The sequence below is a fragment of the Merops nubicus genome, unplaced genomic scaffold (assembly GCF_000691845.1).
Source record: "Merops nubicus isolate BGI_N331 unplaced genomic scaffold, ASM69184v1 scaffold5975, whole genome shotgun sequence".
NCBI classification, from domain to species: Eukaryota; Metazoa; Chordata; class Aves; order Coraciiformes; family Meropidae; genus Merops; species Merops nubicus.
The window spans coordinates 29,510-101,598 of NW_008607535.1; the positions used below are offsets into that span (position 1 = coordinate 29,510).

Genomic DNA, 72,089 nt, shown 5'->3' on the forward strand with positions numbered 1-72,089 from the left:
CTGATCATTTCTAGCAGGAAGCATAACTTGTCAGACTTTGAATAGCCACTTAACTTGCCCTTTAAGTAACAATCATGAACTCTCAGATGAAAATTTGCCCCCTCTGGGGGAGCCAGAAGAGATTTTTGTGGTAAGATGAGAGAGACTGTTCTGTATAAACCTATCTTCCATTGCAAGGAATAATTGAGGCAAGAACACAAAATGTGTTTTCCATTTTTGTGAAATCTTGGGAATGTGATGTTTCCATTTTGTCAAAGGGGTGACTTTTTTGTCTTCTAGCTACAAATCTTTAGCCAATTTCTAGTGCAGTATTCAGCACCTTGTAAAATTTCCACAGGGCTGTATTTGAGGAAGAGAAATAGATTGAGCTGCTAATATGCTCCTGTCTGTCCAACGCTGTCCTGCCTGCTTTTGTGGATCCTAGAAAGGTTATTGATTTACTGTGAGTGTGACTTTCTCTGGCAAAAGGTGAAGGCTGCTTGCAAACTGCCACCTGAAGCAGACACATAAGGAGGAAATTTAGATAATTATGTTCTGCTTCCATTGAAGTCTGTGGCAATTTTGGAATTATTTTCAGAAGGAGCAGAACTGGATCGAGTAACTGGGAGTCACTGCTGCCAGCAGCTGGAATAGCTCTTCAGCTTTATGTTGCATAGATGCTCAGTGTCCTGGGAACTGTCCAAAAGATTTGGAAAAAATGTTTCTGATAGCAGTTGCCAGTATTAACACCAGGTTTTATAGGCATTCTGACTTTTTAGCACTTGCTGGGCTAGTGTCTTTAGAGTCATCCACACTACTCGAAGCTATTCCCATGAGGTTCCTAGCCAAATTTTGCCAACAAGAAGAGGCAGTCCTGTGAATTTTCTCATACTTTCTGCCTTTTCTAGGGGCCAAAAATTCTACAGATGTTTCAGTTAGTTCAGTGTCAGCACTTTTGATCCCACATGTTTATTATGGTTGTACAAATAATGGACTTTTTGGTTTGGCCATTGAACTTATAAACTAGAAGCAGTTTTTTTGTTTTAGTTGACCAGAAAGAATTTTTGTTTTCAGACAAGCTAAAATGAAACAATTTGCTTAGTTTCAGTTTCCTCAGACTTCTTCCATTCTCTGCAATAAAAATGGGTCAATTTCCAATTAAGCTCAAGATTTAATTGAAAACAGTGTTTTGAAACAAATATTCTAAATACTTTAATTTTTAACTTTTTTAAAACCCTTAGGCTTTTCTGAAGTCTTTATTTTTCTGGCTGATGCTATCTTTTAATTTAGACTATTTGTCGAATTTACAATTTATTTTTTTGCCTCCCTGAAGCAAAATATTTTTGTAAATTCGTTGCTTAGCAGTATATTTTCACCCAGCATTGTTAGCAATTGACAAGACATTCCTGTTGCCATAGTGTTTAAATGCAAAATCTACAGAATGTTCCTTTTAGAGTCTAGCCTCTAGCCTACAGCTTGGAAAAGCTGTTGTGATATGTCAGCATCTGGCATTACTAGACTAATATGACTAGAGCCTGTGTGAATGACAGCAGTACAAGTAGCATTCTGGTAACAGAGGTACAGTGTCAGAGGCACAGAAAATCATTTGTGATGGGACAGCTTGAAAATACCAGATTAGGTCTACAATGAGATCACTTACAGATTAAGGATCTCCAGACATGGAGTAAGCCATTAATAGCCAAGGTTGGACATAGTCAACTTACTTGCCTATCCATACCCAGCAGCATTAGTGCAGTTGGGATTGAGGGCTCAGTGGATTTACCTCATATGAACAAAAGAGCTACATTATTCTTTTCTGTCCCTTGCCCTTAGAAAGCATCAGCTATTCTGTACTAGGTATAGGACTTGAACTATAAACTGAGAATAGTGACATAGTTTAGAAGTTAATGGGATTGTGTGGTCTGAAAAATCTAGGCACCCAGTTATCTTAATATGATTTGGTTTTTTTTATTTGGTCGTTAGAATAGACTTTTACAAACCAATTCTAATTACAGGTGTTTATACTGTTCAACAGGAGGCATCTTACAGTGAATGAATTCCAAAGCACAATACTGTGCTGTGACTCGTGCAGTGGGAACATCACCTATTTTAACAGAGCTGCTCTGGAGATTTCACTTTATGTAAGAAACCCATGTGCTAGGAAATTGTTCTTAGCTTCAGAACCACGCTTACAGGCGTGACCACTGTGGGAGTGGTTTTGGAGGCCTTGCTAGCTGGAAGAAGAAGAAATTATCTCAAATAGGTGTTTCATCAGGTCCTCTGAAAGGATTATAAGTGTCCAAACTTGGGAACTGTCTCTTGGAGACACTAAGTACATGATTCTCCTGCTGAGAATGTGCTCAATTCTATGGATGAGTCTGTCTTTAGTGGTGGTTCCTGAAGTGTGTTATGTGGCTGTGGCCTGACCTTGGTGGAAATTCTTGAAGTGTTAGAGAAACTTGCATTGAATGCTATTGACAAGTCAATTAGGGGGAATACAGTGGGTTTTAAGGTATTGCTCCGTGGAATGGTTGTGCAGAACACTCTTCTGAAGGATACTTGAGCTACGGAGAGGGAGATTTATTGCTTTCCTGATCCTTCTGGTGCACTAGATATTTCAACTGTACTGTCCAATCTGCTTCTGACTACTTATCACACCATTCTGTGTGTGTGTGTAGCTGCTAGGAAGGAATATTGGCATCTTCCATGTGAATGTATATGAGGGCCAGTTGTGGTCTGGACTCTTGATAGAAACAGCTTAAAGTTCAGGACTAAAGCTTTCTGTGGTTTGTAGTGTGGCTGAGTGCTGGCTGAGAGAGAAGAGATTATCCTGTCACCCAAGTAAATGGAGGAGGAGCTAAACCATTAGGTCATTGCTGCTCTAGTTTAAAACCTTCTGTTATTAAAAGTAAGAGAAGCGCGAGCTGTTACAGCTTCTGTGTAGGTCTGTGTGGAGAGACTGTGATGCCAACCATTCACAGGCAAAGCAGTTCCTTGGGCCCCTGGTTGCACAGTGCAATGTGTGCAGCTCTGCTGCAGGATGGCCTTCCACACACTGCACCTCCTCTCCACCTTCCTGTGTGGAAGAAGGGCATGTCTGAAAGCTAATACGCTGCTAAAGTGAGTGTTTGAAATTATAATCTCCAGGGTGGATTGGCAGGGGAGGTCAGCAGTGGGAAGGAAGTGGTGAAGGGAGCAAAGAGAGGACTTCAGTTATAGGATACATTACACTTAACATTCTGAGACTGTTCCACTGATGGGTAACATAGAGAATTAGATTTACAATTTGAAGTAAGCTCTGTAGTAAAATAATTGGACTGGTGAAGCAATCTCACTCTCACTAAATTGCTTTCTGAGGAGCCTATCCTGAATGGGGCTGTGCACCTTCTGATATTTGATCATACTCAGGTCTCATTGACTTCTGTGGGAATTAAACTCATTGAACTCCTTACTAGGCAGTTCATTCCTTATAGGTCTAATTTTTCTGCCGCAGAGTAGTAGCTGCCTTCACTTTCAGTTAACAGTCATACCTTGTGATCCTCAAGTTCAAGCCTTAGCACGCACATATCATTTGATGGTTCTTCTGTGAAACATGTACTTAAGCATTTGTGGATATATTCTGTTCCTCACTGCTTTCTGTGGATAGGATCCCTTGTAGTTTTGTTATGCTGAATGCATCACGTTAACAAATGGAATATGCAAAATACTAAATGAAAAACCTTGCCAAAAATAATCCTGTCAAAACCCCATAAGACAGTTTCATGTTGGTTTTGTTTCTTTCAAGTAGGAAGTGTTTGTTTTGACATCAAAAAGGGATGGATGTGCTTCAAATTAAGAGGACAACTTCTTTAGCATGATGCATGAATGAGATAATAAATGAGATAATGAAAATGAGATTTTTCTACTTCTCCTTTCCATGAGAGAAGACCTAATGAAATGCAATGTATTTACAGTCTTCAGATTACTGGAGCTCTAGACGTTTTTCTTTCCTGGTCTCCATTTTTGCTACTGCACGTTTTGGGATGATGGATTGTAGAGCACTGGGTGTTGAGATGAAGAGAATCAATAGTGTGATACAAAAGATGAAATAACTCTGATGGAACATCAATAAAGGCTAAAAGTTGCTATAGGGATTTGAATCTTAAAGAAGAGCTTAAGAAAGTATATTAAGAAGAATTCACTTCTCCCCTTGCACTTGTAGTGTCTTTATTCCCTGAATAGAAGCCACCTGGGGGTTCTATCAAGTACAAGGGGGGAGAATTTTTTACTTTCTGTATCTATATGGTGCCCAGCACAATGCCTCCTGGGCACGACGTCTTCCGGGCATTGGTACAGTGTGATTGCTATCTCAGGCCATAGCTGACATGAATAATAATGGAAGAGCAGAGCTCATAGTAAGCCTTGTGGGCCGTTCAAGGGTGCAACCCATGCATACTGTAGGAGAAGTAGGGGAATTTTTATCATGCCAGAGTTATTCACTGTTTAAGAGAAGATGTGCTGCAGGTCTATAGACTAGTGTGTTTAACCAGAGGTGTTCCCAACCAAGGGAACTCCCATTTGACTCCACCACTGGAAAATATGCAAGAATAATTAAGACCCAGATTTTGCTTTAGCAGTAGCACTGCACAGTATTGCGTTCAGTGGTTTGTTAGGATGCGGTTTGGAATATTTGCTCTGAAGCAGAGAGGATTGTTTGCTGAGTAATGTACTTTTCAGGATGAAGAAGGCTGTCTCATGCAAAATATCTACCGTGTCTATCCAAGCAGAACTCCAGTGTTTGTTTTTTCTTAAGTATGGACTAAATGAGGTTAGTCTGAAGTAATACTGAGCTATAGAACAAGAGAACTGTGGAGTCCTTGAATCATTTGTAGGCAGACAGAAACCCAGGTGGGTGATTGTATAGGGATATAGTTGATGAGTTCTATTTCTAAATGATGTAATCATTGCAGATACACGGCAGAACTGTGAATTCATTGGTAGCTTTCATTAGGATCTTTACACAGGAGACACACCTGGAGCTCCATATTATCTTTTATGGATATTACGAAAAAAGGTGCTGTTGGATGTGACTGAAGGCATCGCAGCGTGCCTCTGAACATTTCTGCTGTAATTCTGAGCGTTCCTGTCCTCATTGTTATCTCCTTGTTTCCTAAATGTTTATCACCACTACTTTCACAACTTATTTCTGATTTTTTTGCTAGCAGCAATATGCAAAAAAAAACCCCAAAAATCCAAATTCTGATTGCATATTGCATTCTAAAAGGATAGTCATTGCTTTCATGCACATAATTCTTACAGATGTCACACTCTGGACTTCAATTAGAATTCTGACTACATTACTCGCATAGCTTAAAAAACAAGCACTAAATAAAACATGTAGCTTTGTCACAAAGATAAACCAAAATTAGAGAGGCAAATTAAGTTAGAATCATAAAGGCTCCTTTTCTGAATTCAATCTTTATTCTTAAACAATGGTAATTCAGCTATGTGCCACTAAAGTAATACAGGAAAGCTAGGCAGTTAGTGTTAAAAACCTTAGCTATTTCTATCTATGCAAACTATATGGGACTTGCCTTCTAAAATATGCCATGTAAAAATAAAGCTAATAAGGCAGGGTTGGCATCATCATTTTTCTTTTGTAAAATCAGGTGGTAGTTTGTGACACTAACTTTTAGAGCTGAAATAAATTAATGCAGAAATTAAAGTTAGGTCATACACCTCTTTGCTTAGGTCCAAGTCAAACCGTCACAAAAAGACAAAAAGGAACACATTCTTCTGAAATACATTAATGTTATTAGTTATATATTAAAATGCAACACATTTTAAAAAATACTACCTCTGTCAAAATACGTATTTATGTTGAATTCTCTCTTCCAAGAAATAGAGTACTTAGTCCAGCAATGCATTTGAGCTTATGACTGCTTTCAAGAACAGAATACGGAGCTACTCATACGCTTAAAGTTAAGCCCAAGATTAACTGGACAAGGTTAAGAGCCCTTCTGGGACAGGATCAAGTGTTCAGCTGTAAGAATCTGACTGCCAGTCTAACTCGTTATTTTTCTGAAGTGGACATCTATGAGATTTCATCTCATTTGACACAAGAGTGATGTAGCCAAATGCTACTTATACCTTAAATCTAAGAGATGAAATCTTAAGCTCCAGGATCGGACCTTCTGCCTTATTATTGAATCACACTGACTTCTTTGGCAGCTTCAGTTTCACTGGTGTTCAGTGGAGAGTGTCCTCTAGGGAGAGTGGCTTTGCAGATGTGGCAGGAGATGGGCCATCAAGGGCAAGTAGTCAGGCTTAGCCTAGTTAGCCCAAGGGAGAGAAGCCTTGCCTCTTACCAGTTGCAGCTGATGTTCTTCCTGAGTCCAAACCTTTGATCTAAATCAGGAAGACTAGGGACCTTAACCCAAGCTTTCCCATGTCACAGATGAATGTCCCAAGCAACAGGCTTTTGGGGTTTTTAGATCTTGCCCTGATTCTTCCAGGAGTCCCAGAACTTGAGGGTCTCAGTGGACGGTCTGCCTCTAAACTTGCAGGTCTGAGCTTTAATGTTCCTTGGGGCAGGCAGTGGGAAGGCAGGGAAGAGGTGCAAAACTTCATAACCACTTTGTAAGTCACAAAATACGATTCTTGCACAAATCTGCTGTATTTCTGATTGTGACATCAACCTCTGTTATTTGTCTCTACTTTCAGATTGCTCCTATAATTAAAGAAAGGATGATGAAGAAGGGCAGCATGATGCTTGGGTACCAGCCTCACCAGGGCAAAGTCAACTTCTTCCGCCAGGTGGTGATCAGCCCGCAAGTTAGTCGAGAGGACATGGATTTCTTGCTGGATGAAATTGAGCTGCTTGCTAAGGACTTGTAGCTGTAGCTCCACAGCACCAGGCACTGCTCACTTGTGATGTTTTAGAGAAAGAATGGCAGCAATATTCTGAGTATTTGGGTGCTATTTTGTGAAAGGTAGTAAAAATTTTGACATATAGGTAGTTTGGAAGCTGTCTGTCATTTATAGAGTGATGTTGAGAGCTTTGCAGGTGGAACAACCCTTGACAGGAAAATATTTGCTGGTGGGGGTTGAGAGTGGCCAGAGGCAGGCTGGTGCTTGCAGCACCACTGCCATTGTTTTGTCAAGATGGGAGCACTGCTGAAAATGCTGTCTATGGCCCAGGGAGGGCAGCTATCTATGGGGTGCCTGCTCACAGTGTAGCTCGGCAGGCAGTACTCCTCTGAAGTTATTGTTAGCAGTGAATTTAGCTCAGTGAGCCTTAAAATGCTAGGTAATACTCCATCTCCTCTGTCAATATTTTAGTTTGGTGTGTGTTTAGGGTAGAGGCCTGATTGATAATTACACTGATAAGACTGGAAATTGTGAACTTAAATGAAGAGATTCTCAAGGCCCCTAACTAAGAGAACTGCCCACGTTTTCTGCTGTGAGCACAGGCAGAGAGTAGAACAGGACTCAGTGGGGTTGTGCAGTTGCCATCCCAGGAGATATGCAGGACTCTCCTGCACAAAGCCCTAAGCAACCAATATTGTCCCTGACTTGAGCAGGTTGAACTAGATGACCTATTAAGGTGCCTTCCAACCTAAAGGATTTTGTGATTCTATTGAAGACTATAATTTGGCCCAGTCAGTGTTTGCCAATGTTGCCCACCCAAAATATCACCACTACTTTAGCAGAGCTGAGAATATTCGCATAGCACTCAGAACTTCTTACCTCTTTGGTAACAGGATTTACTGTAACTTCTGAACTGCTGCTCACCTTCCTCTATTTTTGAAGTGTAAAGATTAATTTAGCAGCTTTTAGATGCACTTTAAAATTATAACAAAGAAAATAATAATTATATTTACCTGCAAGATAATGCATTTTTTATGCATGGTGACTATATATTAAGAATATAGCAAAATTACTTATTTGTCATTGTCTGTTTGTATTTTCCTATAGATTTCAGATGACTTGATCTTATGTTATCAGTGCATAATTCATATTTGACACTGAAATTAAGGTGGTAGTAATCAAAGAAGGCCTGTGTGTGATTTTAGGATATGAACAGCTTGGACATCTTTGTTCAATCTGAAGTTGCAAAATTAAGTTCTAAACTTTGTCTTTGTGTTAAGAATTACAGTATACATTTGATCTGGTTTTATTCTATAAAATTATCCATTTTATAAAGATAGAAATGTATTTCTTGGGGTGAAGTTCTTGAAGCAAACTAATGGAAATAACAATGTCTTTCACCTTGTAATCAACACTTGGCTTTCATATTTTCATGTTTGTTCTTTATTCTTTATTTTGTATTGGTGTTAACCGACCAATATGAACCTTTCTACTGTAATGTTTCCTGTCCTTCTAAAAGTCGTCTTCAAATGTAACACTTTCTTGTTTTCATTTCCTACATTGTACCAGGATCCAACACTGCATGACATTCCTACTTCCAATCTCCGAGATGATGGGGTGGAAAGTTTAACAAGGTCATGATATCCGAGGAGGTCACACTATCAGAGCAGTAGATAGGATCAAGAGTTACCCTGAAGCACCTGACAGATGCCTTTAACAGTGTCCTGGAAGTGAATACTCTTGTGCTATTATGGTGATCCACTGGGCCTTAAGCCCAAGCCCACATTGATATTAATATAAAAATGAATATCATGATGTGGCCCCTGGATTCTGTCCTGTAATAGCTGCAGATCACTTTATCATTTATTGCCTTGTACTTCTGCTGTACAAGTTATCATGACCTTGGAAAGCCTCTAAGTTCAGAGCCTATAATGCTCCTTTAGCTTCCCAGCCATTCTGGGAGGGCAGCAAAGTACACAAGGGATGCTGGATAGATGGCATGACTTTGCATTGCTTCTTGAGTTACACAAGACTGTTACCCCTCCTCATTCTCTTTTTTGATCTTGAAGGGAAAGACAGAATACGGTGTCAGGATGGTTTTGATTATGGTGCAGATTCTTGATTTTTGATTCAGAGGGATCTCTGTCACCTTCCATCAGCTAAGAATTTCGTCCATGGTGTTTTGCAACACCACTACCATCAAAAAAAGTGTTACTGTCGTGTTTATCTTCATGTTACTACTGCATTTTTCTGTTTCCAGATACTATGACATGGCATATGTCAGACTGAAGCAACAGTTTCTTTCTCTAACAGTAGTGGCTATAGTATTTTTACATGAGAGTGAAATGGAACTTTTTTAAGGTTTGAAGAAAATAAGTCTCTGATCAACATGTGCACTGATTTCTTCAAAGGTGTAGGTTAACCTTCTAGTGTGATGTATTTTATCTAATCTCCATATATTTTGTGTTATTTCTGATATTTTAACATGTCCCAGATGCACAATATGATGGTCTCGTTTCAGTACTAATGTCTTTTCCTCATAGTTGCCTACTTAGGACTAGTATGTACAAAATGTCTATTTTGTAGCTGGTGATTTTAATAAAAGTGAAGTAACTGACGCTCTTATAAATACAAGCTGTGTTCGTCATCTGTCAGTGTAAAACTGCAGAGAGATATATATAAAGAAAATATGTATGAGCACTCCAAATACAGAATCAACAAATTGCCAGCACAACTTAAAAATGTGAAGCTTAATTTAACCCTGATTCAGGACGTGGTTTGCCTGTGTGCTGTGCCCATATCATCTTTAACAAACATCTTGAATGAAAATGTGTCACAATTTATCTTACTCTTGCTTTCAAATGCAGAAACTAAATTGTCTTTGCAGAAATTACTGTTTTATTTATTATTCTAGCTAGATGGGATTGACCCATGAGCCTAGTTTCTAGTTCCTAGTTACTGACAAGACTTATTGCTTAGGGTGCTAAACCAAGTTCTAAAAGTTGTGAGGTCCAACAGATATTTATCAGTGTAGAAGCTGATCCATTGGCTGTTTGTAACTTCTTGTGTCTACTAATCTGTTTTTTTTAATAGACAAGGAAGGAAATACTAAGACAGAAGGAATCCTGAGACTATTTTTGCTCTATAGCTGTGTGGATGCATCATGTGAGAACTTTGGGCATTTTTTGCTGGGTTCATGTGCAAAATCACTCACATAAATCATTGTGCCTGGAACAAGCAGTCCTTGTCTCAGGACTTCTAATATGATTTTCTGTGATAGACTAATACTAATAAATAGAGTCTGGTTATGTATGATTTTAGGGCTTCTTACTTGCTGGACTGGGCCCTGAGTTTTATAGCTGAGATCTTTCATTTCAACACCAGCAGTCTGGCACTTGGAATATCTCAGTTTAGCTACTCAAGGTTCATGCCTAGAGATTCAGTTTTGTCTTTATTTCTGTGAGACTGAGTTGAAACGTATTTTCATTTGTATCCTTCAGTGATGCATTAAGATGCTTTTCAAATATCATTTCAACCTTAAAGGACAAAAAATGTCCCTTAAGAAAAGCCTGGTAGGACTGGTAGAGTTGCATTCCCAGAATGACAGGTAAGAGCATAAAAAAACTCTGTTATGTGCCTGAGGTATCCTTGTACACACAGATCACAGCAGTAGTTCAAGAAAAAGTAGTTAAAAAAAAATCCTTGGGTATTTGATTTGGCTTTACAAAACTGGTATCAAATGTTGAAGGCAGAGGAGAATAATTTAGAAATACTAAATGCTAAGTCTGTTTTCTCCTCTTATGTGACACACAAGCTCAATGACAAAGTGTAGGTAAGCTGAAAGTGTCATTCAAGTCCCTGTTTTCAACACTGTCACATCTGTCCAGCCTCTCTTCCCTGTTGGCCACTTCTATGGGCTTTCCATGGGTGAGTGAAGTGTGTTTGCCCGGGGAATCAGTTGTAGGTAAGGCCTACCCACACACCTGCCCTCCCTCCTGTGGCATAATTGGTAAATACTGATAAATGTTTTGAGCTTATAAGCACTGTGTCTAGTACAGTAACTGCTAAATATTGCTACTGTTACATCCTGAAATAATGCAATTGCACACATTCATTATGACTTAATTGCACATGCTAATTGCAGGTTAGATGCAATCAAAGCAGCACTGCCTGGCAAATGCTCTGTGCTAACCATGAGGAACCTGGGTGTAGGGTTTTGCTTTCTTTAAATTGAATCTAGTCTCCTGCAATTACATGGTTTTTCTTCACATGTACAATTAGATGTTATTACTCTTAATTCTGTATCTGCACAATAATCAACCAAAAATTACATTGAGAAGCAAAAGAAAACAAGGAAATTTGCACAGCAAGAGGTGCAATAAAGAGAACGTCAAAGGTTTTGAGGCAAATCCACAAAAGGAAACAATGGTCATGTGAGCAATTAACCTCTGCTAAATCTAATGTGCCTGACTGTGCCACAAGGCTGTGCTGCAGGAGTGCAGCAGTGAAGTACCAGTCATGGAGGCAGCAAAGGACTTGTGTAAACCCTGACACTGAAGAAATCTTCCCCAACATAGCACGGTCTGTCCCACGACAAGCCCTTTCAGAAGGCAGGACACTTTTTTTTTTAACAATTTTCGTATGTATTAGGGCAAAGTTTGTTTTAAAGCACTCTCAATAATGTAAGTCGTACTGAAAGGATAATCTTGAAAAAGTCCAACAGAGATGACCTCTTAATCCTTAGCAGCTCAGGTGCAGTTGAATTTAAAAAACTCATTTGAAATAACAGTAAAATCTTTATTTTATGAAGAATAAAGTTAAATGATAGAAAATGAAGGACATGGACCCTTAATAGTTCTGTCAAACAAAGATGTTCTGTTTTGATGAAGTAATTTCTTGTAAGTAACTTGGAGAGCATTAATTTCTACAGAGCTATTTAAAAATGAAGAGTATGATGACAGCACTTGCCGTGAAATAGCAGAGGTGCATGGAAAACAACATCTGCCTTTGGGACTGTGCCGTCCATATTGTTCTCTGCACAATACGGTTCTTCCAAGAAACTTGCACTCAGCTGGTCATTCTGGGAAGTGACTCCTTAAATCTGGCAGCTGTTGGCACTGGCAACTTTATCCACGCTGCACTTTTCATGCCAGGTGATATGGATTTTTACTCTTGCTCTGTTTCTGAGCCCTCTCTCATGCCTGGACATTTTTTCAGAGAGAGATTTTCAGTATTTGGCACCATAGGGAAAATGTCAGAGTAGCAGAAGGGAGAAGATTGAAAGCTGAAGCAAAAGCGGTGCTCAGATTGGTATCTTGAAGTGACATTTTGCCTTCTCTTCTTCAGCAATGTATTCCTCTGGATGTTCAGATCATGATCACTCACTGCTCCTGTCAGAACTATGGTAACTCCAAGATGAGGACTTCACTGTGCACTTTACAATATGGGAGACCAATTTGGCCTTGGAAAACTGAATGAGACAAAGAATGCAAGAAAGAAATATTAGTTGTCCTGTTTTATAGAAGAATGATGAACAAGGAACTTAAAACTCCTATTTTTATGAAAACTTGCACTGTGGCTTCAGAAAAATTGTTGAAGGAGTCACTACCAGTGAGTGAAAAATGGGACATAGTGTGATAAGGGCTTAGCAGAGAAAGGTGGTGCTAGGCTTACCAGAGAGCTTTCTGAGGGAAAAAAAAAGTAATACCTTCTAGACTGGACTTTTACAGTATTTGATGTGGTATCATTTGGGCAAACCTATTTAAGGTGGGAAGCAGGATGGAAAATGTAAGGTGGGTAGTGAATGATGAAAACAAGTGATGGGGTAAGGATGATACACTCTAGTACTGGTATTGATTCTGGGCTAATTAGTTTCATACTGTCATCACTAACCTTTTCAGAAAGATCAGACATATGTTCATGAAGTTTGCTAATGAAGCCATGCTGGGAATTTTAGAGTTTGCCATGCATGAAGAGCTAGGTGGTTTTAAGAGCTCGTGACAAGGGAGACTCAGTTAAAGTGCAAAATCCTGGGGGACTTGCAAAAACCTGCAAGAACTTTTTGACTAGAGGTAAGATGTACTAAAAGTTGTGGGGATAAGTATAATGGCGGCATAAATAACAGTGTATGAGCTAAGCCTAAACACCATATAAATAAAGTCATCCAGCCAAGAAATTTGGTGGTAAACATAAAAGCAGACCTATCCTCGCATTTTGAGCATAGCAGCAAGGAAAAACTGTAGCTGGGCGTCAGACTTGGTGGCTGGTCCGGGCCTCTGTGCCCCAGCTCTGTTGTCTCAAGCTGTGAGCAGTGAACAGTGAGAATATTAATTTGTGTTACAGAGCCAAAGAGCGGCGCTGCCTAGTCGTGTGCTCCATCTGCTGGTGCGTCCCGTGGCAGCCAGCTTGTGCCACAGAGCACGGCTCTTCCAAAGAGCACTCCTGGGTGTCTCACACGTGGCAGAGAGGGGAACTGGAACTGGATTTTTCAGCTAGAAATGGTTTCTTAGAAAATGTTGCTTTGTTTTAGGCATTCTCCTGCGAAGACATGGGATTTCAGTGAACTTTAGGGAAGAACATGCAGACCTGTGATGATTTCTTGTCATCCTGCCTGAACAGTCATGGGAATGTGTTTTCATGCTGTGTAACCCATGACAACACTGGTGTGTTTGGGGCATCCAAGCTGAGCAATGGGGAGCTCAGGATGCCATGAAAAGTGTACTTCCCTGACTCTGAGCCCCTCAGCTGAGCAGTGGTTCCTTACTCTTGCTCTTTACCACTGTTAAAAATGGAGTCAGGAGCATGCAAGCCACTTTTAAGCTGTACAAGTTTCCAGGCTTGATTTTTGTTATGAAGTAATGTAAATGTCTATTTTTAAAATTATTATTAGTATTATTATTTTTCCTTTCCATGAGAAATATTGATGGTTTATGGTGAGTTAGGAAAGAGGCTGTCCTGCCCCTGTGCCTAGCACATCTTCTTTTCAGTTGTGTGGTTCCTCATGAAAGGATTCCTTTTTTGTTTTGTTTTGTTTTTATGGTTTCCTTCATAAGATTAACCTCAATATTTAATTTGTCTGGTTTCTTTAAAACTGGAAGACAAAGACATTGCTCTGGTCCTAGTGTATTGAGCTTAACAAGGCAAACATATAGGAGATATTTGCATAAGACATTAAAATAAAAAAAAAGGAGCTCCTTCCACTGTAATTATTGTCTTAATGAAAGCACTACATGCAGCTCACAATACCTACAATTTAATTTTAATTACTCCTGGAAGACAATTAAAGCAGTTATTTAAAAATGCAATTCTTACCATAAAGTATACCAAAAAAGTATGGACTCACAAGCATACACAAGTTCTTCATCAGAGCATTTAATATCCTTAAGTTAATAATTTTATTATTGCCAAGTTGTGTGGCTCAAGCAAGAAATATGTTGCTATGATGGCAAGAGGAGTGATTTTCTCTATAGCATTCATACATTCCAATTGCTAATGCATTGGCCACACACAGAGAAAAGGAGATGGAAAAAGATGAACACTATCATTTGACCTGGCTGACCCTGTGTCCAAAGCTTATTTCATGCATTTGTCCATGAAATAAATTTCCATCATTTCTAAAAGCTAATGTGATTGATTTTGCACATCAGGGCAAGTAGTGCAAAAACGCAGAGCTCCAGCCCAGCTAAGCCGTGTGGCAATCAAAATTGAGCACCTGCCATATGTTGGTGGAAAAAGCACATTGTCCATACTGAAAATCAACCTATAATCCACACACCTAATAGGTAAAATCTCTGAGGTCAAACCTATTGACCTCAGCAGTGCCACTGTGGGCGTCGCAGTGGGATGAAGGGAAGGTCTTGATGCCAGCCCATGAAAGCACCTGGAGCAGGCCTCATCTCCAGGGTGTCTGACTATGCCTCAGGCTCCCTCATGGTTCCCTGCACAGCACCGTTCCCACCAGGGAAGGGCCTGTCTGCCCCTAGGAGCCAGTTTTAGGCTAAGCTGCTGATGTGGTGAAAATGGTGAGACTGCTGCGTCTCTTGATTTTTCCTTGAGGACGTTTTACATAGAAAAGCAAACCTCCTTCTGCCAAAATGTTTTCCTCTGGAGCTAATAAAACCAAATTAGACTCTTCCCCAGAGCAGGAATGAATTTTGTCTGGTTGTGTGTCACGGATATAATAAACAGTTTATACTTGGGCAAAGTCTGTGTTTAAGTATGGCCAAATTCTGTTTTATTTACTGTAATTAACCTAAACAATTTATAAATGGACAAAGTAAGTTAATTTAAATTCGTTTTTCCATTTCCTATGGCTTTGTTAAGATTAGTTTCTTAAAGCAACCATTCTAGAAATTATTTCAAGGCAAGCAAATTAATGTGAACATTCCTACGTTAAAATGAAATCGCCTTATTTCCCCCCCTTATTTAATAAAGCTTGCATGTCCCTTCCAGAATCACTCAGTCTAAACAACCTGCTGCTTAATGGGAGAGGCCTTTATGCCTTAAAACACAGGAGAATTTTGTTATGCCATCCAAAGCATTACAAGAAAAATTTCAGTTCAATCCCCTGCAAGTTGCTTCTGCAAACCCCTCCTCAGTGGTGGAGCTGAAGCGTCAGAGGTGTTGTCATGTTACAGAAATATTGCTCCTGCTTCTCACATGAGGATAGATGAGCAAACGAGGATGTAGCCACAGCACATGAGCAACTCTGTGTAAAAGTGTATCAGGCTTAAAAACTGGAAAATTAAAAGTCTTGGTATGAGATTTATGTCTTGTTCAAAACCTTTTAGCTAACTAAAAGTATAGCTTACTTCTGCCTCCAGGAGCACCAGCTGGTTTATGGAAAGTGAGTATCTTGGTTGAAGAGAATTGGTACCCTGGCTTTAATTTCACTGAAGGAGGGAATTTCACCTTTCCAGAAATAAGGCTGGATTCACGTATCATCAGGTATCATCTTTCACTTGCTAAGTGCCTCTCTTACAGATGGGCTGCTCCTGAATATGCTGTCTCTTAATCTCTGTGCTGCAAGTTACAATTCTCCTTGGTGGCAGCACCGTGTAGCTATTTTTCTTGATGATGTGAGCATATGGGCTTTGTGTTTTCTCTCACTGGATCCTTTCTCTGACAGCCTTTAGTTCACTTTCATTGGATCGAAGATGAAACACTGTTTTTGTCATTCCAGGCATTCCTATACCCTGTATAAAAGGCTGTGCTTTTTTTTTTTAAAAAAGAGTGGTTTACTTTAAATGATTCTCAAACAATCTTTGCAATGATGCACAGAAAGAGTCCAGAGTAGACCTTATATTTTAATCTCAGTCTCTGAAGCAAAAACTCTTGGCGCTTCTGAGTCTGGTGAGGCATTTCTTATATACTGCCCTATGATGTAGTCCCAATTTAATATCAATATTTTTATAATCTGTTTTTACTGGATAGTCATAGACTTGCTAGCTGAGTGCAGAGAGCCTCTCAGCATTCACATACATGTACAAGGAAGAGAGCAGATAGAGACTAGCCTTTAAGAGCTAAACACTTGCAGCCAAAGACAGACAGTTGTTTATCTCAGGAAAAGTTTATACTGTCTTCTGTTTGAGAACTAGAAAGACAGTTTTCACCTTCAAGTGAAAGCAGGAATTAGATGTAATCAATACCTTCTGTAAAACATTTTCTAACCTTAAATGGTCTTCAGCAAGGTTGAAGCGTGAAGACTCTGGTACACTTCTAACAGAAGAAAGGTCTGTTTCTGGGGGTCTTTTTGTGAGGCAGAAAGCTCTGCGTTTGGGCTTTGTCAGGGCAGAGGGTGGGGGCTGGGGAGGTCCACTCCTGTAGCTCATCATACAGCTCTAATAACATGTCCTGTAACCCATGTCAGCTTAGCTCATCCTAAATAAAGCACTCCCTTAAACCCCACATGTAGCCAGCCAGTGGTTGAGGCACTCTGCAAAAAAATGGGCTATTTCAAAGGTCCTTATGTTACGGTGACAGGTGACTGAGCTGTACGCTCCAGGAAACCCTGCTGCAGCACAGCTCAAAGTGTGGCAGGGCCCTTTGCATTCCTGGCTCAGGAGGTGGGATTCATGGGATGGGAGTGAGAGTTGAGGGTGAAGGCAGGGGGTAATGAAAGTCACTCATGTGCATGGCTAACTGGTGGAAGCTTCACTCCGGGGGTGCCAGGAGGGGATGAGGATGTGCTCATCCTCTCCCTCGGAGAACTAAGGAGACATCCCTTGTCCCAGGAGCCTCACACAAACACTCACGATGGAGCACAAAGCCAGCAGGCCTAGCCAGAGACCTGGCTGCCATCTCTCTGCAAGCTGGTTAGAAACACGTATGATGTGTATTTCTTTTGGGCTTTGCTTCCTCTGCATTCCTTCTGCCCTAAATAAGCAATGTGGAGGTGTATTAAACAGGTGCAATGCAGTGGGTTTACTCAGGTGCTATTTCTGGAGGAGGACAGACCCTGGTGGTCAGGTTCCTGGTCACTGCTGGGGAGAGAAGGGGGCCATGGAGGTGGAGGGAGGAGGCCAGAGGAAGAGCATGGCTCCAGCCTGGGCAGAAGCAGTGATGAGGTGCCCTTCAGGAGGTCATGCAAAGCTGAGCAAAATGCTTCATCCCCCAATATGTGATACAAGTCTTGTTCTGTAACACAAATACACTAAGCTGCTTTCATGAGGGAAAGAACAGCACCTTGATCCAGAGGCAGGGAGCAGGGCCCTGTGCAGCCCCACTCAGGCATCCGAAAGAGTGCCCAGGAAGAGAGTGAAGCAGCAGGGAGGGAGGGTGGTGGCCTGGGCTGGAGGCCGTGGGTGGATGAAAAAAGAGAGCAATGTGAAATGCTTTTTTGCTGCTTCTTCCACAGGAGTGCCTTCCTGCAGCAGAGGAGGCAGAGAGGGGGTGTCTTCAGCTGTGAGTGGTCCTATTGTGACGCACACCAGACAGCTAACCTGGGAAAAAATACCAGGGATCTTTGCTCTATCTGCTTTTGCATGGCAGCACATTTCCAAAACAGATATTTCAGCAGTGGGAGTTTTATCATGCTGACTTGATCAGGTGACCATTTTCTTTATAAAGAATTTAGCTATGTATATGCAACTGCCTGAAGAGATTGGTTTATCACCATTATAACTGAGCAGATAATTCACAGCAGATAATTTATGAGCTGCCTTTTGCCTCTGCCTCTTCATGAAGTGATTAGATGGTGCTTAAAGCACTCATTAGTCAAGAGTTTTAAATATATTTCCTGGGCTCGATTGTCCCTGGAGCCTCACAATTTGTCTGTATTTCAACAAATCACTGTCTTTCTCCTCAGCTTTCTGCCCATGAACAAGGCCTTTCAGCCAGAGGCCAAAAATAGGTGAGAGCTGCCAATAGGTCCATGCATGGTGAGGAAGCGGAGTTCGAACAGACAGGCTGGGAAACCATGGGCTCAGACCAACTGGGTCTTGTGGGTCGTGAGGGGAAATGTAACCCAGTAGGACAAATGTGCTTGGAAAAAACCCCAAACACCAAAATCCTGCAGTGAAGTGCATCACTTACACTGACCCAGGATGAGACCAGAATTTTTGGCATCCCCCTCCCAGCAAGAGACTTCTGAACATGCACACAGTACATGAATGTTTGCCAAGTAATAAGCAGCATGAACATAGCCAAACAGCATTCAGGAACAAGAAGCAGACAGTCTGGAACAGAATTCACTCCATCTTCTTTGTGGCCGGAGGGAAAAATTGCCATAGGCAGCACTTTATTAAAAACATAATGCCAACAAAAAAAAAAAAAAAAACAAAAAAAAACCCAAGCAAGCAAGCAAGGAGAGAGAGAAAGAGCTAAGGATGAGGAAAGAAATTAATCAGTGTTCCTCTGGAAGCAAAGAAAGCCCTTGGGTTCCAGCACAGCTGGCTTGACAAAAGGACAATATTGCAGGTGGTCCACATGTGGTCTAGTTTCTTTCCAGGAGCATTCAGAATAACAATATCTTAGGGCCTTCCTTTTTCTTTTTTTTTTCTCCCTTCAGGAGCTGGGTCATGATTTTTTCTTCTTTTATTATTCATGTCAATTCCAGTACCAGTTGGGAATATCCTAGAAGGTGGTGAAAACCCCATTGTGCTCAGAATTATGTGAACTGGTAGCACAGAGGCAAGCTGCACCAGGAACCACTGCCATCCAGTTGATACTGTTGCATGGTTCAGTAGTAAACCCAAGGATTTCCTTCTGCATTGCACAGCTAGAGCCTCCTTGCTGTGTACTCTGCTGATAAAATGCTGATTGACATGCTAATTAAGAGCTGCTTCCAAAAAGATGTTGAATACCATACTTAGGACAAGAAAGGGGAGGCAAAAGCCTTAACTGAAAAAATATTAAGATATAGAGTACTTTATTTCAAGGATATTGTGTACTTCAGGACTGAAAGGTGTGTCGAGTTTGCCTGTTGTTTTTTCTTAATACACTTTATATTTGGTCTTGCAACACTTGTTTGCCTTGTGATGCCCAAAGGCCTTGGACTTTGAGCCAGTGTAAACAGGATGTCCATGCTTGAAGATCTTTGCCAATATCCAGCCAGCAGTGTGGACTGGTGAGGCGTGCCCACTGCCACCAGTGCACCAGCAAACACTGAGGCTGACCACAGTGATGCCAGGCTTGCCTAGGGCTGGGCAGGGCTCTGCTGGAAACCACAGAGGTGTGGGCAGTGAGGCTTTGCATGCCCGTAGGGAAGCCAAGAGCTGCCCGTACCTGGCCTTGCTGAAGGAAGAGGGGAGAAAGGAAGGCTGCACCACTAACGCTTGCTGGGCAGGGGGAGGCTCTAGCGCTTCCCACCGTCCCTGATGTTAGAGCTGCTACAGCAAGGCCGGTGCTGGCAGTGCTGCCTTGCAGCTGGTGGGTTCCTCTCCTGCCTGCACCCTTAGCAGCAGACCTGCAGCAAGGCTCCCTTGCAGACCCCTCCATGGTGTCCCTAAGCAGCTGGTTTCAGCTGGCTGCAGAACATCCTCACTGTGCAGCTTGATTTATAGTCTGGAAATACGGGGCAGAGTAGCTGGATTGAAGGGAGAACTGGTCACTGTCAGGTGTCTGCTTGAGGGGGGCACCTTCACAAGGCCCCCATTTTGCCATTTTCAGACTAGATGTGGCCGCAGGGATTTGCACCACACCTGACCTCAGCTATGTAAGTTGCTCTGTTCAGAGCACCAGGTGCCCAGAGAGGCTGTGAAATCATAGCATTGGACATACTCAAAGTTCAACAAGAGCAACCTGATCTAAGCTGCCTATTTAGAACAGGAAGCTGGATCTGACAACCAGCAAGCACAGTGCCTGGATCAGAGGTCCCTGCCACCCTCAGTTCTGCAATTCCGCTTGACTCATGAACTAAGACACTTGGGTGGCTGCTTGAGGAATCTTCACTGGAAGGTTCAAAAGAAGATATTCACTGCAGCCAAGCGTGTGCTCTGGTGGTGGTTCTGGCAACAAATACAACCACTGAAAAAGCTGGTGACACCTGGAATGTGTCAGATGCCTACACCAGCCATTGGTGGACTGCATCTTGGGTGAAGGCTTAGATTTAACTGAAGTCACAATTGAGGGAATTTGAGGGGGGGAGAGGGAGGTACCATGCACTCTGTTTATGTGGTGCTGCTTGTCTTTCACAGGAGGGGTATCAGCTTCAAAAGGTAAAAGCTCTGAGTGGAGAGCAGTAGCTGCAAGGCACAAGCACATGAATCTCTTCTGGCTCTCTTCTGGCAAAGGCTATGGTACACGCTGTGCATGACATTCAAGCTTCTGGTGGGAATGAATGGGCCTGAATCATTTGAGGTTGAAGTTCATTTTAGGAAGAGCCTATTCTGAATGCTCAAGAAATAAAAGACAAAGTTGAGTCAGTGTTATTTTATTTGTTCCAATAAACATTTGATTTATACAAAACAAAACAGACCAAAAACCCCCAAAACTGTTTACAAAGCAAGTTAAGTGCTTGAAACTTCTGATACACAAGAGTATATATTGTTCACATTCCTATTTCATACATGATGTACAGGTGAAATATTCCTTTAAAAAAAATTAATTTTTTTCCTTTACATGTAGTAGTAAAAAAAAAAAAACCTCATAAAAATGTCAGTATTGTCAGAAATTCCTGGACACCATTCCTTGACCTTCAGCATTGATGGGGGAAGAGAAAGGGGCCGTGACATTCCCTGTGCAGGCCCCTCCAGGCAGCATGTTGCTAGAGGACAGCACAGCGGGCACATGCCTCTGCTGCCTCCCTCACTTCTACAAACATCAGACCCCTCCCCTATAAAACGTGACACAGTATCCTCCAAATTCCACTGTAGTAGTTGAGGTTTTGCCCACCTCTGTTTAAAACTTTCTGAGCAGTTTGGTTAAAATGAAAAAAAAAAAAAAGCAGATACAAAACCATTTTAAATAAAATAATGAATCTTAACTCCTATTTGAATAAGCATGATTCCTATTGACTGACATGGCAATGTCTTCTAGAGAAGTATCAACATCCAGCTGTCAAAGGTGTTCAATGAATTCCACCAGATACACCTATGCAGGACTGCTCTGTGACGGCTGAACAGCCAATTTCCAAGGTCTGCTCACATGCCGTGGGGAAGAAAAAAGTGGAAAAATCACTGCAAAACTCCTGAAGACAAAATTGTTACCAGTTATTAAACACATTGCTGACATTTACACAGGTCCAGTGTGATATCAACTGTCTTAAACATTTTGGAGAACTGAAAGAATGTAAGCAACGTCTGAGGGATCTTTTTGGAATAAATAATTTTTCTTCGACTCTGCAGTTTTTTTCTTTTAATTGCTGGCTTGCTGAAGACAGCTCCATATGCAAGCACTGCTGAGGGCAGGATATGCCATTAACCTAATGCTATGGAGCTTTCCCTCACCTCCAAGGTCCTCTTGCAAAGCACCAGCTGTTACCTCTTACTTTTCTCTAGAAAATGTGGAACTGAGTCAGACTGTGGTGTGTCGAACAATTAGACACACTGTACATGGTAAAAAAAAAGTTTGTTCTTACAGCAACATAATAAAGGTAAAAGGAAGGGAAAAAAATAGCGCTGCCTGCACTCAGAATTGCACAGTAAATATAAAACATCTGCTTGGCTTATTGCTGGCCCTGCCTTGTTTTGTGTGATTTGGGGGTGAGAATAGGAGGAGAAAACTCATCCTGCTGATGTTTTTGCAACCTGATTGCAAGCAGCATGATTTCAAAGCGAGAAACATGTAACATTAATGAACTCTGTATCAAAACACACACAGGGGAGGAACCAAACCTCCTTGCACTCTCATTCTGGGACACCATGAGGATGCTGGGGTTAAGGTGAGAGGGCAAAGGCATCCCTGATCCTTCCAAAATGTGCTGCAAACAGGACTGTATAGGTACAACTGCAAAACCAAACTGGCCTGCCTGCCATGAGACTGCTCCTGCAGCTGTGAACTGCAGAGCCACAGCCAGGCAGTTGCAACACAAACACTGAAACCATCTTCTTATTGCATATTATTCCTGGCTTTTTGGCAGAGCGCTTAGTGCACAATTGCTGGTGCCGTGCTATGCCAGTGTCCCCATACCCCTTCCTAAGGAGGAGGGATCTCTAATGCACCGGTTATCTCCTGGAAGCACATTTTTAAAAAAAAACTCTTTTTTTCAGAGCATGGCTGTTTATAGATATATAGAGATATATATAGAGATATATATATACACACACATTTTATATCTATATATGTGTGTGTATATATATATATATATAAAAAAATAGCAACTTCATTGTTATATACAGGCATTAATAAAGTGCATAATGTTATTTGCTATTTCCAAATCTCATTTCCTGAGGAAGTGCTACCATACATAGCTCCTCCCATGACACGATGCCGGCAGCCTACGCTAGGGTATGACACCTACTCCCCAGCTTTTAGTTCCCATGAATACTTCTCCCTGTCTGGAGGCAGAGCCTAAAGGGAGTAGTGACAGCCTCAGTCCTCCAGGAAGCAAGTCAAGGCACTGACTGAGACTTCTTCCTTTGCCAAGGTGAATGTGTCCAGGAGCATCTTCCCTCTGTTTTGGAGCTCTCAGGTGCACGCTACTTGGCCGTGGTCACAGAGCCATCTTCGGGAATCTTCTCCTCTGAACAGCTTCTCCCCGAGAGCTTGTCGTGGTGCCTGAGCTCGCTGAAGCGCTCCGCGACGCACTGTGCCGTCAGCCGGGCCTCCGGGTCGTGATCCCAGCACTCCATCAGGGTCTCACACACCATCTGGATGCCCTGCAGAGAGCACAGAGAGAGCAGCCCGGGCAGGGCTAGTCACTGCTGAAGCCCGCGTGCCAAAGTTGCGTTAGTGCCCTCTGAAGTTCAGGGGTTACTCGCATGTGTCCTGGAGGTGCTCTGTGGGCTCTGCTGCTACCGCCACGGGGACACGCTTTTCCTCTTTTTTAAAAGAAGCCCCACTATGATATTTTCAGCACTTTAGCTGGTGCTGTCATTTCTGGGCATATGATCTGGTACTTTATAACAAGAAAAATACTGCTCTGGACTGGTGCTACAGAGTCAAGTAGGGTTGTGTTGTTTAGTTTTGTTTTATAAATAGGATCAGAATTCTTGGATAATGTGTCTTCCTGCTCAACCCACGCCTGAATTTATGCGCCTGAATTCTGTCTTGAGCTTTTTGAATAAAATTCTGCCAGCAATATTAGGCCCTACATCAGCCCTTTATGAATTCCTTGCAGGCTAACTAAATCTATACACAAATATGGGCAACAGTCCCACAAACACTTAAACACATGTCATTCACAGATGTAACTATTTAACCTTCATTTCAATGCTGATGCACATGTTTACAGGAGCAAAAACCAGTTGCATCTCTGTAATGCATTTTATAAACATGAAGTATTTGCCAGGAAATTGTGTGCTTTGCTTTATGACACTAAAAGACCATTAAGTAGGATTTATCTTAAACTTCTTATTTAAAAAAAATAACACTGCATTAATTGCATAATTTACCTAATTGGTGATGTTGACTGATGTCAATGTTAATAGCAGAATGTTATTGTCTGTATACAAATAACATTAGTTTTCTGCTGGCATTGAAATTACAAGCATTAAATTAAATTAAATATTAAACATTAACTTGAAATCAATAGTGCAATAAATCTCATTAAGGGGGGGGAAAAACTGTAATATGTAAATTTACTCCAGAATTTTATCACGATGAATAATGAGTTCATTACAAAAACATGACTGCAGAGGAAGGAAATGAATATGGAAGAGCTGTTACGGTAAAAACAACTTCTGTGGAGTTCAAAGCAGCTCCTCAGCTGCTGCAAACTGTCACAGCCTTGCAGAAGCTGATGTGACACTGCATTTTAGATAGCACAATGTGAAACACTGAAGCGATTCAGATGAAGAGAATTAAATCCACTTTCATTAAATGTCCTGTGAGTACGTTATCAGACGTCCATTTCCTGCGTTAGACTCCTAGCTGAACCCTGCTGGAGCTGGCTATGCCCATCCTGGTGACACACAAGCACAGAGAGCATGGTCCTCCTTGTCAGTGGGGTGCTCTGTTCTGGGAGTAGCCAGAGGTCTGTGTTTGACAGAGGGACAAAGGCTCTGAAGTCCAGTGCAGGACACCTAGGTCCAAACCTCTGGTCATTTTACTTGCTACTAAACACAGATATGGCTAAGTTCACAGTGCATCTTACAGATCTACTGTGAGCTGCAGCCTTCCACTCAGGCTTGCCACCACAAAAGCAGCTGCAGGCCTTCCCCGTGCCTGAGCACCACAGGGATGCTAAGCCCAGTGCTCCCCTGCCCAGCTACCCTGGGCATGCCAGCACACCTCTGCCTGCCACTACAACTGGCTGTGCAGGAAACAAGCTCCTGGACGCTTCTCTCCAAGGCATATCCACCAGCATGTCCCATTTCTGCTGCCTTACAACCCAGTGCTCCACCACCACACCTGCAGGAGTGGCCCTGTCCAGAACACAGATGAGAGTCTGGGCCACCTAACACTTTCCCAGGTCTGTTTTAAGTACCAGTGACTTTTCCTTTTAGGGGCCTTCATCACCTCCTATTATATGTACATCATCTGACTCTTCTCAAATGCAGAACAGAAATGTTTGCTGACCACTTCAGGCTTTGCATTAGCATAAGCAGTATCTCTCTTTCACATCCAGCAACAGATTGGTACTAAGTTAGATTTCCTTTTGGTCTTGAGACAACTCCGATAATATCCTCAAGTCTGCTGACCACAGACCTTCCTGTTGTTCTCATGTTCCCCTAATCAGCTCTCTACCCTTCTTTATTTTTTTCACTTGAGAACATGTCTTTTGAATATTCCAAGAAATGCCCTCACACTGTTTCTAATTTTAAGCCTTTTCTACTACTCCCCCCCCCACCCCCGCAGATGATTTGAATCAGGATTCTTTTCTGTTTTGTTAATTGGGCTTTTCTAAAGTACCACATTTGTATTATCAGTTTGGACTTTATTTTACCTTCATGGAAAAGAAACAACTGTAGTCAACTGATGATCCCTTTTACTAGATCATCCACAATTTTTACAAAATTTCTGCAGTCAGTTATTTTCTGTAAAGATGAGCATTAGTATAATCTCTCCTTCCCAGCTCAACTTGTCATTTAGAAGACAGTTGTTATCTATGGCTCCTAAAAATGTCAAGGGCTTTTTAGTACTAGTAATATCAGATATCCAAGTGTCCCTTAAAGTACAGCTTTCCTGCTCAGTTAAAGGCCCCTTCTCATCACAGATACATAAGAAGCAAGTTCCTCTGGTTCAGGAAGGGGCTGCCATAGTCGTCAGATGGCAGATCAATTGTTCTTGACTGGAAAGATGACTGATTCTGGCCACTCACTTGCCCTTTCTTAAGTAGGTGTTAAACTATGATTTTAACATCTCAATTGGAATGAAAAAGGGAGTGTTACATTGCTCCTGATGGAACCACGAGCTGATCTTGCTTGCCTGGGTTTTCATAAACGTTCACGATGCTTTCTTTTTGTCTGTAAAGACCATTCAACATATTCCGTTGACAAGTGGATCGACCAAGCTTCACTTCTTTTCTGACAGGATTCCCATTTTCTCTCTACTGATAAAATTGCTCAAGGTGGAGAAATGCATGCCTTTGGCTTGTTTCCATTCAGCTTCATCAACTGAGAAATGTACTATTGCCTGGGCAGCACAACCAGGGTGTCCCTAAGCAGGGAAAGCTCACAGTGTGCTTTACCACATGCAAGGGAAACACACTGCTGATGAGAAACCTGAATAAAACCAGGCTGGCTTGCTGAAGACTCATTTCCTATTTTCTGAAACCTGTCAACAGCTGGGATACAACTATGACTGCTCTCCGTGATGAAGTACAGAGATTTATTTTCTCTGCTGAAGGGGCCCATGTTCTCTTTGACTTTTCAGAGCCTGCATGCCCTGTGCTTAAAGGCCCTAATTACTCAGTGGCTCGCTGGATGATTGTCGGGTTTCACGTTTCCAATCTTTTTATTTTGATCACTTTTAGATTACGCTGGTGGGCAGCAGAAACCCCAGGTCTTTGGGAAAAGCACAGTGCAGAGCACTGTGGTGTCTGAACTATGGGCAGCACCGGTGTCACTGTGTGACAGAACTCTAATCTGTGCAAAAGAGAGGTCCAGGCTGTTGGGCATGGCACTGAGTTAAGGCTCACGCTTCGGGCAGTCGTTCAGCTCCCAGCTGCTCGCAGGTGGTGCTCTTACCTGATGGTTAAGCCATGAGCTGGGGATCTCCGGCCGCCCTCTGTCTCTTAGGACATTGTCCTTCATGCTTTCCACGCAGGGGTGTTCTCGCACTTTGGAGCCGAACGGGGGCTCGTACTCTTTCACTTCTGCCAAGGGAATAAGCAAACACAAGGGTATTCATCTGTGCTGTGCTGGTGCCAAGTGTGAAGGGAGCTGGCTGTTCTCCGGGGGAGTAGGAGCTACTGATTAGCTGCTCAGTGCCACTGTTCTGCTTGACCAGCTCCAAACAAAGCAAAGCCAGTTGGCATTTTCAAAAATGTTTCAAAAGTGTTTCTCCCACAAGCTCCCTCCCTCCCTCCCTTTTTCTTTCCTAGCCAGCTAAGCAATTTTCATTTAAACCCTTTAGTACGTCATTATATTAGCAACAGTCAGAGCAGCAGAGTAACAGTAATGATTTGTGAGCCTTTCAATCTTGCTGAGGCAAAACACACAGGATCCTCAAGGTGAGTTTGCCTGTGCCAGGCTTGCAAGAGCTGGTTAGTTTGGTCCCCTTTAGGTCCCTTGGAGTTCACACATATTTACCAGGTGAAATATAAACTGAAATCTATCTAGGTCGGGATAGATGTTAATGTGCCAGACCGTTAGGAGGAAACTGTCGCCTGAAAAGGACAAAGATACAGTAAGGAGCAGTGCTGGAAGCTGCTATGCTACCCTTACTACTAAGCCATGTTGCCTTGTAGAAATCTAGTAGTCTGCTCTTATTTTAGGCCTCTTTCCCAAAATGGATCAGTTTTGGCCCATGATGCAGAAGGCACAGCTTCCTGAAGGAGTTGCTGCCATTCTAGTTTTTGTTTGCATGTTGCATATTTTCCTTGCTTTTCTTTGGAGAGAAAAAGGAAGAGGCAGACATATGGGACCTTTGGAGAAAACTCAAGAAATGTCTGAGAGCGGAAATATTATAGTAGATGCTGACACAGTGTAGAAAATGCTGTGGTTTCTTTGGGAACAGATGGAGACTTTACTCACAGGCCTAATGACTTGCTAGTATTAGATAAAGATTTATGAAGTTGGCCTGTTCTACTGCCTCTTACTTCTTTCTAGGAATTAACTGAGGGCAAGAAAAACTGAAGTGTAATCTACAAGGCAGTCTGAAGAATGCATATAAGTGCCCAGATGTGTGAAGAGAGATGAACAAGATGGGAGACTCAGTACTGTTGTGTAATGTTACAATTAAAGACCAAATGCCATGTCCAGTGCTGCTCAGTCCTCTCAAGGGGTAAAATGATGCTCTGAGAAGGGTGATAACAATGATTAAAGGCCAAGAAAAAAATGGGAAGAACTTCTAAAGCTTAGCTTTGTTTCCATTGGAGACAAAGGTAGGAGGTCATATGGTAAAATACTGAAAATAACTAACGATCAAGGTAACACAAGTCATAGCCTTCTGATTGTCATGTCTCATGATAAAAACAATATTGAATGTGACTAAAGATGGACTTTTCTCCAAAACCTTGCAGTCAGGCTGTAGATCTCATTTCTATGTGATGGCCACAAGAAGAAGGCTATAGGCTACAGAAAAAGGAAGGGAAATTCTAGTGCTTAAAAAGAATAGCCAAGACACGATAAATATTCTGGAAGGGATATTAAATCTTGTGCTTCAAAGTTCAGTGTGTAGAGATCCAGCTGCAAATAACTGTGTGTACAGTGCAGCAGTTCACCTCACAAATGCCTCCTGCAGAACACTCTCTCCTTCTCCTGAACTATCTTGTACTGGCCATTGTCCACACAATGCTCTGGAGAGTGTCTACAGCCCCAAAATACAACTCCCACCTTCTCATATGTACATCTCTTTCTTTAAGACTCAAAAGCCAAAGGCTGCTTTGCTTTCTTTCCTCTACAAGAAGTCATACCAGTTTCACCCACACTAATCCAAGTTAGAGATAACTCAGCCAAAGTAGATTTATAAGTCTTTAGCCCTACAAGTTAATTACTGATCAGACCTGGATTCCTGTGCACCAGATGCACAATGGTTACAAAGCGGATCCCTCTACTTTCAAAGCAAACCAAAATACTTATGTCTGGTGGGAAAATTTAAATAGAATGCCCTAGATGGTCATTCCCTACTCCTTCACCATCAGTAATGGTCATGGACGCCAGCCAAAGCTCTGAGCTCTTCTTGCAACATGAGAAGTCAGAGGGAACCTGGTGCTGGGGTGCTGACCTGTTCTCTTTCACTGAGCTTAATCCAAAGGCCATTCAGGTTCATGAGATGGGAAGGGAAAGGCCTGCCAGGGAATTGATAGATTTGTAATACCTTTTCACTGCTTGAGAAATTCTTTCTATGCTACGAACATTCTTCTTCCAAATATAAAGACTGAATATGTTTTTCAGGTTCGGGGTTTTTGGTCTTTGTTTTTTTTTTTTTTGTGTGTGTGTGTATGTGGTTTGGTTTTGTTTTGTTTTTTATAGTAAAAAAAGAGAAATTTAAGTCAGATGCCAATTCATTATAATAACCCTATAGTAATGCAGTCGTGCCTTCCCTCAGTTTGAAAAGCATGCAACATCTTGCTGTTTATTATCTTGCTTCTCCTTCCATTAGGGAAGAAAAGCCCACCAAAACCTCTCACAGTAAATCATCCTTATGCTGTGGAATCTCAGGTGTCAGGCACACTTTGCAGTAACAACTGGGGTTATTCATGGATCATGTTGACATGCTACAGTAGATGTAACAGATGTCAGTTTGAGGTAGGCTAAGAAGTTTGTGCCTAGCCACTTGTGCAGTGCTTTATACAGATGCTGAATCTATTTTTTATGCCTTTCTATGTTACTTTCGATCAGTTTTAGACCAGTCAGGCACCAGAAATGGCAACTGGCCGAAGTACCACAAATACCTCAAGTACCATGAACTACATCACCTTTAGCGTTCAGTAATGGCAGGGTTCATCCAGCTTTTATCTCCAGTATTTAATCTTTATGGTTCTGAACTGCCTTGCACTAATAATCACTGTACGTCCGATTCCCTTTGACACCGGCCTGGCGATAACTCTCAGAACGGCTGGGAATCTCTTGCTTTGGGTCAGAACAACATGGTGGATCTACTTAGCCATTGCAGAAAAGGATCATGCAGAGGCTCAAAAGCCCAAGTTCATCACCAAGTTCAAGGAGCTGTTAAATGCCTACTTCACATTTACCTCAGGTTTCCCTGCTCTGCTCCTTCAGAATACAGATGCTAGCTGGGAAGGGTGAGGATCTGTTTGATGGGTGAGCTCACTGTGCAGCTTCCCTTGCACAGACATGTTTCAAGTGACATCACGTTTCATGATCAAAGAGAGAGCCACCATTCCAAAGATTTGGGAATACATGAGCTCTGCCACCAGTGTACAGCCACAAGCTGCTTAGTCACTGTGTGCTGGACTCTGAGGTAGGAAAGCAGAGGAGTGCAGAGCACATCAGCACCCAACATGGAGTGTAGTGCAGCCACCTCACCTACTGCTACCTCGTCTCATTGAAGGCAAGCACTTACTACCTTACATGCAGTACTGTAGTGACACATAGAGAATTTTAAGGACATGAGTTACTGTTGTGGGGTGACGCTCCACCATCTGGATGTACCAGCTTGGGTTTATTTGCCACCACAAGCCAGTGCAGTGTAGACATGTCCTAACTAGGCTCTGCTCCACAGAGGGAGAGGCTTGAGTCAGGTCTCAGCTGCAGCCACCTCGAGGCCCGATACACAGGCACAATCCCCACTGTCCAGGCTACCAAACACTCCCCGTGGCCAGAAACCGTCAGCTCTCTACGACAGTCTGGTGAAAGCTGAGCATTTCACGAGGTACACGAGGATCAAATATTTAATTACCAAACTGTGGCTCTTCGCTGACACTCTCCAAGTAAGCACATGATTAATCAGTGATTTTATTCCCATTAAACCATGTGCTTGCTCCAGTAAAGCAAGACTGCCATTTCAAATACTGAAATGTGCCTATACCGAGGCCATCCACCACTCAAGGCAGTGCAATACTGTACGAGCAACATCTCCATTTTCTGAGGGGTTCCTCTTCCTTCACCAACTTCATGTAGCCCGAAGTTCTCTTTCCTTCCCTTGACTACTGACACCCCCAACAGTTCCCCACTCCTAGCAGCTCTGATGCAAACCAGATGGTTTTCTTTTCTTTCTAGGAGGCTGTCAGAGAAATTACACTTGCTTCAGTCGCCAAAGCTGTGTCGCCCTGAAAGCAAGTGGTTGAGATGAAAACGATATTTCTTGCAACGTGCAGCATCTGGTGCACAGCTGTTGCGCTGAATGAAATACCACATTAACAGCAGCATGGAGCAGTTGAAGTTCTCCCCAAAGTAGTATTGCTGAGTTTCTAAATATGCCTCTTAAATTATACTCCGTTGAAAAATCAGTCAGACTTGATCTTTGCCTCCGTCTCCCTTTCCCTCGTGCCCCATTTCTGCTTCTCCATATTTAGCACAACAAAGTAACAATGAACAGCATGGCCTTTCTCAAAAGCTGATTCCCACCTGCTTATTTACTATGGCAGCTTCACTGCATGGATTATGCTGCTGGGTATTTTTGTTCAAACGTCTGCTGACTGAAAAGGCCTGGCATAGCACGGAGACTGTGTTTGAGAAAGCTGCCGTAGTGAAAGGACCTGCCTCTACCACCTCCCACACTTACTGAACACCTGCACGCTGGCAAATAAATCCTGAGAGCTCCTTTGTAAAGGAAATAAGTCACTGTACCCATATGTGGCGGAAAGGCAATCAGCCCCTTCACATGACTCCCCCCCTAATTAAAGTTGCTAACACTGCAGCCTCAGCTTAGACTGCCAGTCCTGCCCTCCAAACTGCTCAGGGTTTCTTTAGCTACAGGGAGCTGCCACCACCATCGAGCTTGTCCTGCAAATGCAGTGCCTGCACACTTCAGGCTCCTTTGGAAAGGCTGGCTGCAATCAGGGCAGACTACTCCAGCTTACACAGGTCATCGTTCCTCTCAGTGCCTAACAGTTTAGGAAGCAAAGAAGGGTTTGTGTGAGCAGAGGCAGCTTCTCTGTATGGCTGTGAGGAGAGGAGGGATTCTCACGAGTGACAGATGGAGAGAGAGAAAGCAGAGAGGGAGCTGTAGTCATGAATCACTGTCAGGGTATTTCACCAGCTGATTGCAAAGATAGCTAGACTGCATTAACCAGGGGAAAAACTAAGAAGGAAATGAGAACAACTGTGCAATGCTACAGCTCTGTACTAGTGTCAAGTTAAAAGAGCTATATCCTGGGAGTTATATTGTATTTAACTACTCTAGATGAAGACACAAAGCCCAGGTTGCACCTTGCACAGATATGCCCAAGCACTCCTTTGGTTTTGCTGGAGACTTCAGCCCCCAAAAGAAGACTCAAATAGGGAAACAAAACTCAAGAAATATATTTCTGGAGATGAGGAAGACAGAGGGATGAAATGCATAGGAAAACTCAGGATATGGGTGGAGGTTAAGCTCTACCTTGAAAACAAAGGGGATGCTGGGTCAGAGAAGTCTCTCCTTTTCCTGAAATGACTTGAGCTCTTCTTCTCAGGGTTATAATGGGTCAGTCTATTCTAGCTAAACATGCTGGTGATTTTCCTTCCTTATGAAACTCCCTTCATATCCTCTTTTAGGCAGTTGCCTTCTGAGAACAGCAGCAATAAGGTTTGCTTTTACCACAATCTCCATTTCACTGTACTCAGCAAATATGAACAGGAAGGGACTCAAGCATTAGCAAAGATAAAAGACTCCACAGTGAACAGTTCATATTTATATTAATAAGGTGAGTTCCTAAATGCAAGAAACAGAGAGAGATCAAGAGCAAGGGCAAAGATCCTTTGTCTTGGGTTCTGAATCTCCTCAGCCACATTTCCAAAGTGCTAATGAAAGGCTGAGCTTGTGCCAATGCATTTAGAAACAGGCATGATCACAACAGTTAAATGTGGATAGGTTTGTCTTGGAATATGCCAGACTGAGGTTCAGTTCTTGAAGCACCAAATGTTTTTTCCCTGAAATGTTTGACTAGAAAATAAATTTTCATGCTTTTATGCTAGCACGAGATGTTTGCACACACACTCGCTTTGTAGCTTTTATGGCAGGGTGTCAGCAGGGGCAAATCTGTTGCCCACAGTCCAGCCCACCCAGCAAGACTAAATGCTGGTCAGACATAGGAGGAGCCTGAGGTAGAGGCATTCCTCCGGCTGGCACATGGACACCATGACACAGTCACACTGCCAGTGTGCAGAGTGGCTTCAGAGACCTCCATTGACACTCTTGTGGTATCCCACAGATGTTAGCAGAGAAACAAGGAGCAGCTATGCACATCTTCCCATGGGACATTGGTTTCCCTTCTGTACACTGTGTTCCCCATACTGCAGTGCTCTAGCCTGCAAGATTGTCCTGTTTCTGTGGCTGCCCTTTGAGATGCAACTGTGCCAAGTCCGACGAAAAGGGAGCCTCTGTGGTTTTGGAACGAGGGTAACAAATGAAATCATAGTAGAATATGTACTATACTATTCACATTAGTGTTACCTTTTACAGCCCTACTCCTTAGACTGCCTGTGGACTGTGCAATAGCTTTTGTTAGAAGGAATGTTAGACAATACCAGCAGACTGAAGAATTTTGTATGCAATTTAGTCTCATTTTAGTCCCTGAAGTAAGGTGAAAATCTTCAAACATGGCAATATGTAATGCAGATATCTCAACAGCAACTTTTCTGATTTCTAGCACATACCAGTGCTGCACAATGGGAATTCTGGAGAAGCTTTAGGCAAATCAGAAATGGAGATTTTGTTTTAGTGAGCAAATTGTGAATATGAACAAGCACAGCAGCTCTTGCTGGATCTGTTCTGATAGTCAGTTCCAACCATTTTTATTTTGTTACTGCACTTCATACAAATATGCCTTGATTTCTTATATGGATAATCTATGGCAACACCAGAAAAAATTATGAGCAGCAGCTGGGGAATTTAAGGAAGCAGGAAGGTTTCTGTATCACTATGATGGCTCTTACTGAAATGATCAATTAGTAAATGTGACACTTCACTGGCCCACAGAAGGCTTCAAAATTAACATTCCACAGAAGTAAATGGAAGGCAGTTATCACTTCTTGGTATTAATATTTCAAAATGTCTTACGTTTCCAACCATTTAAGGTGAGGTCAACCAGGCTGAGTCAAACCATGGCTAACTCAAGATGTTATAGGAGAAAAACTGGCGTTAAGTATCTTTAAAAGTGGTCTACCTAACAGCACATTCACCCTTACACTAATCAACAACTAGCTTTCTTGTCATCTCAGGTGCTTGCCCTTCAAACCTGCTCATGCATGTGTGCATCTCGTACTACTGAAGTTCTGTTAATCTACAGCATCCATGTACACTAGAACAATTGGTGAGTGTTAAAAAGAATCCCCCCCCCTTCTCAGACAAGCACAAGAGCATGTCTGTCCAAACATACCTCTAGAGCAAAGAAAAATGATGGCACTTACCTCCAACGGCGTTACAGCGAGATGTCATTTCCCAGAGGACCAAAGCCATGGAGTACACATCTGTTTGTTTGAAGGACTCCACGTTCTCCAGGTTCATCCTGGACTCTAGAACCTCAGGGGCCATGTACCTTGCTGTGCCAACCTAAAGGAAACCAGATCAGGGTGAGCTCAGGGCTGCAATTGCAATGAATGTTTTGGATTCTGCTGTGATCTAACTTCAGCTTTCACAGAAACAGTGCTTTTTGACACATATCCAAAAATTCAGGCCATACTTGGCACAGGTCATATTTTCTGCTGCCAGGGGAATCTGGCATTGTCTTGAATACCAACTTACTTGTACCTCCCTCGGTAAAGAAAAAAAAAAAAAGACCTTTTTAATTCCTTAAGTAAATAATTTTGACACTAACAAACTTTCCCATTTTTGGCTGTTCAGATAAACTCTGCCCTTTGGGCATTAAGCAATTGCTGCTGAGTGTCTTTTAGATGAGCAAAAAACACATTGTACTCTTTTGTGCTGCATATTATAGTGTTAGCTGTTTCTTTTCATGGTAGCCTTAAAAAGAAAGTGGTAAAGACAGGCCTGGCAGAAGAAAGCAAATACACAAATGCTGAATGAAGAAGTCCACTTTTAAATCGTAACCAGAAATTGCCCTCTGTGTTTTAAAACCCATTCTCATAAACTTTATTCACACTGAACAATTTTCAGCCATGATTTTAGGAGCTTTACTGAGATCTAGATTATGACCTTGCATTACAGAAAGCAAAGTTTAAATGTCTGGTTTTATCACAAGAAAAGATTTAAGGAAGAATTTTTTGATCACTCAACAATTGCTCTCCAATAGCAAACTCTACACAAGTTAAGTATAAAAAATTTATCTCCCTTGAAAAATTGCAAACATAGTAAGTTTTTGGTCAGGCAATGACAATTTTAAATTTGAGACTGGTTAATCACAGAGATAAACAAGCACAAGTGGGTGATGCAGTACGACTTGTGATTCAGATGAGCTACTTGTAGACTGCACAAGAGCAATCACTCCACAGCCCAGCAGCAGGCATGGCTGCAAAAGATCATTCCAGTTACTGGGTCTGCAACTGCAGGTAGCCACACAGTAAATGTACAGTCCCTGAGAAAGCCCTCTGACATCCATTCTACAAGCTTCTGCAAACATGCCTTATCACCCCAGGTTCAGGACAAATGTGAAGAAGTTTCACAAAAAGTGCAATTCACAGTAAGAAGACATCATCTTCATAGGACCCTGCAACAGCAGAGAATTTCTGTGTCAAAAATGTCCAAAGGGTTGTAGGATTAAAGCCTTTATAAACAGGAGAGAAAAAAAACCCTGTGTTATCAGTCCCAAAGTTAAATTCCCTGTTATGTGGACTCTGATGAATTTAAGGCCAAATGTGAGCAACTGAATGGGTACTTGGGACAATCATTTGCCAGCACCACCATGTTGACCAGCACCTGCCCCCCCTACAGAAGATGAAACTCTGCAGTACAGCCTACGTCTACCCCCAATCCCTCCCCCAACACATAACTTCTTCCCCAGACAGATCCAATCCAAAGTTTAAGAAGGGTTACCTGTACACTATATCCCACAGTTCCACACGCCCAATCCTGCAGATTTTAACAAAGTTAATGGTGCTTAAATACAGATTTTTTAACATTGTCATAAAGTCCTGTTCTGGTCTGGTATTTTGCACTTCCTTCACATTAGTGAAAATTATTCTGCAGCTTTGCTGGACAATCAAGCTGTACAACAAAAAACTGCAGTGGGAAATGCAGAAAAAATAATAAAATTACTTAAGAATGGTATCAAATCAGTCCCATTTTCATCCTGCTTAGGATTTATCTCATGTTCCACTTGGCTTGTGTCCTTTTATCTTCATTTAGATTATCAGGTGTTTGGGTCAAAGATACTGTTCCTGGATCTTGTGGAAACCTGAGCCATGAATCTCAAAGGCATTTTAGGTATCTAAACTCCAGCAATTCAGTGTTGGTTGCCCCTATAGGTCTGGGTACACTTTCTATTTGCAAAGACCAGTCTGATTTCAGTTCTTGCTTCTCCAAAACTTCTAATGAGGGGCCATCTCTCTTCCTGTGGTACATTATAATTTTTGTGACTTTCGGATCTTTTTTACTGGAGACTTTAAATTTCTTTAAAGCTGTTGAGGGATGTTCTGTGCCCTGAGGTGTGTCAGTCAGAGGGGTGGTAGACCTGTCTTTATCTGACTGGGGAGACCATCTGTAACAGGACTGATGACACTGCTGAGGTGAGGAACTACTGGCCTTGCTGGTACCTACCAGTCCTTTGAACATAATGGGACAGAGATCCAAATTTATGTACTCATATTAAGTTATGTCTGCAAATATTAACCATCATGGGTGGGTGGCCAAACTGAAAAGACTGCAAAGGTTCCAATGGGGAAAAAGACAGTTTCCAGCCAGTCAGTAAGGGCACAGGTACTGTACAGTCAATAACAGCTATATTGGCATGATATGGAAGGTAGTTTGGTAGATGGGAAAGAAGACAGTTTTGTAACCCCAGCAATGTGCCTTGAATATTACCAAGGCTGACCAGAAAAATGTTAAAATACCATTATCTATGACATAGATAAAATACTCTTTTATCTATGTCATAGGAAGCTAGAGGTTTTCTTGACTGAAGATTTGGGTCAGCTCCATTATGTCCTGGTGGGAAAGGTTTGAGTCAAGGGGTAATGTTTAGAAATTATGAATCACAGAATCATAGGATGGTTTAGGTTGGAAAGGATCTTTAAAGGTCATCTAGTCAAAACCCTATGCAGTGACCAGAGACACCTTTAAATAAATGAGGTTGCCCAGAGCCCTGCCCAACCTGACCTTGAATGTTTCCACAGATAGGGCTTCTATCACCTCTCTGGGCAACCTGTTGCACTGTTTCACCACCCTCATTGTAAAAAAATTCTTCCTATATCTAGTCTAAATATATCCTCTTTTACTTTAAAACCATTACCCTCTGTCCTACTAAAACAGGCTCTTCTAAAAAGACCGTGCCCATCTTTCTTATAGGCCCTCTTTAAGTATTGAAAGGTCACAGTAAGATCTACCCAGTGAGTTCTGTTCTCCAGGCTGAACAATCTCAATGCTCTCAGCCTTCCTTCATAGGTGAGGTGTTCCAGCCCTCTGAACATTTATGCATTAGGTGAATTCTGATGCAAGACCCCTTGAGCAAAAGCTGCAGCACTGAAGCTGGCATGCTGGTGAATTTGAGTTGATGGTGCCCAGAAGAAACAAGGTGGAGATAGAAGTGGAGCAACTTCACATCATCTTACTCCTTGTCATAGAGCAGAATGACAGTAGCTGGGTCACCCTCAAACAGATTCAGTGAAGCTAAACAAAGTAAAACAGAGACCCTCAGCACCAATGCCCAAGGACACTGACTCCAAAGCAGCAACTTGCTCTGGGCAGCACTGTACTTTGTCATTAGTGTTGACTCACGTGGACTGTGGAAACAGCAGTATCCATGCTACCCTCCTACTTCCAAGTATCTGTCGGGTTGAGTTTCAGAACCTTTGCCTTACACTGCCAAATATTTTGTTCTCATTTTATTCCAGATAGAACCAGCCTTATGACTTACAATATGATATGATTTCCCTGAACTCCAAAAACGTCTGGCATGCTGAAGAGAAATTATACGTAATTGTGAGTGGTGTTGGTATTCTTTTACATACAGCTTTCTTGGTCATCATTACTCTCAGTACCAGTTTATAAACCCTCTCAAAATGAGATCAGGACAGTTGCCTCTCAGCAAGAAGACTTTCAAAGACAGATCTTCATTAGATAAGAGACAGCAAAGTCCCTGTGAACCCCAGGGAGCACTACTGACTGAAGAATTGTCTCTAAAAACATTCTACACCAAAATATTAATTCCATTAACTAATTAACAAATGGTCTGAATTTATACAGGAGTTTTCTTTAGAAAAGCCAATATTTAGAGATTTATTTCAATAAAAGTAATCTTCAAAGCATTCATAAACATCCCAGCATCCTTGTGAAATAGATGAATATTTTCTCTTACCTAGTTGAAAAGCCAACAACAGGTTAATTATTTTTATTGGAGATTCTTGCATTTGCTTGCATTTGGAGAAGGTGTCATAAACTTAAACAAGTTTATTTTTGGCCTTGTAAAGTTCTTCTCTCTCACCCTCATTATCTGCTTACACCTTCCAAAGACAGAAGGCTGACTTCACACAGGCTGGGGTAGAGCAGGAGTGGGTCTACTGACACTAAAGTGTAATGCCATCAGGCACAAAAACTTTGGCACAACCTCACATTGTGAAGCACATCCTTATCATGTGGGTGTGTGGGTGTGTGTGTGTACCTTCCAGCCACACCACAAGCAGTAGCTAACAAGCTCATACACACTTCATGTAACTGTATAAAGAGGACAGTTGCACAACAAGCTCCTTGCAGTACTCTGATCATAACAAAACCTTCTTTGCACATTTCTCACTGTTGCTTTGATATTGTTTAAAGCTTCTTTGTTCATAAATACTGTCACTTTAATTTTAAAGATTTTAAGTAAATATGGCAACATGGAATTCTTCCTCTTTTCACCCCAGGAACTCAGACACCCACGAGTAAAACACACACCTCCCTCTTCAAACTTTTAACTTACCTGCCCACTGTTGGCCAAGTCATCCACAGACAGAGAGGGGTCTAGTCTCAGGGATAACCCAAAGTCACAGAGACAGCAGGTTAAATCGTTTTTCACCAGGATATTGGAACTCTTTAGGTCTCTGTGCACAATAGGTGTTTTGGGGCGACCACAAGGTGTGTGATCACTATGCAGATGGGCAATCCCTCGGGCCAAGGACCCACCCAGTTTCCAGAGGTCCTCCCAGCTGATAATGTGCCGTGTGAGGTACTCCTGCAAGTTTCCCCTAGCATGGAAGGCAGTGATCAACCAATACTGCTTCCCAAGATCTGTCTTGCGCTCTTCGGCAGTCAAGAATTGGAGGACGTTCTCATGCTTGAGGTTTACATCTGAAAAAATGTCTTTCTCAGTTTTCCAGGAGGCATATTCTTCATAGGGGAAGATCTTGACTGCCACAGTTTCATACTGCTCTGATGTGTTTTGCTTCAGTTTGGCTTTATACACTTCAGCAAACCTGCCTTTGCCAACAACAACGTCCAACTCAATGGGCAGCAGCTCTGTGTTGTGGTTGATGTTGTTGGCACAAGTAGAGCTGATGTCTGAGCGGTCATCATCCAACATAATGGCACAAACATCGCTGCAGTCCTTATGTTTCCTAGGCTTAACATTCTTCTCCCATGCTTTGTTGAGCTTCCTCTTCTTATGAGTGCGGTAGGCATAAAAGATAACAATCACAGCCACAGAAATCACCAGTAATGGAACAAGACTTATGATTGTGACTTTGGAAATTTCATCTTTCTCCTCTGGCTTATGGGGGTCATCTGGAAAGAAGAATAGAAGGAGGGCATATATTAAATGATATAGAAGGCTGTCAGTAACTATAAATTTTATTCAGAATAACATAGTACATGATTTCCTTCACACACTGACAGTAAGTGATAAAAATTATCACTATGTTCTTACCTCAAAGTGCTGTTTTGTATATAGCCCTCCACTTACCAGGACTTCCCTATCTGCTTATTTTATATGAAGCCAGAACTGGATGAGCAAAAACCTAATTAAAATCATTTATCATCCTTGTTCTTTTCTCAGGTTCTAAATACATTATGGATGAAACTTCACTTTTCTGAAGACAACACTCAAGGTCTCCTGCACTTACCATGTCTAAGTATTCTTACCAGATCTGCCCCTTTAAATTACTAAAACATTATTTTTTTTTAAGAACTGGATTGATAAATAAATAGACAACACAGCATGTGACTTCCCACTTGCCCAGTTATCACTCCTGATCCAGTATATTTCAGTGGGATCCATGGAAAGACATCTTCAGAAAGCCTGTCTGCACACAACTACTGCAAGCTAATAATATTCAGAGACATTATGTATACCTGCATACACATCTGAAAACCAAAATTCATTCTCATACTCCACTGTGTGTGAAAGAGTATTGCTAGAACAAATTCAAACAGGAGTTTGAATCCTGCAGGCACAACTGGGCATGTATGACACATCGGTCACCCACCCATGTACTTTTTCCATGGATTTATACAATTGGAAATATTCTCTATATGTCATTTGCTGGCTGTATGCTGCTTGCCCTGTTGTAAAGCAGTAAATGGTTCACTCCAAACTCCTTAGCTGGTACAGTTCACACACTAACATATTCTTAGGTGGAACACACAAGGATAGGGAATAGAAGAACAGTGGGGACATATTCTATAACAGGGACATGTTCTGGGAACAGTACAGAACATTATTCTAGAGGTGAGAGCTGCCCTCTTACATCTAAAAGTGACCTAGTTCAGTATTTCTTAGGGAAAATAAACAGTTTAAAAGGGAACAGTTTTATTCTGAATATAGATTAAAGAAGGAGGGTCAGTTTATCTGAACCTAACTTGATTGGACACATGGAAATGTACTCTCCCAGCCTGTTTCTTCCTGTATTACCTTTCCATGAGTGAGGGGATTGATTGGAGGAAGCCCCAAATGGGCTAAAACAACTGAAGGTGCAATCAGAGCTAAGCTAGTGGCTTGTGTTGTCAGCACGATGCTCCGACGGATGTGTACAGCAATGTCACTGACTCAGCTTCTGTGTATCAGGCCAAATTAGTCAGTACGAAAAACAAAAGTGTAAGAAGCTCTGACGGGAAGTTGCCACTAACTACATTAGCCACAAGCCCCTGTTTCCCTTACTCTGTGCCTCTCTAAAGGAAGGTGCCGAAAAGGGTGGGGGAAAAGAGTTTACAATTAGAACAAGCAGTACCTCTGGCCCTCCAATTTCACTTGTGATCACTTTTCCATTGGAAACACACTTAGCTGGCAAGGAGCAGGAGCCATCAGCTATTAAAAGGCAAGAGATGGGACATTTGAAGTGTATATTCTTTATTTGGAAGCAGGCCTCAATCCTGAACCAGGATGTGCTTCTCTGTTTGAAAGATTCATCAACCAGATGTACAGTAAGTAATTTTATCCTAGCTTCTCTCATGGGGTTGCCAGGAAGAAGTGCCTTTCTAGCATTGACAATCCTGGCTAGCACAGATCAGCGACATTCACTAGCAGCATGTACACAGAATGAATTTCCTTCATTTATGCAAAAGAATGTTTTAAGCCAATCTCTTCTTCCACATCTACACAAACCATAAATCCTTATTCTCAAGTAATGTTCTTCGGCAAGAAAAAGTTAGTACATTTTAAACTTGTATCAGGTCTGCCTGTGCTGATTTTCCCATGGCAGCCCTCCTGGTGCAGAGCTTTTGTGTTGGGAGTCAGAAGGGTGCTGATAACACCCAGGGTGTGGCTACCACTGAGCAGAGCTCGCACAGCACCGAGGCTCTTTCTAAAATTTGAAATTAAAAAAATACTTAAAAGTTCATCACAGATTGCAAGCACCCTTTCTGCTTCTCAAGGTGTTGAAGAGAGGACACCCCCCCCCCCCTTTTTTTTTTTAATGGTTCTTACTGGAAGCATATATAGAAAGTCCAATGTCAGTCAGTAAACAGATTTGCACTGCTTATTCCCATGTGCGTTCTTTGTTCTCAGAAAATCTACTTTATAAAGAACCTGGGAAACACCCCAGTGCAGGGGAACTGACTATGTTGTGGGATGGCTGCTTCAGAGTTTTGGCTGCAAGCAATCCACAACTGCATGAATACTGCTATGATAAATAACAATCAGACAAAATAATCTTGATGAACATTTTGGGTTCTGGTTTGTTGTTTTGGTTTTTTAATTCCTAGACCAAAGAAAAGCATGCTTGAAGTCTGGACTCTGTTCTTGGAACTGGGTAATGTCATTTGTATCATACAGCATATGTTTCAACAAAGATGAACATGCTGCTTTAGGGCCCTTTAAGACCCCTTCCTTTGCCACAGAGCTGCAATATGTAACCTAGGTATTTGAAATACAAATGTCTTTCTAAGTGAAGGAGAAAAAAAACAGTATATGTTAGTTCATTTTCAAATTTCTCCCCATGAGCCCAGGAGGCTTGAGGCAGTTGGGTGCATGTTCAGCTCTAACTGGGAAGAAACTCAGGAAGGAGATGCCATTCCTTGACTATTATGGCTATCTGTCTGAGGACCTCTAATCATTCCTATAATACCCTTGAGTAGGCTGTATTATTTTGGCCTACAGCTGAGAAGTCTCCAGCAGACTTCACGGCCCTTTTTGCTCTTCCTCTTTTTGCACAGGAGAAAGCTCTGCATCTGGTGCAGGGGATTTCTGAGTGAAAGGGAGAAACGCAAATTGCACTTGAAAAAGAATGAAAAAAAAAATTTAATCAAAGCAGAAGCTGAGCTGTTTGGCCACTTCCCTGAGCACTGTATAGTCCTGCACTCCTGCTGCAAAGTGACACATCCGCTTTGGCACCTGCCCTTAGAGGAAGTGGGGACGGAGGGGTGAAAAACATACAGCTGCACATCTCCATCTAAAGCAGCAGGGACAGAGTGTGCTCATTTTCAGTTTTTAAGACCCAAGTCAAGTCCCACCCTAGGCTTGGGAAGTGCAAGAATGAGCACCCAACAGGAAGAACTGTCAGGATTGACAAGGCTGAACCCTGAGTTTAGGAGGGGACTGAGCTGTCTGCCAGCAGAATTAAAGGGGACAGCACCACCAAACAGCTGGTGGGTCTGAGGTCTGATCCAAGCAAGTAAGGCACCTCTGGAACTGCACTGGACAGGCTGCTGACATGAGCAAAACAAACTCAGCCCCTCCAGCAGAAGCTAAGGTTGGGGTACACTGCTGAACTGTGTGCAAAGTCAGGGCAGGATCAAAATTCAGTGCATATGTGTATGTTTGCATAGTGGCTAGCCAACATTTCCTGGCTTGACTACAGGAATCTAAGAATAAATATGTTCATTTGCTTATAAATAAATACCTATGACTCAAACCCCACAATTTCAAAAACGTGAATGCAGCTTCCTTTCTGAGCACTGGAATGAGCAAAACCTGGCTGCACAGGCAGGCAAGGAAATAGTTAAATGCAACAGCCTCTCAGGTTTTGCAAACAGGCTCCTAAATAACTTTCCCCACCCAGAACTATTTAGGCGATCAGTCCTTTCTTAAGCTTCAAAAGAGTCTATTAATGTAGCATAACAATAGAGAAGTGGAGCTAAAATAAAGCTTCCTGTATGCAGTTTAAACTAAGCACAAGCCATATGCACAACCCTTAGCACTACCTAAGGCTTTAGGGAATAGGGCTCAGGTGCCAAGGAAAATGGAAACACTGTACAGCCCCTGTTCAGTCAGGAAGCTTCAAAGGACAACGTCGCTTTGCCCGGAAATTCTTTAGGTTGGATTGGGTGCCTTTGATCAAACTTCGGGATCACTGAACTTTGGAAACAAGAAACAAAACAAGGGTAATAAAATTAGGACCCACACTTTAATGCAGAGGACAGCACAAATGCACACCCAGCCCAGATAGAAATAATTCAGGGCTGTTTGCTGCTTGCTGGTCAAAGCCACGCAGAAGGGCAAGAGTATATTTGATATTGGCAGAACTCAGGTTAAACGTATTGACACCGATGTACTGCAAGCTTCTCTAGTACCTTAAAACCACCGGAAACACAGAGTCACAAACACAGGCCCAGGCTCGGGACTGTGATCTAGTTATTTTGCAAGCTCCAGAGACACAAAGCAGCCCTTTGAGCTGACTGGAGGACAATTCCATTTTGCAGCAATTCTGAGGTTTCAAAGTTTCCAAGTTTGGTTTCAATTCCACACTGAAATAAAAACTAACTGTGAAAACTAACACTTTTTGAATGTTTTTGCATAAACAAAATTCTGTTCAAAGGTTGCAGTTTGGCAAGAGATGTCAGTGTTGAATCCCCACGAGTGAGTGGGCGAGTCTGGGGTAGGGGAGCTGCAGGTTCAAGTCCTGCTCTATTTGATTCAGGGAAGAGCTTTTAATTTCTGATTGTCCTGCATCCGGCAAAAAGTGAGTTTGAACTTTACACGCATACTGACTTCTGGGCAGGACTCCGGGCAATGACACGGAAAAGTCTGCCCATCTCTTTAGCACTACTTTCTGGATGAAAACTAATTCAATAAAATGCTTCATTTTCAGTGAAATGAAGTTTCACTCTAAGCAGCTGTTTAATTTTGTTTGTTGAAGAATTCTCAAGTGACAATGAAGTTCTGTAGTTCAGTGTCTCATGTGCCTTCCTGAATTTGGTCTTTTTAGAATTAAAATGACTTGGAAATCTCCAGCAAAGCATATTTTACATGGGAAATGTTGATTTTAAAAAACAGAACTCTGCTTCTGACATTCCTGTACTTTTCCCTGAAACCCCTATATTGAAAATGAAGTCTGAAAGTTAACCCAGCTTCTGTGGCTAAAAATTTCCCCTAATTTTACAGGCATTGTTTTTCTGGGCTTTGTAGATGGGCTTTTCTATTTTGGGGGAGGGGAGGGGAAGCTTTTTCCTTAGGAGAATAGTTTTCCTGACACAAGATACTTGGAAATAATCAAACTCAAATGCTGCCCCTCAAACTAGCCTGCACCTTTTTTATCTTGACACTTTCTTGAAAACATTTTAATTTTTCATCCTTGCTGGAGATGAAGAAATTTTTTTTCAACTTAGTAGTTTTGTGGGGCAAGAAATCAGTTCCATCTCTCCCTTAGCTCTATGCTGAACCACCTGATGGGAGAAGACAGAGATTACTAGATCTTAAAACTAGAGTGGACTCTGTCTTACTTTCCCGTGGAAAATGAACCCTGACATTTCTTGTAGACTTTCCTGAAAGTTAAATTCCTGCAGCCAGTTCCTGAATTTGTCAAGAGATTTTTTTTTGGTCTAGGTAAACAAAGTCTGTCAAGGCCAGTAAGTTGTGGTGGAGCTGTATGTCGTCTGCTTTTAGTCTAAAGAGGATAATGTCAAGCTATCCAAAACATAGTATCTGCTGAAGTAGCTTCCTGGAGAGGCACTAGCTCTGGTAGCTGGCAGGTCTCTCTGGACTTCTATAGGGGGTCAAATAGTAGAAGTGACAAGATAAAGACATCTCTAGAGCCTGTTTCTAAAGTTGTCTTTCTAAAGCACTGCCATCCACAATGGTTCAGAATTTGGGCCCTCAGGATTTTTGCTCAAAGGTGTGGGAACTCATTCACTTGACCTTTTGGTCATCTGCCAGACTTCATGTTGCTCAGCAGTCAACACATGGCTGGCAAACCAGACCTAGTCCTCAGAAGGCTTAATGCAGGCCATTGCCCAATGCCGCCACTTATCTCTTCTAACAGCCAGTAAGGCAAAGCTATGAGCAGTTTTGGAGAGCATAGCACACTCCCTGCTGGCTCTCCCCTGGGGGCTGGCAGCTTTGCCCTTGGCATATAACTACTTATGACTGATCGGGTGACCAGGACTCAAGATATCTGTGCTATGCCTGGAGAAAATCCTCAGTTACATGACCCAGTTACATGTGTTACACGCTGGAAGAGTCATGCATATGGACCCATCACCTGATGGGAATGGCTGCATCTTAGTCATGGAGGTGGGAGGCAGGGAACTTGATTGCCTCTAAGTAGCTTACTTCAGTGAAAAGGTTAGGCAGCAATGATGCAATGGATACTTTATCTATTGCAAGCAGAATTTCATTTTTCAGCTGATTGCCAAGTATGTTATTCAGCACCCAGGAGGTTTAAGAAACTCTTAAGCTCTAAAACAGAATAAATAGTTTGTTGCTGTTTTATTCCCTGGCTGCTGGCTAGAATGTATAATTCCTTCGTTTGCTGGCACAGCACCCGTTTGTTTAAAAACTTCCACCCCTGGATGAATTCCCTTCTTATCTCTCACATTCTAACAGGTCACTCCACTGTGTGTACATGGCATCTCTCACGTATTTTGACTTTTATAGCTGAGCTTTCCTACTCAGTGATATGAAAGCTGACATATTCTAACCTTACATGATATGACTGTGTCTCTGTGATACATGTCTCAGTTATACAACTCAGTGTCTGCTGCTGTTTGCTAGTGGTTTTCTGGAACAAATCAATCTCTCCAGTTTCAATATGTTCCAACAGATGCCACACATTAACCACTATTTTTATTCTCAGCCTGAGTTTCACCCCTCCAACCTTTCTCAAAATATTATGTTGCCAGTGTTAGTTACAGTTTGTTTCTGTCTGTAATTATTAAAGTCTTTTCCATGACAACCTGATAAAAGGTTGGCTATGTTCCCACATTTATTAAGCTCTCAAGTGATGCAAATTGTAACAAATATGCCAACCAGACTAGAAGAGTGCTGCCTAGTTTGTTTTTACACAAATCTGTAACTGAGCTCTGCATGGTTATTTTCCTAGGAAGCAAACAATATAAATAATACAGAGCATAACAAAATCTTGGCTTCTTTTGCCTCTTTCCATTCCATTTCCTTTCTATCCCACTAACTGAATCAGACGTTCAGTATTAGACAGCCTCTCCTTTGGTTACATACAGCTGCAGGCATTGGGTGGGACTCTGTGGCTGCAAATACCTAAGAGGAAACATAGAGAACAATGCCAATATACAACAGTGAGAGGCTCTGTGCAACGTTATGTAATGCTACTGACCTCTTTTATGGGGCAGCTGGAAGACAGTTACCTTCTGAACATGTTAGTTGGATAACAGAAAAACAGATTAATGAAAGCCTTTGTTAAAGTCCACTTGGAAGCAGTTCAGCTGTAATCATCTCCCTTCTGCTGTTCCTTGAGCACTGGACAACTCATCATATGAGTATTTACGGCCTGGCAGCTGTTTGTGCACAGATCTTAAGTCTGCTTTTAAGTCTGAGATCCTCCTATGCAGTCAAGTAAAATCACTAATGACTCTAGTAAGGAGAGGAAGAGGAGAGAAAGAAAGGAAAAGACAGGGGCAATATGTTAGAGACAAGTGAGAGATACCAAGTTAAGGAAATTAAAACATTATCTGTATCTCCTGTCATCTGGACACATGACAAGCCATCACGTGGCTATGCTTGTGATGGTCCAAGAAGCAGAATGATACCAGGTCTCCTAGGTAATAAATGCACACAGTGAGCTATCATGGCACTTGACATACTGCAACTCCACAGGCTGTAATTCGTTCAGGCAAATGACAGCCACAACTGATTAATCAAATACTTACTTCTCTTACACTCCCAGTTAGCAAACTCAGTAAAGCCATAATCAATGTGAAGACTGTTAGCAGCACAACACTCTTCCCCTCCTTGGCACACTTCCCCAGTTAGCTTCAATATTTGTATAAAATATTGTTGACCTGTCAGTCATCTTGATCACTGAAGTTTTGATATTTCAAGGCAACTGTTTGGATAATTCAGATAATCATTAAAACTTTTATACACTGCTGGTGCTAAAGGCTTCTCCCATATTATAACCAGTTGCAGTGGGAATACCCAAAATAATGACGTCATCTTGCAGTATCTGAGGAATAAACACAGTCTACCTGAGCAATCCCACAGACACCTCGGTTGCAAGCTGGGTGGAGATCTGCATAGCATGGTAAGACAGGTGAGAATGAAAAATGACCACCATGTAAGTTATCAGAACAAACAACTCTAAACTAAACAGACCTCTGCTACAGGTCTGCAAATCCTATTTCCACATTTTGAGATCTCTGCATTTTTGCGTGGATTTGAACTCGATGTCCAGGATAGCAACTGCATATATAACAACAACAATACTTAAAGGATTTGTTTTCCTGTCTCCAGGCTCCAGTGCTGGGGTCACCCTTTTGCATGCCTCTGAATGAATACGTCTGAATGAGCCTGCACAACGTGAAGAAGTTGTGGTGCATAGGAAGGTCATGCACTGGGTAACGTGCAGGTATCCCACTTCCTTGGCTGCAGAGTGCCCACCTTTGCCCATAGAGAATGTACCAGACATGGGGCTGGAAAGAGCACAGTCCTACTTGGTCCCTTTGGGTAAACAAGCCTTGACTTCAGCCAAATAGCTTAGGATTGTTAGCAAAGAAGAAATTTGTTAGGCATTTGCCATACTTGCACTGGCTAATGAATAGAGGCTGGGAGATGGTGCGGTGAAGGGAAGGAGCAAAACTTCCCAAACGCCAAGGGAGGCCTTGAAGTGTGCAAATAGCTACAGACAGACCTGATTCATCACAACAGGTTCAAACATAAGACAGCAAAGCAAGATGCAGAAGATCCACCAGACACAAGTAAGACATCAGGGAGGAAAAGCCTCCGGTAGTCCAGCCCTGAATTCATCTTTTCCATGACAGGACGACCAGGCCCCTGTCTGCCACCTAGTCAACTTTTGGCCAGCCAGGACCTTTTTCCTCCAGATTTTGGCTAATTTCTTCCAGTGGTTTTGCTCCCTGGCTTTGCCTTCTGGTAAAAATGACATTAGACATTTGAATAAATAATAATTAAAACACATTGGCATTGAGTTTTGCTGTGAGGAGCATTTTTCCACCACAGGGGTGCAAGCTGCTTGCCAGTCACCCACAATTTTGTTTGGCTAAAAAGAAAGAGTTTTAAAAATAAACACAGAGTAGTTAAGATTTGCAATGGCTACCTGTCTCCTGTATATTATTTTTCCAAGAACTACAGAACATTGTTTGGAGTGATTCTGCACACAGTATTTTCCACCATCTGCCCATGGCCTGAAATGCCAGGGATCTGAATCAGGGTCAGAATCCCCCTGACACAGCAGAACTACAGGCATGCTTAGGCACGTATCTGACTGTGTCTTGCTTATTTTGCAGATTGGCAATTTAAACAAAAGTCCATACACCAAACAGGCATTTGATTTCAATTTCAAACATTTCCAAAGTCATTCTTGGGTGAGTCACAACACTTTCCACTATCCAAAATCTTTAGATGTTTGTGTCTAAAACTGGAGTCAGGAGATTTATCCTTCACAGTCAAGACTGATACAAGCCGACAGTGCTATAAACCAATTCTTCTCTAAGCAATAACAGCTCAGCTGTGAATCACTGGAATGCAGTGACTAACCTCTGGTGGAAATTAGAACTTGTTTCCTTACCCACAATTTTCTTTATTACATCAGAAACGCCAAGGAACAAACTAAATCTGTTCTGTCTTAAGCGTGCAGCCAGGAGGAAGAAGAGCTAGCAGTCTGATAATTTATAATAGCTTGAAAGGCAAGGATTAACAGGTGAAAAATTACAATCTTTTTTATCATTTCAGTTTCTGCTAATAAATGAGTACAATCACTTTTTGATCAGTCATTTTTAGACTAGCTTTTGTCTACTCTCTAAAACCATACATGTACAAAAAATTCTTGATCTGGTTTACAAGGAATGTAGAGAGAAAAAAAGGCAAGAACAATGTACAGAATAGGTCTGGATGACAGTCATTCCAAAGGCAAAATTATTACAGGCTATTATCTAGTTGTCTGGAGGAGCCGTGGACCAGCTGGCTGTGATGTTCTGCTCAAAGTTAAACACAGACAGGAAACCGCATGTCTGATACTGTAAAAATCGTTTGTCTTCCTGCCATGGCTAACCAGGCAAGCAACCCAAAGGGGCTGTTTTCATTTAAAAGAAACACTAATCCACAACAATAAAAAAGGAATGACAAAGCCTCAATTCTCCGCCCTCCCAACTGCAGCTAATGCTTGTATTTGTGAATGAACTGGAAATGTTACAAACTGAAGTTTTACATTATTTCAATTTTTACCTGTACTTACTCACTTACTACATGTGAACACAAGCCACAGTGTTCATGAGTCACCTAGAGTGCTTACAGCACATGACCCAGAAGGAAAAGCTCCACTCTAAAGAATGAAAGGAATTAGGGTAAAAAAAACTAGATTTTGATTTATACTACCACTCCTTTTAGGCTCTTCTGGAAGTGTGAGGGGGACTGCAGAGTTGATGGGAATGAAGGCACTTGGTTTTGAATTTATAATATGGTTTTCATAAACCAGAAGACACACATTTGTCAGAGCAATTGTATTTGGCTACAAAGCTCCAGAAAAAACAGCTATAACGTGACTAATTTATAACACATTACCCCAAATCCACAAGGATGCAGTTCGCTTTGTATGAAAAATTTAAGGAGGTGGTACCAGATATGGATGGGGCACACAAAGACTTTCTAGCTTGCTCTTGGCTAATCTCATGTGGTTTTGCAACCTAAACTATTTAGCCTTCTCAGAGGGCTGGGAAGCAAGAGCTAGAAGCCATTCACATAGCTGACCACCTCAGTGCAGTCATGTATTGTTTTCTCCAAAAACGGAAACAATGTCCCAACCCTTCATTACCTCAGATAATGAGGAATTGACTATATCCCTTTCTGAGGAACTTACAGGTGATAAGGATAGGTTCTGTGTGCCACGCTCATTTAGAAGTGTGTGCACATAAAGTTCTCCATAGGAAGCCTCACACTTGCCTGTTATAGGCCTTATGGTCTCAGTATAAGAATCATTGTGGGACACATCAGGTGAGAGACAATAAAGTGAGGTGTGTACATGCACACATGCACACCTGTGTGTGCAGCATCAGGTCCACCAGCACTGTACACACCTGCACTGTCTTTACTATATTCGCAGTGGCCTACATAGGCATTCATGAAGTAGAAAAGGGACAGGTTATGCACTTGTGATTTGGTCTATACTCAGATTTCACTGTTTAACTGAAGTAACATACATGTCCTTGTGCCATAGTAAGCACAAGGTAGCATATCCACCAGTGAAATGACCTTCTAGCCACTTCACACCCACCACACAGCAATCTTCTAGCTACTTCATGCCTGCCACGGAACAAGTGCAGATGGTCAGTTACAACAGAGAAGCCAACTTTAAATTCACATCCTATCAAGTTACCCAAGCTGTATTTGTATATGTAGATGTCACACTATGGCAATATTTGCCCCTTTTAGAAAAGGCAAGACCTTAAATATGGCTTTTGCCTCTGGTTTAAGTTTTATAATGTAATTAGCATATGTTGCATTTTGGTGTGCCAACAGAACAACTCTAAACATCTTGCTTTCATCTTTCTCCTCATCAACTTTTAAGTGCAGTGTCTTGAGCTGAGTATCAGACTTACTTCAAAAGGAGGACAGCCTGGTTGGAAGAAATATTCTTTGAACACAGAAAAGAAAGGTTGAGATTTTTGCAGGATTCAGAAGAGACCAAAATAGGTCCTGCTACTAGAAGGTTTCCTCCACAAAATGTGATTCCAAAGTCCATTGGTATGATATGGCAGTTAATATTACTTGCAAAGTATAGCCCAGGAATGTAGGGTAAATTCTTAAACCTACCTGATGGAAAAATCAGCATATCATTGCATTCTTCACCTGTACAGGAACACATGAACATTAATCCCCCATCTTCCTTCTTTTCCCTCATCAAACACTGCTCTGAGCTGGAGTCATCCAACATGTGGCCATACAGTGTGTTCTGGGGATCATGGCATATTGTTTCTAATGTCACATTTTCATCATTCTGTCTCCTAAAACAGAAAAGGAAAAAATTTAAATCAAAGAAGGAATATTTTACAAAGGGAGTAGATAGGACTGTGCCTGCCCAAAATTTGCTTCTTTTGAAGCCTCAGATGGAATTTAAAGAATATCATATATTCTCCTCCAGCTTTCCTGAATGGGGTAAATTTGGCTGTGTCTGGGCTTCTCACACTGGGGCACTTGTACAATAGCACAGTTATTCCTATATCATATTACCACTAAGCTACAGTGAGTGCCTTTGAAAATCTCACCCAGAATTATTGAGCTAATGCTCAATGAACTGCTGTGAACTTCAGAACATACTTTTGGTTTTTGTGGTTACTGTGCAGACAGTAAAAATCTGTAGGAAATTATGATAAAAAACAAATTATTTCCTCAAAATCTGAGGAATTTCTAGTGAGTTGGCCTTTTTGTTTTGCTTCTGAAGCCTGTAATCAGCGCAATTTCTGCACTGAAAGAGTTATCTTTACAATTTAAAAACATAAAATAAACTCAATACCAACCATAGAACTGGTACAACTCAGAGTTTCCTTGCTGAAAGGAAAATATTTACATCTGATAATCTGGACCATATTCCCATGTTCTGTCCTGGTCGACAGATTTCATTCATTGACACAAGACTCAGAGGCAAAGAGCACTTTAAATACAATTCTCAACTCTTGTTTTTCGGATAAATTGGCATGAAAAATCCAGAATGTATCTTAAATTGCACTGCAGACACTATGTATGGCAATAGTAGACCCTGACTACTTGCTGAAGGAGCACAGGACAAATATGGAAGAGTAGACTGAATTTATCCTGCATTCATTTTAAATGCCTACTTCCAATTATGCTGAACATCTCTTCAAGTCAGAGGACACAACTAAGCCCTCACTAAATTAATTAATTATGTCTTCTGTAAGTGGTTCTGATTATGTTCCTAAATCAGCAGCAATGTTGCAAGTACTAATTTCTGCTCCTTTTGTCCACTTACAAATTCATTAAGAGTGTTTCTTGTTTTCTTTGGTAGGATTGGCTTACCATTTACGGAAGGGCAAACCCATAGTTTTTAGTGTGGAATGCAAATTTAGAGTCAACAATTCCCAAAAAAGTGTTACAATTCATTTTCATATTCACTTCATTTCTCTGAACCTAGACATAGGCTATATAAAAAGCACCATGCTTAAATCAGAGTCACTACATACACAGAGGATCTTTTTTACCATTAAGAGAAAGCATTTCTACCTATATGTATTAAATACGCCTCCTGTGATAGATCTACACAATCTAGTTCACTTTGAAATCCAAGAGAGAGTTGTCTTTCTTCAGCAAATGCTACCACAATCCTCTCTGAGTCTCAAACCTGTTTCTACTCCGAGTGCTGTGCGTGGATGCAGCTTAATGGTTTGAGAAAAAACATGCCTCTTTTCCAATAATAGTATAAGCTGGAACAGAACTGCTTTAGAAGAAAAAAATCCCCAGAACATTTCACACCAGAATTGTTGTTAACCTCAAGCATCTATCAGCTGAGCACAGATATGAGCCGGAAACGAGAGAGCAAAGCCTGCTGAGGTTGTAGGGACATTCTGAATATCAGAGCAATCAAGGAAAATACTAAGCAATGATGAATGAGGGTGCCCTCCTCCCCTCACCTCTATGCAGAAATAACTTACCATATAGCGACACAGACTTCACTATTCTTCTCACAGATAGCAGTGATGTTGCAGTTGCTCCTGCACTGATGTTGGTTTGAGCAGGTTGTTACTTTAACGTCACAAAATTTGCATAGGTTTGGCATTTGCAATCCATTTTCCTTATTTCTCTCTACAGGTGACATAATTTCAGCTTAAGGAAAAAATAAGAGAAGGAAACTCAATAATGGTAGATTATCAGATTGCATTACTGCTCATTATGAAGATAAGGTTTTCATCAGCAGCAAACATTCCCTCCCACCTTAAATAAGAAAAATCTTTGATCTTTCACAGCTACCGATTTTCTTTACAATAGGGCAAGTGCCACAGTGTCAAGATGGGGTTAATCAAAGTGAATTTGAAAAGTGAAATCAACCTCTATTGACCTCAGAGGGAGTAAAAGCTGCTTTGCAATTCACAGAATCAAGCTTATTCTGAGTCCAGTTTGCACTGAAATAAGTACTCTGAAGACATCCATTTGCATCATTCATGGGCAAATTCCCCCATGTACAACATATCGCATCATGGTCTGTGTGCCAAAGTAACTGTGGATACCATAACGGGAATGAACGCTGGGTGGGTGACACATATGCTCACATACGACATGGATCATGATGAATTTTGCAAGTTTGTCTTTACTAACCTGGGGGATAACTTGGGTGTCATCCCTAATCTGATTACTATTCACATCGAAAAACAGAGAGTTGGAACTGCCTTTCAGCTTAAGGCAGGTGGTCTACCAGAGGTTGTGGGTGAAACTCAAGCTGGAAATACAATAGAGTGTCTGTAATCTGCAACTGGAGTCTTCCTGGGCTAACTCAAGGGGACCTGAACTCAAACTAACTTGCAACGACAGTCTGCCTTGTAAAAGTCTGCTTTGACCTGAGAGCTATATTTCTGTGCCCAGGCACTCAATAATTACTTGCTTACAGGTTCCGAGTCTTAGTACTCACCATCTGCTTCAGTGTGGTAGCAGGAAGGGAAGAGGTATTTTTTGTACTACTGCATGAATCTCAGGAAACATATTTTTAGTTCAAAAACTATTTTGAAAAGCCAGTGTGACTACAAGGAACAGAAAATGCCAACATAAACTTTTTTTCTAAAGCTCAAATGAATATGCAACGATCTGCAGTGGAGCAGACTACAACAGTTTCAGTCTGACTCACTTGGTAATATATTTAGAAAAGTAGGTTGAACCACTTTAAGGAGATACTGGGCTTCACATAGCACAGCCTTTCTCTTTTAGCCACCTGCGTGTTAAAACTCTGTTCATACTGCTCTCTGTGGCCAAATGTTGCTAGCCAGTAGATAACAGGCAGCCAGGGATTCGTAATTTTCCTCTCACTCCTCCATTAGCTGAGAAATGAATTTTTTCCTTCTTGAACGTCACTCCTTACTACCATTAGAGTATTTTATTACAGGAATTAAATATACATGCTTTTTCCAGAAGGAAATAAAAAGGACTCTGGCTAACATTTTCAATGGATTTCTGAACCACTGTGAGGGACTGAAAGTCTTCTCTCTTCATGCAAATCACACATCCTTCTTATCAGTAGGATGCTTTGGTAGTAACCTAAGGTCTCTGATTCTACTGCCATTGTAATCAGTGGCAAAACTCCCAATGATTTTAATAGTAGAGAAGATTGTACACAGAGAGGGTAGCAATGAGCTCACTGGGAGCACTTACTCAGGTGGAGAATGATGGCCATATGTTACGAGCTGGCTGAATTTTATTTTAAGCCCCAGGTAAACAATTCTAGTTCTTAATTATTTGTGTTGCAAGAGCTCCCAGAAGCCATGCAGAAGAACAAAGCCTCATTGAAGTAGGTGTGGTAGGAACTCAAAGGCCTTGAATCTAGTGTTCTAGAAAACATGTGTTAATATAATCATCATTCTGACAAATTGCTCCTCTCTTCTGGATGATACTTCTTATTCACCACATGTTGAAAGGAAACTTAATAGCTCTATTGATTTATCTAGGTTCCAGTAATGATCAAAACAACATGATAACGAGGGACTGTCCTTCTACCCAGTAGGAGACTGTGGTCCAAAAAGCCTGGATGAACAATACAAATAAATACCAAGGGATATCTGAAGTGACTCACTTAAGTTCACACAAGAAACCTGTGGCAGGGTTCCAAGTGGCTCACAATTAAGCACAGGAAAAAGACATCTGCTGCTCAGACTGCATAATCTCTAGCTGCATTTACACTGGTTTCAGTTCTGAGCTCACATGGCTGTGTTTCACTGGGCAGCTGTGTTGCGATGGATGCCTCTACCACAGACATGACTCAGTCTTCTCAAATGCCTGCAGCACTGGAGCCCAAAGCCACATGAAGGCGGGTCCTTAGGTAAACTGTTTCAAGCACATTATGTTTGTTGAGAGGCAGGGCTCATTCCTGTGCCATCCTTGGCCATGCCAGGTTCTGCCAAGACCCACCCACAGGAACAAACAGATGAAAATATGTCTGGACCTTTTCCAAGAAGGGATCTTCAAATCAAAGAACTTGATTAAAAGAAAAAAAAAAAGTCTGGAAAGCAGCAATTCATTGCAAGGTCACAAACCTTAAGTTTCTAAGTTAGCGTGGTAGACCCTAATTCAATTACTATCAAAAGGTGGGGTAGTTAGGGTCACTTAACTTCTAAACAGGTTAAACTAATGGCAAAAGAACTGACTACACTTGAATTTTCTCCCCAAAATACTTGTAATAGGTGCTGACAGTGCATTGCCTATCTGCTCATGCCTCTGGCAGTTCAAGGTACTGGATAAACTGCTCAGGTGGACAAACTTTCTTCTATGCATCAGCATCTGATTTAAAGTGAGACTGCAGTTAACTTTCTCCAAAACCGTCACACTGCTCTAGCAGATGTTTGTGTGTTGCACATTAATACAGCTCGGACTTGCTCACTATGACAAACCATCTTGTTCCAACCTAAAGCCAAGTTTGACTTTCCCCTATCAGACTGGTGCTGAAATAATCAACTACAAAGGGCCTGACATCAAATTTGGAGTCAGATGTGAACCTCACTATCACCCTCTTCTCATTACAGCCTGCTACTAGACTCTAAGGACTTAGAAATCCAGGAAAGGTTGGTCTCCTGCCAAGTCACACGAACTCAGACCTACCTCTAATCAACAAAATCCTGTCTGGAGAATGACAAGTTAGTAGGGTTCTTCCCTAGGGAAGTGTATTCACTTCTTCCCTGAGGCGCCAAGAAGCAGTAAGTGGTTCAGACCAGCAAGAATGCTTCTCTTATTACAGTCATTTAAATAGCCATCTCTGAAAATGCGTGACTATCGTGCTGCACACTTCATACCCAGTAAGCCAGCTCCTCAAGATTTTCTCCAATTCAGACTACCAAAGTCACTTGAATACTGTGGTGAGAAGCCAGCTTTCATTTTGCATGGAAAAAAAAAAAAAAGTGAATACAAGGAAAGTAAATAAAGAAAACATAGAAACACAGATTAGCACATCCGAAGAAAGACATGCTAAAATGTGTGCTTATCTCCCAAAATTTGAGTTTTGCCACTTACTCCCTAACGTTAGTTTTCTTATTTTGACTTCTACATAAAGCCTAATTCTGGCTTTCCTTCCTTCCTTGTCCATGGAGAGGGCTGCAAATAAAAGATTGTGGTTTCTTGGCTATGAAGCTTTCAACCAGCCAGTTCAGCATAGACCAGTCACTGTGGTTAAATGCATGGAACATGCAAACCAGCATGTGGGTTGGACATTATGGAAGATGCATCAGAGCAGCTACAGAAGAAATATCAACTCCATGGATACTGGTGGACCCAGGCTTTTAGGACAACACTTTATGGTTCACATCTTTCTTATGATTTCTCAGGACCTTACAAACAGAATGTGCCACCCAAAGTCTATTGAATGCCTTGAAGTTGTTTGCTTTGTGTCTGTTGTTTGTAGATGTGCAACTTTTATTGAGGTCTCAGCCTGTAGTTTACATTCCTCTTACTTTTTAATATCATTACAGAACTCTGAAAAGCCAACGATGTTTGAATAAAGCCCAAACCAACATGCTGTCTTTTGGGGAATATCCACACTAGGAAACTTTGTCTTAGGATGTATTTCAGAAACAGCAGCCAATTTCTCTTACTCTTTACCTTGTAAAATACTGTTACTGCATTTCTATTCTCTCATCCAGTGCCTCTGGCACATGTATAAATATAAAATAGCACTACTGAGCAGATAGATCCCATCCCTTTGGGAAAAAAAAAAAAAAATTGCTGAGGGAAATGTTGGGATGGGAACTCAGCTACTCAGCTGCTGCAAAATCATTTCATCTGATGGGACAGACTTGAATTTAAGACTTCAGTACATTATGGAAATATGTGAGGAGGAAGAAGCCTTTGTCAGAAAGCCTTGAAGGTTACTGTCCTTGCTTTCCCAACAGCTCTATGACATCGTATCTCAGGGGTTGGAAAGGACAGGAGCAGCTATGGATAACGTCCACTCTGTATTATCTTTTCATCCAACAGAAAGACATCAGGTTTTGCCAGGAATGGTATTAAACCCAGCATTTTTTCTATTTTGCCTACCACCTCCAGTACACAATTTATAGCCTCAGCAGAGCTTTTATAGTGATGGGGACACTGCCAGCATCATGAAAGTGAAGAGGCAATGATGCAAAAGCACATTCTTTGCCTTACAAATATTGATTAATTAATTGCAGGAAGGAAGGAGTCAAGGAAAATACGCAATTCAAGCTTTACTTTTAAGACCTGGATATATCTTTATGGTTACTCTTAATTATACTGATTAGGTTCAGTGTAGTAATACAAAGAAGAAAACAGAGAGCCATAATCAACCCTGAAGACTCAAAAATCATGAGTTACAAAATCACAAGACTAGCCAGAAAGTTCATGGAAACAAATGGAAAAAAAAACCACCAAACTCCAAACCAACAACAAATGCTGGTTTCTCCTTTATTTGCCATTGCTGCCAGGACTCAAAACACTCAAAGAGTACATTTGAGTCATGTTTTGAAACTCTGGACATAAGCAGAAGACTTGGAATTACTTTATAACTTACAAAATGAAAAGATAAAAAGAAATCACTAGAATCCAGGAGCTTGATCTTCACGAAAAATGTCAGCTATCATACAATTCATCATAAAATCACAGGAGTTGGCAACACTGCAGATAACCTAATAACTCCCAAGACAACACCTTCAGGGGTAACCATATGAAACCATATGTAATTTCAGTTTTTCAGTTACAGCTGCCAGTTCTGAGCTTAATGCCACCATGAGCTGAAAAAGAGTGTCACTCTGTGATACATACTCCCAAACTCACTGTGTGAACTCACATAGTCCATACTGTTTTGGACGTTGCTTTGGGCTGCAGTCTTTTATCTCCACTATGGTTTACCCCAGCGTGATTCATATAGGTATGGGACTTTTGTGACTGTTTCCGTTAAGATTAACAACAATGATTATCAAGAGCGCTAAGGAAGTCTCTGTAAAACCTGGAGGAGACGCATGTCATGGCTTCTCCCTATTACATAATGGCTCTTGCCCATCATATGAAAAAAATGCAAGTCACACCTATGAAAAGGCACCAACACAGCTGTTAATGCAATGAGACACACCCACAGGCCTGCAACCCATCCTATCACAAAGCAGCCACTATGAGATGGGGGAAGGAACACTATGGTGGGACCCATGGGCCTTCAAACAGTTTGTGTGGGCTACAACCTGCTCTTCAGCCATGACTGAAAAGTCTGCTAGGAAAGAAGAACACAAACTAGGTAAACTGCTCTGGCAAGCTAGACCTAGCCAGCAGTAGTTTGGCCACTCCCAGATGAAGGAAGGCCAAAGCAGAACTGGTTCCCAGCGGGAAGGCCACTGATGAAATGCACCAAAATGTGAGAAGCCACCATTTCCCACTTAGAGGCAGGCAAGGAGACGGGGAAGCTATGTGCAGAGGTAGAAGACAAAAGGAAAAGGAGAATGAGTTAGAAAACTTTGGTTAACTTGTCTCTGCAGTGGAAGTGTCTGCCTTTTAACAGCAAGTGGAAACGGCAAAACGTTGCTGTAGGGATTGCTGGAGGCACTGACACAGAAACAGAATCAAATCTGGCAGGAGCTGAGGGGAGGGATACAACCTGAGAAAATAAGGGAGGGAACAGCATCCTAAGCTGGAGATCTTGAGGATAAAAATCATTCTTGTATTTAAAGCATTAAAATAACACTATTTTTATCCACGACTTCCAAAACGAGCTAGCTTGGGCAGTTTTAATCATGGGCTGGGCTCTTCTCACTGATACAGGGCACAGCAGTGAACTGCCTCAAACACACCTCAGAATGGAGCTTGCTGCTGTGACTCCTGACTGACATTAGTGCAGGTGTGAGGAGACTCCAGTTCAGCACTTATAATAGAAGTGTGCACACCTTCTGAGAATAGGGAATAAAAATAACATTATTGTGATGCTTTAAATAATGAGATGGATTTTTAACTTGCTGCTATCTTCCACATTTCCTGGCCACTGTTTAGCACTCCGTGGTAGGTGGAACATATCTCTGGGCAAAAAGGCTGAAAAAAAAATCTAAATGATGGCTTTCCACAGGGCACTCAGAGGACATTTCATCTTCTCCTGACTTTAAACCACAGCCTCCCTAACACAGCCAGTAAACAGCACACAGCATTGGAGAACCATATGTGATATAACACAAAGGTCAATTTATTCAACTCTAATCACAGGGTCTAGTTTTTTTTCTGCATAATGCATTAAATTTTGAATTTACTGGAAGCTGGTTTTGGTGGTTAATTCTTTGTGTAACTTCAGGTATACAGTGAGCACTGAGTACAGCAATGCTCATCTGGTTCACGAGATTAGGAAGAACAGCTTTCCTGCTTTGTTGGAATAAACATGATACATGGTTCAGAACTGACGTTTGCATAGCTAATTCTGACCTGGCCATTAAAAAACATACCCTGAAACTTCACCTCCTTTCGTATTCTTGCCTGCCCAGTGAAGATTACTTCACTTGAAACAGAGCTGAAAGAATATAAACACATTAGCTCTGTACAAAGACTGTTTTTCCATCTTATATGCTCTGAAAATAGACAGGAGTCATTCAGACATTATACAGTTATTTCTGTGATACAGAAGGAAGTAAAGATTTTTTTCATGACAGAAGAGTCTCTGGCAAAATCCCCAACATTTAAAATATACACAAGTAGGAACTATTCTGACTCAGAAAAATACAAATGTGCCTTTGCTCTCAGCTACAGAGCCTCACCAGAACAAAACCATGCCGCTGAATCTTGTAAGTAGGTTAAATGGAATTTCTGAACCCATCATACCTCTCCCTTCAGTTAGTTACAAAAAGTCTGTTTATAGAAACATGCTTCTCTCCACTCCTGGCCACTCAATAGTCACACCACCAACAACCTACTTCAAAATATGACAGGACTCTTCATTCTTCATAATGGCATTGGGGAAGATGAATCTTTTGTCCTGAAAGAGGCACATAATCCCTCCAAAAGCCTAGTTTATATTCCTTCCTTTATCTCTTACTACAGGAGAAATGAGGAATGTCCACCTTAAAGAATCATTCAACTCTATCTTCAAGGAGCTTATTTATTAAACTCCCAGTTTCCAACAGGGAAATTCAGGTGTCCACCCAGTACAGGTGTAAGAGTACTTTAGATTTGTAATAATGTTATCTCCAAGCTATTTCTATTAACCAAGGAGTATTCCATGGAAATACATCCTGGCTCTTCAGTTTATCTGCAAGGGTACTGAATGTGCTCAGTGCCACATACAAACTGAAAATCCGTAAGATCATCAAAAAGTAAATCATATTAAGGTATCAGCACTGCTTACCTGAAGGCATTCCTTTAGCAGTCTAAGTGTCATCCCCTAAGTATCTGTCTTCTGGTATCTGTTTAATACAAAGACAAATCCTGTCTGCTTTTCCTAAGAACATCCTCACTGACAGGCTACAGGTGGGAGGAAGGCAGAGAAGTTTCCAGGTCTATTTCACAGGACAAGTAAATGGACTTTCTGCTAAACTTCTGGGCAGCAGAACACATTAGGACCTGTGGTAAGGGCAAAAAGGCTAACCTCAGAAGTGTTATTGAGCTTTCTGCTATGCTGTATTGCCAAACTCTGCCATCCTTCCCTTGGGGAACTGCTGTTGTGGTACCTGTGATGGACAGAGTAGGAGGGCACATGGGTAGAGTTCCTACTTCTCCCTTCCACAGACAACTGTCGTGCTTGCTCATCACTGCGATACCAGAGTGGGCAGCAACATGTCACGCTGTGCAGATGGACCACTGCCCTCAGCTCCCACAGACCATCGCACAACAAAAGCCCCATGGGAATAAAAAATAGTAACATGCTTGCCTGGCCAAACACTCCCAAATGACACTCCTCCAGGGCTTTACTCATATTTAGTATACGGCCTTGTCGTGCTTAACTTTCTAAATGGCTCCAAGTACCTAAGTGCTGGCCTGGGGCACACACAGTACCACGAGTTTAACTGATTAAATTAAAGGGATGGAGGTTTGACAGTTTTGCATGTGGACCTTCAAATCCTTTTAAAGATGATTTACTTTAGTATAGATTATATTAGGAATAAGTCTAGCCAGTGTCAGAATTAAGAATTACTGCACATAAAGTTATGGTTTACTAAATTACTTTTAAATCAATTACAAGGTCAAGAGGTATGAATTCTTTATGTGGAAAAAGCTTTCATGTTAGTTGACTTGCAGCATTTTCAACAGGAATAAGGAAGGCTAGATAGACAGCAGAAACTCATCTCTCCCAAATGCAAAGTGGCAATGATTTAAAGACTGATCTCTACACTGGCAGCATGCAGCAACTCTGGTGGCAAAAAGTCAAATCTTTCTCCTGAAAATACAGTTAACTTGCTAAAGTTAACTCTTTGTACAGTTAAACTCTTGGTAACTATACGTCCACTGGACTCTAGTGTATTCAGAAGAGCAGACTAAGGTAACTAAAATGTAGAGGAAACTGTGCAAGTAGTACCTAAAAACAGCTGCTGTGCCTTATGAAGAGTTAAAAGAGGTGACCAGATGTTCATTATTACCGTTCATTTTCACTCAGGAGATGGGCAGCCACTTGCAAACCCTCTCTGGTCTCAGACAACAGCCTCCAGAAAAGGTTGTGCAGTATGCTAGTTTGGGGAGAGACTTCTGCCTGCTTTTTAAAGTAGTGAAAACGAAGCACAGGCATTAACATTGTGACAAATCACACAAAACAGGAAATTCAAAGTCAGGTCCGACTCCCCCAGATTCCTTTGACACAGATAGGTGGCTTGATGAATCAGAAAAAGTATCGCTCCTGTATTTGCCATTTCACGTTTTTCTTTTTCATTTTATTTGCTTTAGTAATATCACCTTACTGACACACTTCCCTGACAGGTCCTGGAAGACATAAGGCCATACCCATCTTCCACTTTGAAGGGCTCCAGCCACATGCAGCTTCCTAGAGCCTCCAGCAGATCCCTCCTCTGGGAATGCCACTGCAGAGCCACCTTCACACACACACACCTTTTCTGACATCTTATTTTTAATGTTGCTCCTTTTTGATGCAAGGACACGTATATTTTGAGAACAACTGTCTGCCTCATGCAGTCCTCAGAGCATTTTAAGAAAAATTTTTGTTTCTGAAGCACTGTGAACACAAAAGATCTTTCCTTTTCCTCTTCTCTCTAGTGAGACCAGACAGAAAATATCTGCACGGTTTCAGTTTGCAAAAAACATCAGTCCTGATCCCCAGCTCTGGTTATTTGTTCACATCACCCATTGCTCTTTCTCCTCCCTCACAGAGGAATCAGACCGCACCTTACCACATGTCTCTCCACCTCCAAAAGGCCAGTTTGACCCAGAACAGTTCTTCAGTCTAGACAATTGACTACACAAACACAATAAAGAATGTGGTATGAGGAGCAGGCACCCACAACTAGGGTAATGCAAAACTGCACATTTCAACAGCAGCAAGCACTGCTGAGGGCAGAGAAAAGTGTCTGTGGATCCATCACTGCAGTTACTGCTGGGGCAAGGTCAGGCTGCCCACTGTGCCAGGGACATGGGGGACCTGCTGTTTGCTGCTGTCTCCAACCTGAGCACAGTTTGCTTTCAAATGCCACTTGCCCTGAGACAGGAGATATCACAGCCCTTCCAGGAGAGGAAAGAAGGACTCTGCAGTTACTGTTTTCTGCCAGGCATCTTCACTGCAAGGGCAAATGGACTTGCCTAGGACTCATCCACACTAGGGAGCACTCCAACCATTGATTTCTCTCCCTGATACTTGCAGAGGAACCTCAGGATGGACTGTTTAAATCCACTTTGAAATTAGTGAGGACATTATTTTGACTTTGAAGTGCAGGAGAAGTACTTTTGGTGTCTCAAGTCAGTTAATAGCATTTATGGGGGACATTTGAGAAGACAAGTATTTACTCTCTGTGACTGTTTCCTCAGCAGTACACAGACCTAGCAGACATCTCCTCTTCACAAGATGCCAAGAGTCAGAGCAGTCTTCTTTTTAGAACAGACTTTTTTTTCAAGAGAAAGGACAGTATAAAAGGGACAGATACTACTGTGAAGCACAGGTATCCTCTGTCAGAAGTGAAACATCTGATTTTGCTGAAGATCTGTAATGTGAACACAAAAATAAAATTCAGCTAGTCACCCCAATATTGCTTTGTTTTAAGGAAGTGTCTGAAACTACAACTAGTCTTGGAAAAAGCTCTGCAAACTCAGAAAAAAAGTATTGCCTGAGTTTCACCTTTTGCTCTGAAACTTTTGCTGAAGTCTAATTCATGTAGCTGACTTGAATGGGCCTGATTCTGACTACAATTCCTTTTCTGAAAATGGGAAGAAAGATCCTGTGAACCAAGGCATTATTTGTTTGCCACACAAGGAATAAAACTTTACAGTCAAATTAAGCCAAACCTAAATAATGGATTTGAAATTAAAAAAAGAAAAAACAAAACAAAACAAACAAACCAAAAAAAAAACACAGCAAAACCAAAAACATCCCCAAAACACAGCACAATAACTGAAATGGGCTGCATCTGTTCAACTACCAATTTAAGTGTCACATTCACAAGTAGGAAATACTACATAATTATGAAGCACAAGGGGCACAAACAGTGAAAGACATAAAAAGATTTTAGGTGCAATGTCATGGGTTGGAGTACACAAAATGCAGTCCTGCTGTTCAGTGTTATATTTTTACCTAAGTAGAGGAATACAAACTAAAGGTCCTCGACCTTTTTCCATGCACGACTCCATGTTTCACCTGTGCCCTTGTGATGCACTCAACTTTTTGTGTCAACTGCTGGAGCAATTTCAAGTTCTGAGTTAGGAGGTGTTTTGTGCCTCTGAGTAGGACCCACACATTCTTTAAGCATGACCTCAGCAACCTATACCATCAGGACTGGAAGTGACCGAGCAAACTGCCTTCAGCCACAGCTCTTACGTCCACCTTAAGCAAGGATGTGCTCTGCATGAGGAGAGTCTCAGTCTCGTACAACAGAAAACTGTATGTGTGTACACCAGTTGCTACTGAACCAAACGAGAACTGCCATGGTATTTGATAGCATACCAGTAAGAATGGGGAGAAGCTGTGTGCACACAATGACTCACAGCTGCCCATTCAAAATAAGCATTTAAATGGATTAACCAGACAACTGTGCTTTCAAACTTACAATCGTTACACAGTTATATGATTCAGAGGGATTTATAAATACTTGTTTTTCCAGATAAAAGGAGAGTATTAGCAGGGTTTTTAAAAGTATATTCACTTCCACTATCCCTCCCTCCCAGGCATAAACAAACAAGCAAGGAAATGAAACTAAACCAATTATGTGTTTAGTCACAATTTAAAACCTGAGGATTTTGGATTAAGCTTAATATAAAAAGATAACTTACTAAGGTAAGGAGCATAACCCCCCCTCCTTTTGCTTAGCTTTTTGAAGCCTGCTGCACTTGAGGACTATCTGAGAGATCTGGAATTTAAATTAAGGCATGTCCCCTGACCAAAGGATGTTTCTACTACAGTGTTAGTTTACAATCTACAGATTCTGGTAGAACAGAAGCCTCTGTAACTTCTTTCTCTAGACCTGAACACAACCCATCTTTCTCAGTCTAGTTGAGAAACTGTTTCCAAATAAGAAGTCTCATTTAACAAGGTCACATCATTACACATACAGAGGCTTCTCTGTCAGTCACTGATGGGCAAACATGTTTATGCAGAAGCTCTGTTCAGAGTTCCTTTTTACTGTGAGAAGCCATTTTCCTCCAGGAAAGTAATGTTTATGAACCATTCTGTCCCCATGGAGCAACTTTTGAATGACAGATTCAGGAAAACAGTATGAAGAAGAAATTACTCTCTTTCATAATCCATCAGCATAGCTAAAACAGTAAATCAGAGGAAAGTTAGACTCAAATGTAATCCCTTGAGAGTAAAATCACTTTGAATGGATTTTGGGAAAAATACATATCCTTCTCAAAATTCTGTAGCTTGGATAGTTATATTTGTCAAGTTACATGCAAAGAAGCAGAATAACAGAATTTAATACCCTGGGGATATGTTCTCTTGACACATGCATCCAACTTCCACAACCATTAATGGGAATTCTATATGGAGTATTGAGAAAAGGGCACATTCATAAAAATACACAATTCTGATGATATTCAACCTTAAGAAAAGGTTTGGTGGTTTTGTTTTTTTTTTTTTCTGAATTCTGTTGCAGAAATCCTACTGCTGTGGCATTCTGTTAGAGAGTTATCAGATTTGTTAATAAAGAAGTATCTCTAGCAACAAAGCAACACCTACTTTATCTGCCAAAGGTAAATTTTCTAACATATCCCCCAGGTATTAGCTGTTCCTTTTAATACAATTGCAAATTCTTACCTCCAGTCAGCTTGGAGACCACAAATCATTAGCTGGCACTACCATCCTGCTGAAAAAAGAAAGAGTAGTCATCTCCTTCATTTCTTTTTGAGGCTGAAATTTCACTTGGCTTGAAGGAAAATAAAAGCTATGGGTGAAACATGCCCATTCTGAAATAAATATATTTCACCCCTAAATATATCCCTTGAAAGTTCACTGAAGGGCCCTTTGCCATTGTTTTTAAATTACATGTGAAGAATTAGTTCACTATACTATAAAATTGAGTACTTTAAGCACACTCTCTTCTGCATGTGTGCATGGTCCATTCACAGGTAAGCCACACATTAAAAAAAAAAGACACTAAATAGAACCCTAGACACTAAAATGTCTGCATATAGAACACAGCAATTCTCACTCCATACAATAATACGTTACATATAGAGTTGGATTTCTAGGGTTTTTACCTCCATTGTCGTTTCTGTAAACCCACAATTTCAGTCCTCAAGCTATATCTTAAGTCCTTCTCAAGACCATAATCTTTCACCAGCACTCCCAAGACGGCATATACACTTGCAAGCTTGTTTAGAAGAAACATTGCAAAGAAGAAACTAATTTAAGTTTCTACAAACCAGTTCCTTCTATTGAAGGAATTGTTTCAGGGACAAAGCTGGGAAGAGATAAGACAGAAACACAAGATCATGTGTGTCATGGAGCACCTCAGAAGCAATACTTCCATTGCATCTTAATTTTTGACTTGAGTATCTTAAATTTCATCCAATTACTTCAAAATTTTTTCCTAACAACTGAGAACTATGAAAAGAAAAATATGATGATACTTTATAAACTTTTAAATAGTGCATTTCATTTCTGGCAACAGTGTAACAATCCTCATCCTGCTACCATAGAATAGAAGATATTTACTGTGACATGTATTAGTTGAATTTGATAGGATAAGATCCCCAGCAGATGCTTATCTGTGATTTCTGAGTGCTGCTATGTTAAATTATACTAGCTGATGTTTAATAGTTTAGAGTCATTGAATGTTTCTGGGTATTCGTCATAGCACTTCATCATCCTTCATCTGGAGGACATTTAATTCAACTGTAGAAATCAGTAATAGTCTGCAGGATGTTTAAGGGCTTCTATGAAATGCCTTGATAAATTTAATCAAATGCCAAGTGGATTAATAATTATGTAATGAAAATACTATTTCAACAATTGTCATTGAGGAGGCTGTGCATAATATGACCATAGTAGCTGAACCACTCAGCATCTCTTTGAACATCAGGAGACAGTTTCAGGCTTTGTTATGGTTTCTGGTGTAACTGTTAGGTGACATGGGCAGCCCATTCTCTAAAGCTGTCATTTTGGCATTATTTCACAAATACTGCACTCATGTAGAACACAGTATATTTTTAAAAGCATTCACATAAAACACAACAATTCCAAGCTTTCAAAACACACTAATAGCTTACGTTACACAGGAGGAAAGTGCTTCATAGCAATAAATATTTTTTTTTTAATTCCTTGGATGCAAGATTTGATAACTCATGCATATTTGAAATGTCCTTGCACAGGGTTAGTTAGCAGAGTAGCTTAAGGTTAGTTAGCAGAGTAGCTTAACTGTAGATTACATTTGGAGATGGTAGACCTAATTCTGAGAGGGATAGGAGTGACACTATCCTGGTGGCTGTAACCTGCTGCATCCCAGATTCGTAGGCTACAGGACCTCCATGCCAGGAAAAATCAGGATGATGTTTCCAGTCTAGTCTTCCACAAGTGAAATCATTCCACTCAGCTAGTTTTGAAAAGCCTTAATTTCTCTGGGTATATGTTTAGCAAGCAAAACCCTGTCTTGCTTTAGAGATTCTCAATGGGAAGTCTATCATATCCCCTGGCAGGGCTCGAATCATGAAATTATCCTATTTGTTAAAAATGCACACCTTGTTTCTGGAGTGATTTAGTTCACCCACAGCTTTCATTTGTTGGAATAAATGCTTGTTCACCTTTCATAATCTCATCCCCTGCAGAGTATAAAATACCAGGTTAACACAGCTTAACACCTTATTCTCTATCAAGTAACTGTGAACTTCCTTATGAGCTCTCCTACCCACAGTTTAGCATTCTGGCAGAGCAGATTTAGGTAGGTTGCCCTACCATTTACCTTGAGGCAAATGCTGCCAGTTACTGGTGTTTTTGTGATGTGTGGTATCTTATTAAGGCCTGGCAAACTGCCTGCCTATCTGACCAAATCTCTACCCAGCCAGGAAATAGCACCTGTAGGTACTATTCCTAACCCTTTTGTTCTTCATATGTTCAAAACCACAACAGGTTGCCATTTTCAAAAGGCAGGCAGTCATTAACATTAAACTCTTACATGAAAATGCTAAAAAGGCAGTATGGTTCCCAAAACAAGCAGTGCCACCTCCTTTCTAACCCACTGCACGCCTAAGACAATTGGGTGGAAATTGCTGCTCTGGCCAAAGCTATCTACACTGCTATTTCAAAAGCACAAAATGGAAAAGTGAAACAAAATCCACCTTTTAAAGGGAATAGTGAAGATTGTACGGGTAGTCTAACTACCCATGCTAAGCAACAGCTTGGAAAGGCAGGTGTCACTGCTTTCTATTTCTAGGTGTGTGATCACAGTAGTGGTAACTGTGCCTTGTCATTAACTTTCAAGGTAAGATGCTTCAAATAATTTGTGGTTTGCTTCTAGCATTTTCTACCCACCTCCACCATGAGAAGGCCAATACATTTCTGACTTCAAACCACCAGTAGGTATGTGCCTGACAATCATACTACAAGGCCTCAGAACTAAAAAGGCAAGTTAGGGGAAGTACAAGTTAGCTGAACTGTGCATTATATATCCACAGACAACTGAGGGAAGAGTTAGGCCTTAAATGATCAAACTGAAACAAGTTACCAAAGCTTCTTCGTGCCTCACTATTCTTCAGCAGCTCCTAGCACACAGCCTCTTACCCTGAGAAAAAAAAAGGGGAGGAAAAAAGTGCTAACTGTATCTTACTAAGTTTGGCTGGGTATTCAAGGCTTATGAGAATTTCTGGATATTCTAAGGGCTTTAATCCAGAATTTCTGTTGAAAAATAACAGTGACTCTCTTTGAACATCGATTTCCCAATCACAATAGAGCAGTGTTGAAACAACCTCTGTTCTTTTCCTACAAGTTCTATAATTGTCTACAGAAACTGTAATTAACACATCAATGAATTAATTTTTTGCCACACGTTAAGTGGAACTAGCTGAAATTGTGGAAATTCTAATACAAATAACTGTACTGAAGTTTAATTATGGCATCAGAAATACAATGCATGAAGTTTTGGGAAGCTGGAGATCTGGGTCTTAGTCCAGAGACTAAGAGACTGAGCCCAGGCTCCACACTTCCTCACTCACTGCTTTAACATGTAAAAGATGTTCTCAGTTTTACGTTACCAGCAAGTCATCCCTCCTCCTCCCATGTGAAAGAATAAGCCTCTAACACCCTACAACATGTACAGGAAGAGATTTCATGCCTAATACAGATACTTTGAGATCTTCCTTTTAGGGTCAAGTGCCTATTTTTTAAACAACTCAAAACCTACTTGGGATATGCCTGAGTCCTCATTCTGAATCCTACGTTCCACCTGGATTTTGGTGATTTAAATCTAATCCATTTGTATTTTCCTTTACAAATAGTAAAGGCAGGGGACATGTACATGTGGGAAACTTTAGGCTGTGTCTTGTTGCACTGATAGTCACGGTACCAGTGTGGCCTGAGGAAAGAGTTAGAACAGCAAAGCCCCAGCCAGGCAGAAACTCCAAGGCAAAATTGCCAAATGTAAGAGGTAAAGAGTATGTGAGAAAGGAGTTGATGGAGAAAGAAAAACAAAGATGAAGAAACACTTTTTGGTTGTATTCTCTTTTCCAGAATAGTTCACTAAACTCTTCCTGCTGCAGAATAGTTCACTAATCTCTTCCTCCTGAACGTCTTCCTATCTCTATTGCCAGAGGCAAAGACAGCAGATATGGCTTTAGTTACAACCAGACAATGTGGTATTGCTGTTTACACACAAACTTGGGCTACGCCGGCTGTGCAAGCCTGACGGCCTTGGCACTGTACATACCAGATGAGAATACTACAAATGCAATAAAAGCATCAGCTTCCCATATTTTTGACTTAAGGCATTCCCTTGTGGTAAAGTTGGGTGAGGAAATGGAAGAACAGACTGAGGGGAAGAGGGGGAATTCAATAGCCCAGAAGCACGTATTGCTGACCTAGTTACTTTGTTAAAGCTTCAATAAAGAGGCTTACAAAGTCATGACTATTACATGGTCCTCTCTGATCTTTTCATGAGGATGAGAAACGGTTGTTTTCAGTTTAAAAAGGAAAAAACGATTCTGTATGTAAAGTTGCTCTTTGTTGTGCTGTGAACTCCCTGGAGAGAATATCAGTAGCCCTGCAGGGGCTGGAATAATGAATGAATCCATCAGGGAATAGGCTTTCTTCTCCTCTGACATGCTTCGAGGGACCACCCGCACACACGCCAGCCCTTTCTCTGCAGAGTGTGGCCTCTTGAGCCCTGCCCAGTCTCAGCCAGATAGGATCTTTCCTCTCAGACTCCATCACTGATAGAGTTTAGATACTCTCAGGCTGAGGACTGAAGTGACCATGGGCCTCCCACTTTCTGGGCAGAGGCTCTAATGACTGTAGGAAAGGAGGCAATGCAACCATGAAAATCGGTAATGAGAACTGTAGGGAGGTAGAAGGTACACAGCAGAGCAGCTGGCCAACTGCCACAGCATTGTCACTGCAGAATCATAGATCTCCTTGTAGGCAGGAGACAAATGAGAAGGGTAATTGCTGCATGCTTGTGGGCAGAACCAGCCAAAGGAAATAAAGCATCAACCACCACATGCACATGACAGCTCTTCTGTTGAAATCTCCATGGGTTCCCGATCACAGTTTGACAAAATTGTGCTGTTCAAAACCTCATTAAATTCTTCCCATTAGTGAAACACACAAAGATTTACTTCTTCATTCCTGCACTTTTTCTATTCATTTCTCCAGAAGAATGGGACACCCTGGAGTCACTACCCAGTCACGTTACAGGAAAGCTTAAGATAGCTATGGAGCTGAGCGGGGAGCATCCTGAGAGCAGGAAGTGACCAACAGTCTTGTGAACTCTGGAAGCAACTCAGTGCTGGTCAGATGCTGAACTCCTGGATGTGATTTCACTGTTTTTCCATATTACCATTGATGATAATACAATGAAAAAGATACATCCTTAAATTTTTACACTGCAGCCCATGTTAGAGCAAAAGCTAAAAAAAAAAAAAAGCAGCCTATTGCAATTAATTAGTAACTTAATAGCGAGTTGAAGTAAAATAAACTAAAATGTAGTTACAGACCTCTGTTTCACAGTGGCCTGAAATTGCAAGTTGACACCATCTAATGAAGGAATATTTTAAGAGATTAGACAATAGGAGAAAAAAAATGGAAACCAAAAAAGCATAGTTAGATCTACCATATTTCCCCAAGCATGCACTTTAACAGAAGATATTCACACACACTAATCTCCTGGAGCTCTCTAAGTGTAAAAGGTATGCTACATCCTGATGTAACTGTGACTTCAGATTTGCTTCAGCCACAGAGTTCCCAAAGTATACTGAAGTTGGTCAGGGCAGCCAAAATACTATGAAATTTCAGCTCCCTTTGAGCGCTAAGACTTTTATTAAACTGTTGCCCAAGCAGAGGTGTCAATAGTATCCGAGGTACTAATTAGACCTCAAGGATCAGATGAGATCAGGATCTCAAGACACACAACAATCCTGGACAGCTGCTTCTGCTTCTTTCCCTGAAAATAATCAGAAGTGATAATCCATTAGTAATCATCTGTGGTTTGTTTCAAAGTTTACCCTTTTGTACAGCAACATTAAAAAT

At 41.4% G+C, this 72,089-nt stretch overlaps 1 protein-coding gene across 1 annotated transcript; it reads right to left on the reverse strand.

The window, feature by feature from the left end:
* Positions 1–22,587: 22,587 nt before the first annotated feature.
* On the reverse strand, positions 22,588–53,408 carry TGFBR2 (transforming growth factor, beta receptor II (70/80kDa)). Its single transcript, XM_008939969.1, has 6 exons — positions 53,245–53,408; positions 51,392–51,582; positions 38,705–39,504; positions 34,044–34,185; positions 26,556–26,683; positions 22,588–23,084 (listed from the first exon to the last, which is right to left on the reverse strand). Exons 1-6 carry the CDS (start codon positions 53,406–53,408, stop codon positions 22,905–22,907), a joined length of 1,605 nt encoding a protein of 534 aa, XP_008938217.1. The 3' UTR covers positions 22,588–22,904.
* Between the last annotated feature and the right edge of the window lie 18,681 nt (positions 53,409–72,089).

Excerpts from the sequence above, each read along its gene's own strand:
- TGFBR2 (XM_008939969.1), bottom strand. The coding sequence starts at position 53,408 with ATGTCACCTGTAGAGAGAAATAAGGAAAATGGATTGCAAATGCCAAAC. Across the intron at positions 51,583-53,244 it reads GAAGTCTGTGTCGCTATATG|GAGACAGAATGATGAAAATG; the intron begins GTAAGTTATTTC and ends TTTCTGTTTTAG. Across the intron at positions 34,186-38,704 it reads ACTTGGCCAACAGTGGGCAG|GTTGGCACAGCAAGGTACAT; the intron begins GTAAGTTAAAAG and ends GGTTTCCTTTAG.